The following is a 72,089-nucleotide window of genomic DNA, read 5'->3' as shown; positions in this document are numbered from 1 at the left end:
TTGGGAAGATTTTGATCACTGCTTCAATGTCGTTACTAGATATCAGTCTATTCAGGTGGTTGATTTCTTCCTGGTTCAATTTTGGGAGTTTATAGTTTTCCAGGAATGCATCCATTTGATCTAGTTTGCTTAACTTACTGACATATAACTGTTGTAATAATTTCTGATGATTGTTTCTACTTCCTTGGTGTTCATTGTGATCTCTCCCTTTTCATTCATGATTTTATAAATTTGGGCCTTCTCTCTTTTCTTTTGGATTAGTTTGGCCAATGCTTTATTGACTTTATTGATTCTTTCAAAAAACCAGCTTCTAGTTTCATTGAGGCCTTCTACGGTATCTCTAGTTTTTATCTCATTGATCTCTGCTCTAATCTTGATTATTTCCCTTCTTGTGTGTGCAGTTGGGTGAATCTGTTGTTAATTCTCCAGTTCTTCAATGTGTAAAGACAGCTGGTGTATTCTGAATTTTTTCAATTTTTTGAAGGAGGTTTGGGTGCCTATGTATTTCCCCCTTAGGACCACCTTTGCTGTATCCCATAGTTTTTGAACCCAAGTGTTTTCATTCTCATTGGTTTCCATGGACTTTTTTATTTCTTCTTTGATTTCCTGGTTGATTAAAGCGTTCTTAAGCAAGGTGGTCTTTAGCTTCCAGGTGTTTGAATTCCTTCCAACCTTTTCCTTGTGGTTGAGTTCCCATTTCAAAGCACTGTGATGTGAGAATATGCAGGGAATAAACTCAATCTTTTGTTATCAGTTGAGCCCTGATTTGTGACCCAGTATGTGGTCTATTCTGGAGAATGTTTCATGTGCACTTGAGAAGAATGAGTATTCTGTTGTTTTAGGGTGGAATGTTCTGTATATATCTATGAGGTCCATTTGTTCCAATGTGTCATTCAATGCTCTAGTTTCTTTTTTGATTTTCTGTTTGAATGATCTGTCTATTACTAAGAGAAGCATGTTAAGATCTTCTACTATTAATGTATTCATATCAGTATGACTCTTTATCTTGATTAATTTTTCCTTGTCAGACTGTTGGAACTAGAATTTCCAGTATTATGCTGAATAAAAGTGAAGAGAATAAAATCATCATTGTATACCTGATCTTAGAGGAAAGCTTTCACTTTTACCTGTCGAGTATGATGTAAATGATAGACTTACCCTAAATGGCTTTATTATCTAAATTATGTTTCCTATAAACTCACTTCATTAAGAGTGTATATCATGAAAAAGTGTAGAATTCTGTCAAATGCAGTTTCTAAATCCATTAAAGTAATGATGTTTTTAAATTGTGTTGTATTGGTCACCATAAAATACATCATTAGTTTTTGATGTAGTGTTCCAAGATTTATTGTTTATACACCACACCCAGTGTGCCATGCAATAACTGCCCTCCTTAATACCCACCACCAGGCTCATCCATCCCCCTTCTCCTTCCTCTCTAAAACCCTAAGTCTGTTTCTTGGAGTCCACAGTCTCTCATGGGTTGCCTCTCCTCTGATTTCCCCCAATTCACTTTTCCTTTCCTTCTCCTAATGTCCTCCATGTTATTCCTTACATTACACAAATAAGTGAAACCATATGATAATTGACTTTCTCTGCTTGACTATTTTTTACTCAGTGAAATCTCCTCCAGTCTTGTCCATGTTGATGCAAAAGTTGGGTATTCATCCTTTTTAACTGAGTAATAGTCCATTGAATATATGGACCACATCTTCTTTATGCATTCATCTGCTGAAGGGCATCTCAGCTCTTTCCACAGTTTGGATATTGTGGATATTACAACTATGAACATTGGAGTGCGTATGTCCCTTCTTTTCACTACATCTGTATGTTGGGGGTAAATACCCAATAGTGCAATTACCGGTTCATAGGGTAGCTCCATTTTTAACTTATTGAGGAATCTCCACACTATTTTCCAAAGTGGCTGTTCCAACTTTTATTCCCACCAAGTGTAAGAGGGTTCCTCTTTCTCTACATCCTCTTCAATATTTGTTGTTTTGCCTTGTTAATCTTTGTCATTCTAACTGGTGTAAAGTGGTATTTCCATGTGGTTTTGATTTGAATTTCCCTGATGGCTACTGATGATGAACAAAACTTCAAGTGTTCTGCTAGCCATTTCTATTTCTTCATTGGAGAAGTGTCTGTTCATGTCTTCTGATCATTTTTTTGTATGGTATTGTATGATATTAATTAATTAATTAACTTATTTATTTATTTTCAGTGTAACAGTACTCATTGTTTTTGCACCACACCCAGTGCTTCATGCAATACGTGCCCTCTCTATTACCCTCCAGCTGGTTCCCCAACCTCCCACCAACCGCCCTTTCAAAACCCTCAGGTTGTTTATCAGAGTCCATAGTCTCTCATGGTACATCTTCCCTTCCACTTTCCCTCAACTCCCTTCTCCTCTCCATCTCCCCATGTCCTCCATGTTCTTGGTTATACTCCACAAATAAGTGAGACCATAGGATACTTGACTCTCTCTGCTTGACTTATTTTGCTCAGCACAATCTCTTCCAGACCCGTCCATGTTGCTACAAAAGTTGGGTATTCATCCTTTCTGATGGAGGCATAATAATCCATCATATATATGGGCCACATCTTCCTTATCCATTCGTCCATTGAAGGGCGTCTTGGTTCTTTCCACAGTTTGGTGACCGTGGCCATTGCTGCTATAAACATTGGGGTAGATGGCTCTTCTTTTCATTACATCTGTATCATTGGGGTAAATACCCAGCAGTGCAATTGCAGGGTTATAGGGAAGCTCTATTTTTAATTTCTTGAGGAATCTCCACACTGTTCTCCAGAGTGGCTGCACCAACTTGCATTCCCATCAAAAGTGTAAGAGTGTTCCCCTTTCTCCACAACCTCTCCAACACACGTTGTTTCCTGTCTTGCTAATGTTGACCATTCTAACTGGTGTCAGGTGATATCACAATGTGGTTTTAATTTGAATATCCCTGATGGCTAGTGATGATGAGCATTTTTTCATGTGTCTGATAGCCATTTGTATGTTCTCATTGGAGAAGTGTCTGTTCATATCTTCTGCCCATTTTTTGATAGGATGATCTGTTGTGTGTGTGTTGAGTTTAAGGAGTTCTTTATATATCCTGGATATCAACCTTTTGTCTATACTGTCATTTGCAAATATCTTCTCCCATTCCGTGGGTTGCCTTTTTGTTTTGTTGACTGTTTCCTTTGCTGTGCAGAAGCTTTTGATCTTGATGAAGTCCCAAAAGTTCATTTTTGCTTTTTTTTTCCTTTGCCTTTGGAGACATATCTTGAAAGAAGTTGCTGTGACTGATATAGAAGAGGTTACTGCCTATGTTCTCCTCTAGGATTCTGATGGATTCCTATCTCACGTTGAGGTCTATTATCCATTTCGAGTTTAACTTTTTATATGGTGTAAGAGAATGTGCGAGTTTCATTCTTCTACATATAGCTGTCCAGTTTTCCCAGCACCATTTATTGAAGAGACTGTCTTTATTCCATTGTATATTTTTTCCTGTCATGTCGAAGATTGACCATAGTGTTGAGGGTCCATATCTGGGCTCTCCACTCTGTTCCACTGGTCTATGTGTCTGTTTTTATGCCAGTACCACGCTGTCTTGGTGATCACAGCTTTGTAGTAAAGTTTGAAATCAGGTAACGTGATGCCGCCAGATTTTGTTTTTGTTTTTCAACATTTCCTTAGAAATTCGGGGGCTCTTCTGATTACATACAAATTTTAGGATTATTTGCTCCAGCTCTTTGAAAAATACAGGTGGAATTTTGATCGGAATGGCATTAAAAGTATAGGTTGCTCTAGGCAGTATAGACATTTTAACAATGTTTATTCTTCCGATCCAAGAGCATGGAACCGTCTTCCATCTTTTTGTGTCTTCTTCAATTTCTTTCAGGAGTGTTCTGTAGTTCCTCGAGTACAGGTCCTTTACCTCTTTGTTTAGGTTTATTCCCAGGTATATTATCGTTCTTGGTGCTATAGTAAATGGAATCGATTCTCTAATTTCTCTTTCTGTATTTTCATTGTTACTGTATAAGGAAGCCACTGATTTCTGTACACTGACTTTGTATCCTGCCATGTTACTGAATTGCTCTATGAGTTCTAGTAGTTTGGGGGTGGAGTCTTTGGGGTTCTCCATATAAAGGATAATGTCATCTGTGAAGACAGAGAGTTTGACTTCTTCCTTGCCAATTTGGATACCCTTTATTTCTCTTTGTTGTCTGATTGCTGTTGCTAGGACTTCTAATACTATGTTGTACAAGAGTGGTGAGAGTGGGCATCCTTGTCGTGTTCCTGATCTCAATGGGAAGGCTGCAAGCTTTTTCCCATTGAGGATGATATTTGCTGGGGGTCTTTCATTGATAGATTTGATGAAGTTCAGGAATGTTCCCTCTATCCCTATACTTTGAAGCGTTTTAATCAGGAACGGATGCTGGATTTTGTCAAATGCTTTTTCTGCATCAATTGAGAGGACCATGTGGTTCTTCTCTTTTCTCTTATTGATTTGTTCTATCACATTGATTGATTTGTGAATGTTGAACCATCCTTGCAATCCAGGGATGAATCCCACCAGGTCATGGTGGATAATCTTTTTAATGTGCTGCTGGATCCCATTTGCTAGGATTTTGTTGAGAATTCATCCTTTGTGATGGAGGCATAATATGCCATTGTATATATGGACCAAATCTTCTCTTTTTAATTTTATTTATTTATTTATTTTAGAGAGGAGAGAGGTCAATGGGAGAAGCAGGCTCTCTGATGAGCAGGAAGCCAAATGTGGGACTTGATCCTGGAATTCCAGGATCATGACCTGAGCCAAATGCAGTCACTTAACCAATTGATCCACCCTGGTGCCCTGGACCATATAATATTTATCCATTTATCTATTGAAGGGCGTCCTGGCTCTTTCCACGGTTTGCAATTGTGGCCATTGTTGCTATGCACACTGGGGTATAGATGTCCCTTCTTTTCACTGCATCTGTATCTTTTTTTTTTTTTTAAGATTTCATTTATTTGACAGACAGAGATCACAAGTAGGCAGAGAGGCAGGCAGAGAGAGAGAGAGAGGAGGAAGCAGGCTCCTTGTGGAGCAGAGAGCCTGATGCAGGGCTTGGTCCCAGGACCCTGGGATCATGACCTGAGCTGAAAGCAGAGACTTTAACCCACTGAGCCACCCAGGCGCCCCCTCACTGCATCTGTATCTTTAGGGAAAATACCCAGTAGTACAATTGCTGGGTCATAAGGTCGCTCTAATTTTTTGATTTTTTGAAGAATCTCCACACTATTCTGTTGATAATTTAGTTTCAATTTCATTTATTTCTGCACCAATCTTTATTATCTACTTCTTTCCACAGATTTAGGCTCTATTTGTTTTTTGTTTGTTTGTTTTGTTTTGTTTTGTTTTTGTTTTTCTGGCTCCTTTAGGTTTAGGTTAGGTTATTTATTTGAGATTTTTCTTATTTCTTAAGGTTGGCCTACATTCCGATAAACTTCCATCTTTGAACATCTATTGATGTATACCAAAGACTGGATTATTGTGCTTCATTTTTATTTGTTTCCATATATTTGTCAATTTCTTCTCTGATTTCTTGATTTAACCATTCACATGTAGGGCAAATAACATCCTACATGTATGTATGATCTTCCAAGATATTTTCTTATGCTTAGTTTTTTAGTTTTGTAGTGTTGTGTTTGGAAAAGATGCATGGTATGATTTCAAACTTAAAAGAAAATGTTGAAACTTTTAAAAAATTATTATTATTTTTACTGTGTTACATTTGTCTCCATACAGTACATCATCATTTTTTTTATATAGTGTTCAATTATTCATTAGTTGTGTTTAACACCCAGTGCTCATCACATCATATGCCTCCTTTAATGCCCATCACCCAGGTGATACTTGTTTTCTGGAGACTTTTCCATGAACACTTGAAATAATGTGGATCCTGTTTTTAGGATAAAATGTTCTGAATATATCTATTAGGTTTATATGCTCTAATATGTCATTCAAAGCCACTTTGTTCTTGGTGACGTTCTGTTTTAATGATCTATTGATGTAAATGGGGTGTTCAATTCCTCTATTATTTTGATATTACTATTATTTCTTTGTTATTAAATGCTCTATGTAGTTGGCTGCATACATGTTGGGTGAATAAATATTTACAATGATCTTTTTTGACCATTTTCTTTATGATTTTATAATTATCATATAAATACACTGTTTTTGTATTCCTACTATTATTAATCCAAATTATGGTCTTCCCTTTCTACTCAAAATGTTCCCTTTAGTATTTCTTGCAGGGCTTATTTATTACTCATGAGTTCCTTTAATTTTTTTGTCTTGGAAACCCTTTTCTCAAGTCCAGTGAATAAATTTATGACAATTATTTTAAATCTTCTATCAGGCACATTGTGTATCTCCATTTAGCTTAGATCTCTTTCTGTGAATTTGTCTTGTTCTTTAATTTTAGACATATTCCTCTCTTGTCATTTTTCCTAACTCTCTGCATGTTTCTACATGTTAAGAATGTCAGTGATGTCTCCTGAAAATAGTGGGTTATGAAGAGATCCTGCCTGTAGTGTCCTGAAATGCAGAAGACAGTATTACTTCACTTGAACCTTTGAACCTACCACTTCAAGTGTGTCTTTTTTTTTAAGATTTTATTTATTTATTTGACAGAGAGAGATCACAAGTAGGGAGAGAGGCAGGCAGAGAGAGAGGAGGAAGCAGGCTTCCTGCTGAGCAGACAGCCCGATGTGGGGCTCGATCCCAGAACTCTGAGATCATGACCTGAGCTGAAGGCAGAGACTTTAACCCACTGAGCCACCCAGGTGCCCCTCAAGTTGTCTCTTATGTATATTATGTTTATTATGTACACCCTACATGGCCAAGCTTATTTTGCCCTTGGTCCAACCATCTGCAATGGGTATTTTTCCCTGTTGTAAGCAGGGTTTGCTCCCTGGAGTGCAGTAGACCTTTCTGGGGTCATCTTGCACTTGAGCTGAGTTATACAATCCATTTGCCAGAGATGCAATAGCACCAAAATTCTAGGCACTTTCACTTTTTTGTCCATGAGAAGCTTTCATTTTGGGTCAAGGCCTAGCTGTTACACCAGTTGTCTTCCCCCAGCCCACTGCTGAGTTCACAGCCTGATGGTTATTTATGGTTATTGTTCCCTCTCCCCAGGGAAGGAGTCACTTTGGAGTGTGGCTGGCCCCTTTAGGTCTGCTTGCATATGGCCAAGCTTGTTGAATCACTTTTGGATGGACTCTAAGAGTGTATGGAAGGGGTAGATCTGCAGAAAGGCAGGTTGGGGGGTTCAATGGTGTTAAGAAAGTTTTCTTGGGGCTGCTCTGAGAGGAGACTTGGAGTTGAGGCCTGGCTGGAGAGGCTGTGTCCAGAGGAGAATGTGAGAGTGAGGCATTTGTGTTAACAAGTTCAGTAGGGAATATATGTGCCATGTTGATTCCAGGTGATCTTGTGTTTTGACTGGGATTGGTGAAAATTGAACCCCAGCTCCTCTGTTCACAGAGAAGTTTCCCAAAGATCCCTGCCCCTCCAGCACACTCTGAGATTAGTAAACATATCTCCCTCCTGTACACTGAAGGTGTATTTCAAAATACAGCTTTTATGCTGTGTCTCTACAGGATTGTTTTTTGTGATGTCTCTTTAAGGGCAAGGAATCAGTTTCTTATTGCACTCCCAGCTCTCCTTTAACAAAGCCCACTAATTTTTGAAATTCTAAGTTATGACCGTATGATTATAGGAACTCATGGGTTTCAGTGTCTCTGATTTTCAAAACCAATTGATATGGGAGATTAATCTTTCCTTTCTGGGCTTCCTGTTTTGATAGTCTGTTTCTCTACCCTCTCCCTGTCCATTCTGTCCCTCTATCTCACAGACATTCTTGTGGATATGTTTAGATCCTGAGTATATCTCTGTCCTTTCTACCCTCTTCAATGTGATCTCTTCTTTATATTTAGGAGAGTTTGGTCTGCCAGTCTTTAGTTTTTGTTTTTGTTTTTTGAATTATTTATTAATGTGTTCTATCACATTGATTGATCTGTGGATGTTGAACCAACCCTGCAGCCTTGGAATAAATCCTACTTGATCGTGGTGAATAATCCTTTTAATGTACTGTTGAATCCTATTGGCTAGTATTTTGGCAAGAATTTTTGCATCTGTGTTCATCAAGGATATTGGTCTGTAGTTCTCTTTTTTGGTGGGATCCTTGTCTGGTTTGGGGATCAAGGTGATGCTGGCCTCATAAAATGAGTTTGGAAGTTTTCCTTCCATTTCTATTTTTTGGAACAGTTTCAAGAGAATAGGAATGAGTTCTTCTTTAAATGTTTGGTAGAATTCCCCTGGGAAGCCGTCTGGCCCTGGGCTTTTGTTTGTTTGGAGATTTTTGGTGACTGTTTCAATCTCCTTACTGGTTATGGGCCTGTTCAGGTTTTCTATTTCTTCCTGGTTCAGTTGTGGTAGTTTATATGTCTCTAGGAATGCATCCATTTCTTCCAGATTGTCCAATTTGTTGGCGTAGAGTTGCTCATAGTATGTTCTTATAATTGTCTGTATTTCTTTGGTGTTAGTTGTGATCTCTCCTCTTTCATTCATGATTTTATTGATTTGGGTCCTTTCTCTTTTCTTTTTGATGAGTCTGGCCAGGGGTTTATCAATCTTATTGATTCTTTCAATAAATGGTACTGGGAAAATTGGACAGCCACATGCAGAAAAATGAAATTGGACCACTTCCTTACACCACGCACGAAAATAGACTCCAAATGGATGAAGGACCTCAATGTGAGAAAGGAATCCATCAAAATCCTTGAGGAGAATGCAGGCAGCAACCTCTTCGACCTCAGCCGTAGCAACATCTTCCTAGGAACAACGGCAAAGGCAAGGGAAGCAAGGGCAAAAATGAACTATTGGGATTTCATCAAGATCAAAAGCTTTTGCACAGCAAAGGAAACAGTTCACAAAACCAAAAGACAACTGACAGAATGGGAGAAGATATTTGCAAACGACAGATCAGATAAAGGGCTAGTATCCAAAATCTATAAGGAACTTAGCAAACTCAACACCCAAAGAACAAACAATCCAATCAAGAAATGGGCAGAGGACATGAACAGACATTTCTGCAAAGAAGACATCCAGATGGCCAACAGACACATGAAAAAGTGCTCCACATCACTCGGCATCAGGGAAATACAAATCAAAACCACAATGAGATATCACCTCACACCAGTCAGAATGGCTAAAATTAACAAGTCAGGAAATGACAAATGCTGGAGAGGATGTGGAGAAAGGGGAACCCTCCTCCACTGTTGGTGGGAATGCAAGCTGGTGCAACCACTCTGGAAAACAACATGGAGGTTCCTCAAAATGTTGAAAATAGAACTACCCTATGACCCAGCAATTTCACTACTGGGTATTTACCCTAAAGATACAAACATAGTGATCCTAAGGGGCACGTGTACCCGAATGTTTATAGCAGCAATGTCTACAATAGCCAGACTATGGAAAGAACCTAGATGTCCATCAACAGATGAATGGATCAAGAAGATGTGGTATATATACACAATGGAATACTATGCAGCCATCAAAAGAAATGAAATCTTGCCGTTTGCGACGACGTGGATGGAACTAGAGCGTATCATGCTTAGTGAAATAAGTCAATCGGAGAAAGACAACTATCATATGATCTCCCTGATATGAGGACATGGAGAAGCAACATGGGGGGGTAGGGGAAAGGAGAAGAATAAATGAAACAAGATGGGATTGGGAGGGAGACAAACCATAAATGACTCTTAATCTCACAAAACAAACTGGGGGTTCCTGGGGGGAGGTGGGATTGGGAGAGGGGGAGCGGGCTATAGACATTGGGGAGGGGAGGCGAACCATAAGAGACTATGGACTCTGAAAAACAACCTGAGGGTTTTGAAGGGTCAGGGGTGGGAGGTTGGGGCAACCTGAGGGTTTTGAAGGGTCAAGGGTGGGAGGTTGGGGGAAAAGGTGGTGGGTAATGGGGAGGGCACGTTTTGCATGGAGCACTGGGTGTTGTGCAAAAAGAATGAATACTGTTACGCTGAAAAAATAAATAAAATGGAAAAAAAAATAAAGTGAGTCTCTTCAAAAGAAAAAAAAAATACAAATCTTGGAAAATATTGAAAGAAATAGACACATACCAAAATACCAGGCCACAAAGATAACCTCTAGTAATTCCCAAAAGTAGAAATAATAAGACAAAATGCCTTGATCACAATGAACAAAGAAATTAATAATGAAACCAAAACATAAAAAAACTAACAAAGTCTCTACCACTTGGAATCTTAAAGATTCAATTCATAGTCAAAGAAGAAATAAAAACTAAATTTTTGCTATAACTACAAAACAGCAGTAATTAAAAGGATGCCTAGAAGAACCTATGGGTTACATCTAATTCAGAGCTCAAGGAAAAATGCATAGTATTATATGTACATGATAAACAGAAAAGATAAAAATACATGTATTTTTACATGTTGACCATCTTTCATTACATGCAGATTTTACATGTAGATTATCAAATGGTTGAAAATAGAAATTATAGAAAAATTAATAGAAAATAGATAAGAAAAGAAAACCAAGAGTAATGGGAGAATTAGTAAGCATAAACTGAAAACAAAGAGAAAAATGAAAATGATAGTAATGATAAGCCCAAGAATTTCAGTACATACATACAGACATACAGACACCTACTATTACCTAGTCTAATTTCAACAAACAAGAAAGCACAAATAAACAATCTAAGAAATTATAAGGGGAGAAACTTTAGGAATCCTAAGCCTGAATTTAATGTGACTCTAAAAATCTGAAGAGATCATTGTCTTCAAAATATAAATTGCCAAAACTTATATAAGAATGGAAATTCAAAAATCAATTACTCTAGAGGAAATAAAAAAAAATTGTTAAAGTTGACAGCTCCCCAAATCAGTGAAATTAGATGATTTGACAAGAGAATTATATCAATCTTTTTTTTTAAGATTTTATTTATTTATTTGACAGAGAGAGATCATAAGTAGGCAGAGAGGCAGGCAGAGAGAGTGAGAGGGAAGCAGGCTCCCTGCTGAGCAGAGAGCCTGATGTGGGACTTGATCCCAGGACCCTGAGATCATGACCTGAGCCGAAGGCAGCGGCTTAAACCACTAAGCCACCCAGGCACCCAGAATTCTATCAATCCTTAAGAAACAGATAATGCCACTGTTCTGTCAAACTATTCTACATCAGGGAAGGATAAAGAAGACTTTCAGTCCTCTGCTTTAAACTACTGTAACATTGATTCACAACAACAACAAAGATTACATTAATAAAGGAAATATAATTCATGAATGTCAATGCAAAATCCTTAAGAAAATATTAAAAGAACACTATACAACAAGCCGGTCACCTTAACCTCAAAATGCAAGAGTGGATAAAATTTATTGAGTTGATTAATGTAAATCATCATTGAGGAACTTCTGGGGGAGATGACAGTGTAGGATGATCCTAAGCTCACCTTCTCCCATGCACACAACTAGATTACAGCCACATTAGTGTAAAAAACCTAGAAAATGATTGGAAGACTGGAAGAACACAATCTCCACAGATAAATGTAGAGAATAGGCCATGTAAACGAGGTTATGAGGTGTGGGGACACAGCTGGGAGCCAAACAGACCCATAGGACTGTTCATGTAAGGGCAGGACATGATGGTACAGATGGGGGGAGGTACAGATCCCTACATGTATCTCACAGATGTAGGGTACCCACACAGGGAAGACAAATCCCCATAACATTTGGCTTTGAGAACTGGAGGGGCCTGGCTATCTGAGTTCTTACAATCAGTGGTATTTTGCAACTGGAACTTTAAAATTCAGTTGGTGCTTGGCTTTGGGAGAACTGGAGAGCAAGAGAAAAATGAGTTTCCACCCTTAAAGAGACAGTATAACAAGCAGCCCCTGCAGAGACAGGGGAACCTAGATCCCCAGATACCTCCAGAGATACACCCAGCCTAGGTCCAGGGACACTTGCAGGAGCCAGCTTTCCACCCAGGTTGGGAAAAACAAACCCCACCTTGGTGAGCTTCAGGAGATCTGCCCCTCCCAACTTGGCCATCCTAAGTAGGCATTTTCTTGGGCTGCTGCCCGCTTCCTCCAACAGAAGATCAGCATGAATCTTGCTGACCCTGTGTACCCTGTACCTGCATTCTCCTGCAGATTAGCCCCTTCAATAGTGCCCTTGGCCAGAGTCCACCCAAAACAGAGCCACAAACTAGCAGTGTACAAGCAGTCCCAAAAGGGACCAGCACCACTTCAAAATGACTCCTTCTCTGGAGAGAGGGGAAGATAAACACACACACACACACACACACACACACACACACACACACACAGAGTCCAACTGCAACTCTAGCAATGGGGAAGGGGCAAGACATCAGGTATCACTGCAGGACATGTCCACCAAGTAAAGCTTCTCAGGGAACAACACAGGAAAAATACTCTGCTGCTTGGGGATACTGCATTCAGGCAAACAACAGCCCTATCTTTCAAGCCCAGAGAGGCTACACACTGGCCCACTAATAACACATGGTCCCAACTAGGCCCACAGTAGGCACAGGAGACCATTGCAGATGGCTGAATTGAAGGCAAATGCAGCTCAGCCACAATAGTGGGGCTAACACAACATACACAGGGGACCATATGCGGCACCAGATTCTGGTGAACAAGGGACATTACACTGCAGGACACTATGGGACCTTTTCATAAGGCCACTACATTTGAGAGCAGGAGACATAGCCTACTTTCCTGACACATAAAAACGACACAGAATTAGACAAAATGAGGAGACAGAGGAACATGCCCCAAATGCAAGAACAGGACAAGAACTAAATGCAACAGAAAGAAATAATACACCTGACATAGAATTTAAAGTAATGGTCATAAAGACACTCACTGGACTAAGCAAAGAGTGGAGGACTTCAGGGAGACCATCAACAAAGAGGTAGAAAACATAAAAAGGAACCAATCAGAGGTGAGGAACTTAAAAATTGCAATTAAAAATACACTGGATGAAATAGATAGTAGACAATAGAGAGAAGAAGAATGGATTAATGACCTTGATGACAGAGTAATCAAAGGAGTCAAGCTGAACAGAAGACAAGGTGGAAGAAAGAAAAAAAAAATATATATATCTATATGAAGGGACCTCAGTGACACAGTCAAGAATAATAACATTCACATTATATGGATACCAGGAAGAGGAGAGGGAAAACGGGAGTCAGAAAATATATTAAAAAAAAAATAGCTCAGGCGCCTGGGTGGCTCAGTGGTTTAAGTCTCTGCTTTCGGCTCAGGTCATGATCTCAGGGTCCTGGGATTGAGCCCCGCATCGGGCTCTCTGCTCAGTGGGGAGCCTGTTTCTCCCTCTCTCTCTGCCTGCCTCCCTGCCTACTTGTGACCTCTCTCTCTCTGTCAAATAATAAAAAAAAAAATAATAGCTCAATAACTTCCAAATGTGGGGAAGGAAACAGAAATCCAGATCCAGTAGGCACAGAGAGTCCACAGCAAAATCAACCTGAGGTTCACACGAAGACACAATGTAATTCAAATGGCAAAAGTAGTGACAGAAAATTTTAAAAGGAGCCAGAGAAATGAAAACAGTTACCTTCAAGGGAAACCCCAAAGGCTACCAGCTGTTTCTTAGCAGAAACTTTGCAGACCAGAAGAGAGTGGCATGGTAATATTCTAGTGCTGAAAGAGTAAAACCTGCAACCAAGAATACTCTACCCAGAAAGTCTATCATTCAGAGTAGAAGGAGATATAAAGTTTCCCAGACAAAGAAGACTTAAAGGAATTTATCACCACTAAATCACCTTATAAGAAAGATTAAGATTAAGATTCAGAGAAAGACTGAATATAAAGGTAAAATCATAAGCAGGTATAAGTAAAGTAGAAAGCACAAAAGCAGTAAAATTAAGCATGTCTATAAAAATATGTCAAGGGATTCACAAAAGAAAAGGATGTATAGTATGATGCCATATTTTAAAATGTGAGGAAAGGGGGACACATGGGTGCTTCTGTTGATTTGGCGTCGGACTTCAGCTTCGGTCATGATCCCCTGGAATCAAGTCCCATTGGGCTTCCCCTGGAATCAAGTCCCATTGGGCTTCTTGCTCACTAGAGAGTCTGCTTCTCCCTCTCCCTCTGTTGTTCCCCCTACTTGTTCTGTCTCTCTCTCCCTCTTTCAGTCAAACAAATAAATAATATTTTTTAATGTGGGAAGGGATAGGGGTAAAGCATGGGTTCAAACTTAAGCAACCATCAACTTCATATAGACTGCCATATGCCTAAGATATATATAAACTGAATGGTAGCCACAAATCAAAAAGCCATAATAGACACGCAAAAATAAAGAGAAAGGAATCAAGGGTGTCACTAAAGAAAGCCAGAAAACTGCAAGAGAAGAGAGCAAGAGAATAAATGAACAGAGAACAACTACAAAAACAACCAGAGAACAAGTAACAAAATGGCAATAAGTATATACCTCTCAGTAATTACGCTGAATGGAAGTGAGTTAAATACTCCAAATCAAAAGACATAAGTAACAAGGAATGGATAAAAAAGCAAGACCTATCTACATGCTGCCTACAGAAGATTCACTTCAGATCTAAAAATACATGTGAATTGAAAATGAGGGATGGAAATTCATTTGTCATACAAATGGAAGTTAAAAGAAGGCTGAGACAGCAATACTTACATTGGAAGTAATAGACTTTAAAACAAAGACTGTAATAAGAGACAAAGAAGACACTATATAATCATAAAGGTAACAATCCAAAAAGAAGATATAATGATTGTAAATATTTATGCACACAATCTGGGAGCACTCAAATACATTAAGTAACCCATAGTAAACATAAAAGAAATAATACAATAATAGTAGGAGATTTTAACACCACACTGACATCAATGGATAGATCATCCAATCAGAAGATCAACAAGGAAAGTGTGGCTTTGAATAACACATTGGACAAGATGGAGCTAGAAGACATAGTCAGAACATTCCATCCTAAAACAGCAAAATACACATCCATTTCAAGTACACATGGAACATTCTAGTGATTAGATCACACCGTAGGCTACAAAACAAGTCTCAACAATTCAAAAAGACTGAAGTCATACTATGCATCTTTTCCCACCACAAAGCTGTGAAAGTAGAAATTAACCACAAAGAAAAAAATCTAGAAAGAACAGAAATATGAGGAGGTTAAATAATATGCTACCAAACAACAGATGGACCAAGAAATCAAGAAGAAAATAAAAAAGACATAGAGAAAAATGAAAATGAAAACACAATGCTCCAAAATTTTAGAGATGCAACAAATGGCATTCTAAAAGGGAATTTAATAACTATACACACCTACCTTAAGATGCTGGAAAAATCTCAATTAAACAACCTAACTTTACACCAAAAGGAGCTAGAGAAAGAACAAACAAAACCCCAAACCAGTAGAAAGAAGGAAATAATAAAGATTAGAGCAGAAATAAATGGAACAGAAACTAAAAAAAAACAAAACAAACAAAAACCAGTTGAGAACATCAATGAAACCAGGAGCTGTTTCTCTGAAAAAAATAAAAAAAAAATGATAAATTTTAGCCAGTCACAGTCTAAAAACCTTTAGCCAGAGAGAGTGAGAAAGAGAGAGAAAGAGTGAGAGAGAGAGAGAACACACAAGCAAAATTAGAAATGAGAGAGGAAGAATAACAACTTACACCAGAGAAATGCAAAGGATTATAAGAGATTATCATGAAAAATTATATGCCAACAAGTTGCACAACTTTAAAAACAATGGATACATTCCCAGAAACATATCATTTCCCAAAACTGAATCCAGAAGAAATAGAAAATTTGAACAGACCCATTAGCAAAAATGAAATTGAATCAATAATCAAAAAACTCCCAAACAGAAAACCAGAACCAGATGGCTTCACAGGCCAATTCCACCACATATGATAGAAGACTGAACACCTATTATTCTGAAACTATTCCAAAAAAATAGTAGAAGAAGGAAAGCTTCCAAATTCATTCCATGATGCCAAAATTATGCAGATGCCAAAAGCAAACAAACAAGCAAAGAAACAAAAATACAAAAACGAAGAAACAACAACAACAACAACAAAACCACACCCAGATAAAGACATTATGGGGAAAAGAAAGAAAGAAAGAAAAAGAAATAGAATTAGAGGCCAGTATCTCTGACAAACATAGATGGAGACTCCTGAACAAAAATGTTAGCAAACTGAATCTAACAATGTATATTTTTTTTTAAATATCATTCACCACAATCAAGTGGGATTTATTCCTGCAATGCAAGGGTGTTTCAAGAGTACATATTTTACATGATATATCACATCAAACATATGATCATGTCAATAGTGCAGGAAAAGCTTTTGACAAAGTATAGCATCAACTCATGACAAAAATCCCTCAACAAAGTAGGTTTAGAAGGAACATACATCAACATAATAAAGTCTATCTATGAAAAACCTACAGGAAACATTATACTCAATGGTGAACAAATAAGAGCTTTTACCTTAAGAAGAGGAAGAAGACAAGGATATTCAATCTCACCACTTTCATTCAACATAGTATTGACCTCTTTGGATTTTTTCATAGGTGCACTTTGCTTGTGTTGTGATTGATATTTTGGACTCTGTATATTCCCTCAACCAGCCCTTAGCAGAATGATAAGGGGAAAGAACGTCCAGTCATGAAAAGATCCAGAGACACTGGTCCCTGCCACAGATCTAATGGCTATGGTTATAAGCAAGATATCAGAGATGGACTTCAGAGGAGCAATCACAAAGTCCATAGCTAGGCTTGAGAAAAGCATTCGAGACAACATAAAATCTACAAGGGCAGAATGAGATCTAATCGGGATGACATTAAAATGCTATGAATGAGTCGCAGTCTAAACTGGAAACTCAAACAGCCAGGGTAAAATAGGCAGAAGAACGAATTAGTGAGCTAGAAGGTAAACTGTTGGAAAGAAAGGAAACTGAGGAGGAGGGGGACAAAAAGTTAGAAGCTCATGAGAACAGACATAGAGAGAACAATGACACCATAAATTTGGCCCAGTGTCAGAATTATTGGGATCCATGTGGGAATGAAGGCAGACAGTAGAAGATATACTTGAGTAAATCATAGCAGGGAACTTCCCTAAGTTGGAGAAGAAAACAAGCCTTCCTCTCCATAAAACAGAGAGGACCCATCCAAAGATCAATAAAAATAGGCCAAAGTCCTGGCATATAATAATTAAACTTGCAAGTCTTAGAGCCAAAGAGGCTACCTTGAAAGTTGCTACAGAGAAGAGATGTATTACACACAGTGGGAGGAGCATTAGGATAACATGAGACCCATCCACAGAGACCTGACAAGCCAGAAAGAGCTGACAAGGCATATTCAGGGTACTATAGGAGACATGTTAACTAAAAGTATGTTATCCATCAAGGCTGCCATTCAGAATGGATGGAGAGACAAGGGCCTTGCAGGACTCATAGAAAAAGAATGAATACATGAAAACCAAGCCATCCCTGCAAGAATGATTAAGGGGGTTTCTTTGAAAGATGAAAGACCCCAAGAGTAATATGGACAAGACACTTACAGAAGCAATCTATAGAAACTGGGACATCACAGGCAATATGAGGGCAAGAAGGTCCTATCTCCCAACAGTTACTGAAAACGTGAAGAGGCTATATGGTCCCATGAAACATAGTAGGGTTTCTGATTTGAAGAAAAAGACTGGACCCATTCCCATGTTGTATAGAAACACTCATTTTGAACCTAAAGATACCTCCAGACTGAAATAGAGGGGACTGAGACCTATTCTTCATTCCAAAGAATCAAGAGAAAGCTGGGGTAGCAATTCTCATATCAGACAAGTTAGATTTTAAACCAAAGACTATAATAAGAGGTGTAGAGGGATACAATATCATATTTCAAGGGTCTATCCAACATGAAAATCTAGCAACTTTAAATATCTCTGCCCCCTACATGGGAGTAGACAACTACATCATCCAAATATTAAACAAAATAAAGAATCCTATTCATATAATAACATATGAATAGGCAGAGACCACAACATCCCACACACAGAAATAGATCACCTAAGTAGAAGACTGTTCAAAAAGAAACAATAGCTTTGAAGGACCCCTGAAACAGCTAGACTTCAAAGATAAAAACAGAACATTCAGTCCTAAAACCAGAGAATACCATTGTTGTCGAGTACAAACATAACTTCCTCCAAAATAGATTACATACGGGTTGATCAGAGCTTTGTCATAAACCTTGAAATCAGGCAATGAAATGCCCTGAGCTTTGTTTTCTTTTTCCACATTTTGTTGGTAGTTCAGGGTCTTTTCTTGTTCCATGCGCATTTTAGGATTGCTTGTTTCAACACTTTGGAAAATGCTGATGGTATTTTGATCAGGATGGGGGTGAAAGTATAGATTTCTCTGGGCAGCATAGAGATTTTATCAATGTTTATTCTTCTGATCCAAGAGCATGAATGTTTTTTCCATTTTATGTGTCTTTTTTATTTTCTTTCTTGAGTGTTAGGTGCTTCCACAAGTATGTATCCTTTACCTCTTTGGTTAGGTTTCTTCCAAGGTATAACAAACTGTGATCACTAAGACAGCAAGGTACTGGCATGAAAACAGACACATATACCAATGGAAGAGTGTGGAGAGCCCAGATATAGATGGTCAAATCTACAGTCAACTAAAATTTAACAAAGCAGGGGAAAAAAATCCAGTGGAAAAAACTGTCTCCTCAATTAATGCTGATGGGAAAACTGGGCAGCTATGTTCAGAAGAATGAAAGTACACCAATCTCTTTCATCAGACACAAATATAAACTGTAAATTGATAAATGACCTCAGTGTGAGACAGGAATCCATCAAAATCCTGGAGGAGAACATAGGCAGTAAGCACTTCGACATCAGCCACAACAACTTCTCTCAAGGCACATCTCCATAGGCAAGGGAAAGAAAAGTGAAAAATGAACATTTGGGTCATCATTAAGACAAAAAGCTTCTACACTGCAAAGGAAACTGTCAATAGAACAAAGAGACAACCCATGGATTGGGTGAAGATATTCCCAAATGACACTACAGACAAAAGGCTGGTATCCAAGATCTATAAAGAACTTCTCAAACTCCACACCAAGAAAGCAGATAATCAAGTCACAAAATGGGAAGAAGACATGAACAGAGACTTCTCCAAAGAAGACATAGAAATGGCTAACAGACACATGAGAACATGTTCATCATCATTAGCCATCACGGAAATTCCAATCAAAACCACATTTTACCAGTTAGAATGACAATTATAAGGCCAGAAACCCTAAGTACTGGAGAGGATGTGGAGGAAGGGGAACGCTCTTACACTGTTGGTGGGAATGCCAGTTGGTATAGTCACCTTGGAAAACAGTGTGGAGAGTCCTCCAAATATTAAAAATAGAGCTACCCTCTGACCCTGCAATTGCACTACTGGTTATTTACAACAAAGCTACAGATATATTGAAATGAAGGGTCATATGAACCTGTGTTCATAGCAGCTATGGCCACAAAAGCCAAACTGTGGAAAGAGTCAAGGTTCCCATCAACAGACGAATGGATAAAGAAGATGTGGTCCATATATACAATAGAATAATACTCAGCCATCAGAAAGGAGGAATACCCCACTTTTGCATCAACATGGAAGGGATTGCCGGAAATTATAATGATTATAAGGTGTCAAGCAGAGAAAGTCAATTATCACACGGTTTCACTTACTTGGGAAAATAAAGAATAACAGAGACCACATTAGGGGAAGGAAGGGAAAAGTGAAGCTGGGGGAATTGAAGGGAGAGATGAACCACAAGAGAATGTAAACTTGAAGAAACAGAGGGTTTTAGAGGGGAAGAGGTTAGGGAGATTGGTGAGGCTGGTGGTGGTTATTAAGGAGGGCATGTACTGAATGAAACACTGGTTGTTATACTTAAGCCATGAGTCTATGAACTCATAGTTCATAGTTAGTAGTTATGAACATAGTTCATAGTTAGGGTGACTAACATTACATACTCAAAAATTTAAAAAAAAAAAGGATTACATACTGGGTCACCAATCAGGTCTCAAACAATACCAAATTTCTGAGATTTTCCCCTGCATTTTTTCAGACAATAGTGCTTTGAAAGTGGAACTGAATCAGAAGAGGAGTTTTGGAAGGAATTCAACCATTTGGAGGTCAAAGAGCATCCTGCCAAGAAATGGTTGGGACAACCAGGAAATTAAAGAACTTAAACAATTCAATGCAACTAATGAAAATGAAAACACATTGGTTCAGAATCTATGTGATACTGGAAAGTTGGTCTTTAGAGGGAAGTGCTTAGCCATCCAAGACTGTCTCAAAAAATTAGAAAAATCCAAATGCACATGCTAACCTTACACCTGGAAAAAAGAACAGCACATAGAGCTGAAACCAAGCAGGAGAGAAGAAGGAATAAAGATGAGAGCAGAAATCAATGAAACAGAAACTAGTAGAATGGCAGAACCCACCAACAAACTAGAAGCTGTTTCTCCGAACAAATTAATGAGATCAATAAACCTCTGGCCAGATTTAGCCGAAAGTAAAGATAAAAGACTTAAGTTAACAAAACCAGGAAAGAAAGGGGAGAGATAATGACCAATGCAAAATAAACAGGGACATGTTAGAACATATTATCAACAACTATAATGCCAAAAAATTCGGCCATCTGGAAGAAATAGATGCATTCCTGGAAACTTGTAATGTACCAAGTCTGAAACAGGAAGAAATAAACAATCTGAAGAGACTAATAACCAGCAAGGAAATTGAATCAGGAATCAAAAACCTCCCCCAGAAAAACAAGAGTCCAGGACCAGATACCTTCCCAGTGGAATTCTACCAAAGATTTTAAGAATAAGTCCTACCTATTCTATAGAAGCTGCTTCCAAAAAATGGAAATAAATGGAAAGCTTCCACACTCATTTTCTGAGGCAGAGCATTACATTGATGCATAAGCAGACAAAGACCCTGTGAAAAAGAATTATAGATCAATAACCCTAGTGAGCCCTAATACAAAAATATTCAACAAGATAAAAGCCGGTAGGATTTCAAGGTACATTAAAAGGGTTATTCACCACCACCAGGTGAGTTTCATTTCTGGGATATAAGGGAGGTTCAATATTCACAAATCAAGTGATGTGATTAGTCATATAAACAAAAGAAAGACAAGGACCATAACATCCTCTCATTTGATGCATAAAAAGCATTTGGCAAAATACAACACTCCTCTATTATTATTATTATTAAATTATTATTATTAATTATTAAAACTCCTCAAAATAGAGGGATAGAGGGACCATATCTCATATTATAAAAACCATCTATGAAGAGCCCACAGCAAATTTCATTCTCAATGGGGAAAAACTGACAGCTCTTCCCTTAAGGTCAGGAACATGACAGGGAAGCCCACTCGTACCACTTTATTGAACACAACATTAGAAGTCCTAGCCTCAGCATTTGGACAATAACATGTAAAAGGCATTCAAGTTGTCATAGAAGTAGTTAAATCATCTCTCTTTGCATATGACAATATACTTTATATGAAAACACAAAAGACTCCACCCCTAAATTGTTTGAACTCATACATGAATTCAGCAATGTGCAGGATTCCAAAATCAAAGCACAAGATTCTCTTGCTTTTCTATCCTCTAATAATGGGAATGGAGAAAGAGAAATTCAGGTGTCAATCCCCTTAACCATAGCACCCAAATCCATAAGATACCTAGGAATAAACTTAATCAAAGAGGTAAATGATCTCCACAGTATAAACTACAAAACATTGAGGAAGATGCAAAAAGATGGAAAGTCATTCAATGCTCCTGGATTGGAAGAATTAACATTGTAAAAATGCATATGCTGTCCAGAGCAATCTACACATTCAATGCAATCCCTATCAAAATACCCTCAAAATTATTCACAGGCCTAAAACAAACAATCCTAAAATCTGCATGTAGCCATAAAGGATCCCAAATAGCCAGGGCATTGTTGCATAAGAAAACCAAAGCTGGGGACATCACAATGCCTGACTTCAAGCCAGTTAATAAAGCTGTGATCATCAGGACGGCCTGGTTCTGGCATAAAAACACACCCATCGCTCAATGCAACAAATTAGAGACCCCATAAATGGACCCTCATGTCTATGGAGAACTATTCTTTGACAAAACAGGAATGAATATGCAATGGGAAAAAGGACAGTATCTTCAATAAGTGATGCTGGGAAAATTGGAATCACATATGGAAGGATGACACTGGACCTTCTCTTACACCATCTGCAATGATGCATTCAAAATGGATTAAATCCCTCAGTGTGAGACAGGAATCCTTCAAAATCCTAGAGAACCCAGGCAGCAACCTCTTCAACCTCAGCCACAGCAACTTCTTGCAACACGTGTCTCTAAAGGCAAGGGAAACAAAAGCAAAAATGAACTACTCTTTCTCAAGATAAAAATCATCTGCACAGCACTGGGACCAATCAATAGAACTTCTGTTTGGGAGAAGATGTTTGCAAATGATATATCCAATAAGGGATTAATGTCCAAGATATAGAAACAACTTATATACAAGAGACATAATATTCAAAAAGTCTGAATAAATATATCTGTTTGCCCAATGAATTAACCTTTAACTCCACTATGAAAACAGCTCCACAAAGTATCAGAACTCATTTCTAAACTTTGTCCTAGGGACATGCTGAGCAATTGGTATTTGCACGTTATTCATGTCTCTGTGGACATTCTCAAGTGAGTACACACATAAAACAACAGGTATTCTCCTTAATCCACAAAGATGTCTTGAATTCATGACGGCTGTTAGATTTTTATGGAGTTATCTAAAAAGGTCAGGGATGAGAGAAAAGTATATGCACTGGCAGAAAAATATTCAAAGAAGCCTATTCAGAAAAATGAGTTCATAGGATGGTAGGAGCACCAATGTCAGCTCTCCAAACCAATACGTTTGTTAATATGCAAGATTATAAATGGTATATGTCTTGTGGTATTTTTAGTTTTATTTATTGTTTAAGGTTGATATATTTCTCCAAATCCTTAAGGTGATTTTAACTAGTATTAATAAAAAACTGTTCTAATGAAGTATTAGAATTAACCATTGGTACATTCCAATATTTAATTAACTACGGAAGTCCGAAGGAAACTCTTATTTGTCAAAGTCAATTTAAGGATATATTTTATATATTTCAACTTTCATATAGATACATAATCAAATGTTAAAGAGTAAGTCAATTACTTACATACCTGTGTGCTTTAAAAAAAAACACGAAGCTCCCTAAATTTAAAACAAATCATGATAGAATTCTTGAAAGAATTCGTGTTGTACCTTCTTATCTCTTATGAAATGGTAGTAAATGTGCTGAAAGTGGCTTTTTGATCAACGGTGATATCTACAAGCATCAATGTACTTATTTTCTTAATTTATGGTAAATCAAACTAAGGTCTACACTAAATGATACTATATTCACGTAAATATGATCACTTTAAAATACCAATAATTCTCTCTGATAAAATAGGTAGTAAATAAATCAAATGAAACTGCAAATATGAGAATTTGTCTGAACCCAGAGATAATTAGAAAAACAATTCATTTCAAAACAGACAGATTATCCCTGACTGGTACAGCTAATAGGAGGCAAGTGACAATTTCCTATAAGTTAAATTAACTCCTGAGATCATGATCTTTTTAAAAATGTGGGTTTGGTGATACGCATGTTCCCCCTCTTTCCTTCTTAATTAAGACCCGTACTGTTGTAAATCTCCCTCACAAAATACATCATAATAACTTTTCTTAAAAATAAAATAAAATAAAATAAAAAGACTAAGCCTCCCCTGGTGCATTATTCTTGGAGCGGTCACGCACCCCTTGCTTTCCCCACAGGTCTCATCACCAGCAGGTAAAGGCAACCCCTCTCCGGAGGCCTCCCAGCCTGGCTCCAATGAGGAGCTGGAGGCCAAGGGCAGCGCCCTGGCGGCGACCAGAGGAGCCCGCAGCTGCCTGGAGCTGGGCGTCGAACCGCTCCACCCGCTGGGGCCCAGAAGGAAGAGCCGCTGCTGCCCTCCTGGAGGCCTGGCGCCCCGCAGAGACAGAGGCCCCCAGGGCAGCGAGGCCGCCAAGACGGGCTGGGCCCTGACCCCTGAAGGGTAGGCCGCCTCGGAGGCCTCCTCCCCATCTCCCCAGAAGGCCGCGGAGGGGACCCGGCCATGTGCTGGCCCAGCAGCGAGACCAGGAGAAACAGGAAGAAGCGCTTTTCCTTCCGGAAGTCTTGCCTGGGGAGCGGCTTCTCCTTCAGCAAGAGCAGGGAGGCTGAGGCCGTGGGAGAGCGGCGGGAGGCCGCCGGCGAGCCTGGAGCCTCCCCTGAAGGCCTGGATGACCGGGCCTCCAGGGGCGCCACTCCAGCCTCTGCAGAGATGGGCGCTGCCTCGAGGGAGCAGGCATTGGGCTGGGCGGGGAGGAGGCCTCGTGGGAGGAAGGGGTGGCGCGGGAGGAGGGGCTGCGGGGGCGACCCACAGGAGGCCCAGCTCCAGGTCAGCCTGGTCAGCCTGCAAAGCCCCCAAGCGGGGGGCCAGACCAAGTGCAGTCCGGAAGCCCCTGGCAGAGGCAGCAAGGAAAAGGGCCCAATTGTTGAGATAATCCAAGAATTTTCTCCAAGTTTGTTGCAGGGGTGCCAGATACTGGTTTTGGAAAACTTGTCTACAACCAGGGATCCAGGGATTGATTTCAAAGATGTCTTTTTTTTTTCTTTTTTTTTTCCTCTTTTGTAAGAAACAAATTTGGTTCCCTTTCCTTCCCCACAGATCCCATCCTAAATCACTGTTACCCCATTCCAACCGGTCCAGTGGAGCTTAAACACCTTCCTCGCCTGTAGTTCTCTTTTGTTTTTATTTTTTTTCATCAGTATTAATGGTTTTTGCATACTTTGCATCTTTATTCAAAAATATAAACTTTGTCAACTTATGGACATACCCATATATGAAGGAGTTGGGTGGGCCCAAAGTGATAGGATTATTTCTTAACACAAGTTTTACCTAGTTGTACTGCTTTCTGTATTTAACTATAGTATTAAAAAAAAAATGTCTTTGGGACTCCTGGGTGGCTAAGTTGGTTAAATTTCTGCCCTAGGCTCAGCTCATGATCCCAGGGTCCTGATAGCCCTGCATCTGGCTCCCTGGCTGGTGGGGTGCCTGCTTACCCCTCTCCTGCTCCCTTTGCTTGTGCTTTCTGCCAAATACATAAATATGATATTTTAAAAAAAGTTAACTTAAAAATACATAAGAATAAAATAAGATGTTCATAACAGCAATGGTCACAATCACGAAACTGTAGAAAGATCCAAGAGGCCCTTCAACAGATGCATGGATAAAGATATGGTCCATATGTATAATGGACTTCTACATCTTTATCAGAAAATTGGAATACTCAACTCTTATGAATAATTTTTGACTTGTAGTCCACTTTCTCTCATATTACTACAACTTCATATTTTCTGACTATCCTTTGCATGGGTTATCTTTTATTCATATCCTTTTATTTTTCACAGTATTCAAACTTCATCAATGTACACTGAATGTCTTATAGTGTGTGTATATATATCTATATCTATATCTATATCTATATCATCTATATCTATTCCATTCTGACAACGTATGGTGTAACTGGGATATTTAGCCGACTTACACTTAAGGTAATTTCTGATAAATATGGAATATATTTTGCTATTTTGCCATTTGCTTTCTGTGCGTCATATAATTTGTTTCTTAACTTCCCCAGTATTTTTTTTGTGTGTGTGCAGTTGATTTTATTTTGTAATGGCATGATCAAATTCCCTTTCTTTTCCTTCTTATATAAAAGGGAAATGTGTTTATGACCTTGAAGTAGAAATGGTCTTATTAAGTAAAGCACAGAGAATGAATAAAACAGCAGCACCTGGGTGGCTCAGTCACTAAGCCTCTGCCTTCAGCTCAGGTCATGATCCCATAGTCCTGGGATTGAGCCCCTCATAATGCTCCCTGCTCAGTGGGAAGCCTGCTTCTCCCTATCCCACTCCCCCTGCTTGTGTCCCTCTCTCAGGGTCTCTCTGCCAAATAAATAAAATCTTAAAATGGTGAACAAAATATATACCATATTGGTAATCATTATATTTATAATATATTGCATTTTTAATTTAAATTAAATTTAATTAAGATATAGTGTAGTATTTGTTTCAGAGGTAGTGTTTTATAAAATACATAGTAGAGATGGGGTAACTGGGTGATGGACCTTAAAGAGGGTGCGTGATGTGATGAGCACAGGGCGATATACTCAACTGATGAATCTTTGAACACTACATCAAAAACTAATGAGGTACCAAACGTTGGCTAATTGAACATGATAATAACAAAATAAGAATTAAGAAAAGATATGTTCTTTAAAGTTATAATGGGGATTACATATAACATACTACAGATTTAAAATTTGAATTTTAGGGGTGCCTGGGTGGCTCAGTGGGTTAAAGCCTCTGCCTTCTGCTCAGGTCATGATCCCGGGGTCCTGGGATCGAGCCCCACATCGGGCTCTCTGCTCCGCAGGGAGCCTGCTTCCTCCTCTCTCTGCCTGCCTAGTTGTGATTTCTCTCTGTCAAATAAATAAAATATAAAAAAAATTGAATTTTAATTGATACTTAAATTTTGTTTCAATTATTTATTTGAATTCTAGTTCGTTAACATATTGGGCAATTTTGGTTTCAGGAGTAAATTTACTGATTCATCTCTTATATATAACAGCTAATGCTGACCACAAGTGCCCTTCTTAATTCCTATCACTCATTGAGCCCAACCCCAACCCACTTCTCCATTAACCCTCAGTTGATTAACTATATTTAAGAATCTTTTATGCTTTGCTTCCATCTCTCGCTTTCTTACCTTCCCCTATATGCATCTGGTTTTTCTTAAATTTAATCACATCTATAAACTCTATTAGTATACCTAATTTCTCCTCACTTTAGGTATTAATTTCTTCCTCACAAACTAATTCCTCATTTTTCATGTACAGACTAATAATAATCTCATATGTCTGTCTTCTAATCTCTTTAGGAAATTTAAATTAAGTTTACAAATCCATATTACATCATTTTATTTCAACCTGAAATGAAGTGTTCCTTTCACACTTCCTGTAAGAAAGGCCTCATAATAAAAACCTTTCACTGATTGTATGTATGTCTTAGTTTCTTTCCTTTCTTTTCTTTTCTTTTGAAGGATAACTTTACAGTCACAATATTTTCAGTTAACAGTTTTTATTCTGCCATCACTTTGAATATATTTTTCCCTGTGCTCAGTTCTCAATTTCTGCTGAGAACTCAGAAGATAATTTTACCGATGTTCTCTTTTACATGACACGTTGCATTTTTCTTGCTGCTTGCAATATCTTATTTCATATTTTGATACTTTGTGTCTTTTTGTGGATCTTTCTAAGGGTATCCAACTTGGATTTTGTTAAGTTTTTTGAATTGTATAATTATATCTATCATCAATTTTGAAATTTAGCCAGTTTTTTCATATAGATGATCTCTCTGCCTCTTTCACTTTAATATTCTTCTGGGATTCCTATAACATATATTGTTCTACTTCATGATGATCCAGTCATACCATTGGCTATCTTCACATCTTTTTGTCTTTTTGCTCTTTTGCTTTTATAAGTTTTTGCTCATCAGAATCTACAAATATGGGCCTGCCTTCATTTTCATTAGTGATTTTTTTTCTGACTGTTCAAATGTCCCATTGAATCTCCCTAGTAACTTTTTTACTGTAGGTTTTGTAGTTTTCAACTTTAGAATTTCTGATTGCTTTCTTTTTGTTGTTGTTTTGTTTTAGAATTCATAGCTCTTTGGTGATATTCTCATTTTATTTACCTGATATTTGAAACAAAATTCCTTTAGTTATTTTACTGTTTTTTTTTATTTACTCATTTGATTGTATTCATTTTTTTTTTTGATCTAGCAATTCTCATCTTTGTGTTTCCTAAAGGACAGTTTCTATCAATATAGTCCTTATATCAACATAAGGACTAGGTTTTCCTACTTCTTTGTGATCCTTGTGATTTTGTTGTTGTTGTTGCTACTGGCCAAAAAATAGGCATTGGAAATAAAAAAAAATTGCCTTCTCTCCCATTTTTTGCAGACTTATGTCCATTATCATAGAGCCATGCAAGTAGTTTTACTGCCTTCAAACTCCTCTGTGCTCTGCCAATTTATTTCTCCCCAACACATGATCCTGAGAGCTACTGAACTTCCAGTGTCTTCATAGTTCTGCTCATTCCAGAATATGTTGTAGCTGGAATTAGACAGTGTATAGGGTTTTCAGATTGGCTTCCTTCACTTAAAAATATGTGTATGAAGTTCCTCCATGCCTTAACATGGACTGATAAGCTAACATCTTGTTAGCTTCCAAGTTTTGCAATTATAAATAAAACTATGATAAATATCTATGTAATGATTTTTTTAAAATATTTTATTTGTCAGAGAGAGGGAGAGCACAAGCAGGGAGAGATGCTGTTGGAGGGAGAAGCAGGTTCTCCATTGTGCAAGAAGCTGGATTGGATTCCAGGATTCTGGGACCATTACTGGATCAAAAGTCAGATACCTAACTTCTGAGCCACCCAGGCATCCTGCAGTGTAGTTTTTATGTGGATATGTTTTCATGTGTTGTGGACTGCTGGATTGCATGGTTAAGATAAGTTTATTTTATTAAAAAACTGTCAAACTATCTTCCAAAGTGGTTGTGTCATTTTGCAATCCTGTCAGTAAAAATATCACTTCTGCTTTGCCACATCATCATCAGCATTTAGTCTTGTGGTTGCCTGGACTTTGACCACTCAATAGATATGTAGTAATATCTTATTTACGTTTTAATTTGCATAAAACAGATGACATGTAATGTGAAACATTGTATGCTATGCTTATTTGCCATCTATCTTCTTTAGTGATGGGTCTTTGGGACTCCTCTGTTTTCTTTTTTTTAAAGATTTTATTTATTTATTTGACAGAAAGAGAGAGAGAGATCACAAGTAGGCAGAGAGGCAGGCAGAGAGAGAAGGGGAAGCAGGCTCCCTGCTGAGTAGAGAGCCCGATGCAGGACTCGATCCCAGGACCCCGAGATCATAACCTGAGCTGAAGGCAGAGGCTTAACCTGCTGAGCCACCCAGGTACCCCCTCTGTTTTCTTAATCAAGTTATTTTCTCCATTGCTGATTCCAAGAGTTTTCTGTATATTTACAAAAAAATTATCACATATATGTTTTAGGAAGTTATTCTTTCAAAATTCTCTGAATCTGGGGTTTCCTGTTTGTTTTTAAATCTTTCTTTCATAGAACAAAAGATTTATTTTTAGTAAATCTTTATTTTTATTTTATTTTATTTTTTATTTATTTTTAGTAAATGCAGTATATTGATTTTTTTAAAATAAATTATGCCTTGTGATCTATGCTATCTCAATCAGTGTAGTACATGGCACTTGATTTCAGGGTTTTAAGTTTGAGCCCCATTTTGGGTGTAGCGATTTCTTTAAAAAAATAAGTTATGTGTTGGCATTGTATCTAATGATCATTTTCACACTCGACATCATCTAGGTTTCTCCTGTGTTATTGTCTACAAACATTATAGTTTTACAGTTAGTTCTACAATGCTTTTTCAGTTTATGTGTTTTTCTAGATTTTTTATTTGCAACAGGACACTGTTGTTCCAGCATCATTTTTAAAAGACAGTATTTGCTTCATCATGTTGTCTTTGTTTTTGACAAAATTCAGTTAACTATACTTATGTTGGGTTTCTTCTAGTCTTCTTTTTTTTCCGTTGATATCTTCATCTAGTCTCACACCAAACTACCAGTCATGATTTCTCCAACTTTGTATAAATTCTTCAATTTGGACATCATCCGTCTTTCTACTTTCTTCCTTTTCAATATAATGTTGGCTATTCTAGGCTTATTTTTTCCTCTCACATAAAGTTTATAATCAATTTGTCAATGTCCACAAATAACTTGATATAATTTTGATTTGGATTTCATTAAATCTATAAATCTAAATTAGTAAAATTAGTACGTTCACAACTTTAAATCTTCCTATCCATGAAACTGGATCCTCTAAACATTTATTTAGTTCTAACTGCATTCATCAGAATTTTGTGGCATATTCCTTAGAGATATGATACATATTTTATTTTATTTTATTTGTTCCTAACAATGTTTTTCTCTTTCTTTCCCTCCTTTCTTCTCTTTCATTCTTCTTTCTTTCCTGGTGCTAAAGTAAATGATATTGTTTTTAATATTTCCTATTACACTTGTCATTGATGCCATATGGCATAGGGCAAGGTTGCAGTTTCTATATTAAAATTTTGCCTTGCAAATTTGCTAAATTTCTTATTATTTCATGAGAGCTTTTGTCTACTCTTAGATTTTCTACCCAATAAATAGATCATGTATGAACAAAAGTGTTTTTAATTTTTCCTTTTCAATTTATATATATTCCATTTCTTTTGCTTTTCTAATTGAATTTCCTAACACTTTCTGCACAATGTTGAAAAGGACTAATGAGAGGGAACATACTTGTATTGTTCCCGATCTTCGTGTGAAAGTTTCTAGTTTCCCACTATTAACTATAAATTTCACAGTAGGTTTCTTGTAGATATTTTTTGTCATGATGAACTGTTACCTCTATTTCTAGTATATTAAGAGGTTTAATTGTGAGTGGGTGTCATATATTGTACAATGCTCTTTAAGTATTTATTTATATGGGAGGTGATTATTTTCTTATTTATTCTTTTGATATAATAAACTGCATTAAGTGATTTTGAATGTTCAATCTCACATAATTGCAATATATCTACTTAATTGTGATATATAATTCTTTTATACATTATGTAATCAATTTGTAGCATTTTGAGGATGTTTGTAACTATGTTCATAAGAGAATCTGATCTGTCTTTTTTATATCATTGTTGTAATTATAATAGGGTAATGATGATACCATCGAAGGAATCAGAAGTATTCCAATTGCTTTTATGCTCTGAAAGTAATTGTAGGTAATTAATTTAATCTGTTCTTTCAATGTTTAATTAAATTCACCAGTGAACCCACCTGGGCCTGTAGTTTCTGTTTTAGAAGGTTATTAATGATTATTCAATTTATTCTATAGATAAAGTCCTATTCATTTTGTCTCTTTCTTCTTAATGAGTTTTAGCAAACTGTGTCTTTCAAAAATTTCTCGATTTCCACTAAGTTATCAAACCTGTCACCTTTGAGTTACTTATAGTATTCCTTTTCTAGTCATTTAATTTCAGTGGGATCAGTATTCATGTTCCCCTCTTTCATTTGTGATATTAATCAATTGTGTCTTCTCACTCTCTTATTATTTCATTAGCCTGATTAGAGTTTTATCAATTTCATTAATCATTTTATAAGGATTTATTTAAATTCCACTTAGTTAAGATACAGCATAATATTAGTTTCAGGTGTATAATACAGTGATTCAATACTTTTATACATCACCTAGTGCTCATCACCAAAAAAGTGCATTTTTTAATCAAATCACCTAATTTTGATTTTTTTTCCTTTTCTTGATTTTTCTCTATTAATTTAACTGATTTTGCTCTAGTATTTATTATTCCTATCATTTCTTTTTCTTTTTTGTTACATTGTCTCTAATTTAGTTTTTGTTGAATTGTATTTATTGATCTAGTATTTATAATTCCTTAGAAATGAATGTAAATTATTGATATTAGACTTTTCTTTCTTAATATATGCATTCAACATAACACATTTCCATGTAAGCTGTATGTCTCCGCATTCAATAAAATTCACTAAGTTTTTTTTTTCTTTTTTATGTGTTGCAACAGTTGAGGTGAAACTGGGTGGCTCACTTAGAAGAACATGTGGCTTTTGACATTGGGGTCATGAGTTCAATCCCTCATCTGGTTGCAGAGATTGTAAGTAATAAACTTTAAAAAAATACAATTTTCTTGAGATTTATGTGTTTGCCTGTGTTATTTAAATGTATGTTGTTTAATCCTTACATGTTGAAATGTTTACTTTAGGTTTCAACATTGATTTCTTTTTTACCTTTTCATTTATTTTTTTTTAATTTCTTTTCAGTGAATTCATTGTTTATGCACCACACCCAGTACTCCCTTTCTAGTTGCATTGCACTATATTCTGAGAACAGACATTATATGACTTCTATTAACATTTGTAAAGGTGTATTTCACAGCTCAGAATGTGACCTATTTTGGTGTATAATCCATATAAGTATGAAATAATATATGAGTTGATGATATTGGAATACGTCTATACATGTTCATTATGCAGATTTTTTAAATTATTATTCCAAATATTTATTTAAATTCTAGTTAGGTAATATATATGGTGAAATTGATTTCAGGTGTAGAATTTAATGATTTATCACTTACACATATCACCCAGAGCTCATCGCAGCACATATATTCCTTAATACACATTACCCACATAACACATCCCCCTCAAGCTTCCTCCATCAACCCTCAGTCTCTTTTTCTACATTTTGGAGTTCCTTATGGCTTGCTTCCCTTTAGTTGTTGTTGGTGGTGTTTAATATCCCTATTTTTATCTGTCTTGTTTTTAAATTCCATATATGAGTGACATCATATGGTATTTGCTTTTCTGTGACTACAACATTTCATTATCATAACAAACACTTGCTGTGTCAATGTCATGGGAAATGGCAAGATTTCATTCCTTTGGGTGGGTATGTAATGTGTGTGTGTGTGTGTGTGTTTATATTACACATGCATATGTCTTTTTCTATAATTTCACTACTGTTGATAATGCTACTATAAACATTGAGATGTATATACTCCTATGAACCAGTAATTTTCTGTCCTTCAGGTAAATACCTAGCACTGTGATTGCTGTGTCATTGGGTAGTTCAATTTTTAACTGCGGTCAAAGCTCCATACACTTTTCCAGAGTGACTGTACAAGTTTGCATAACCACAAAACATGACAGAGGCTTCTTGTAGCTCCATCATCACTGAATTTCATCATTTTCTGTTTTGTTAATTTTAGCATTTTGATAGTTGTGAGGTTGTATCTTATCCTGGTGTTTATTTGCATTTACATGATGCTGAATGATGTTGAGAATATTTTCCTCTGGCTGTTAGTCTTCTGTATGTCTTCCTTGGGAAAAACAAAAAACAAACAAACAAATGTCTGTTCATATCTTCTGCCCATTTCTTAAATGGAATATTAAATTTTGGCATGCTGAGTTTGATTCATTCTTTATGGAATTTGAGAATTATTTTGACTATCAGAGTCTTTTGTAGTTCTTTAAAAAGTTTAGGATCTAGTTTTGCTCAAAGTGCTGGTGGTTTTTTATATGGACTGCATTAAATGGGTAGATTGGTTTTGGTAGCATAGACATTTTAACAATATTTATTCTTCCCATCCATCAGCATGGAGTGTTTTTCCATTTCTTTGTGTATATTCTACAAGTTCTTTATGTGTTCTATAGTTTTCAATGTAGAGACATTTACCTCTTTCATCAGGTTTATTCTTAGGTCTCTTGTGTCTGGTTCCATTGTGAATGAGACTGACTTCATGATTTCCCTTTCTGCTGCTTCATTGTTGGAAATGCAACAGATATCTGTATGCAGATTTTATATCCTGCAGCACTGAGTCTTTTATGTTTTCTCCATAGAGTATCATGTCATCTGCATACACTGAAGTTTGGACTTGGTCCTTGTCAATTTGGATGTTTTATTTTAATGTTTTTTTCTTTTCTTTTGTTGCCTGGCTGCTAAGTCTGGGACTTCCAGTACTAAGTTAAATAACATTTATGACAGAGTCTTATTCCTAACTGTAACGGTGAAGCAGTTTTTCTGCTTTGAAGATTATATTGACTGTGGGTCTTTACATATGCCTTTTATCATGTTGGTTTATATTCTTTCTATAACAACGTTGTTGAGGGGTTTTTATTTAATTTATATTTTTATTAACTATAATGTATTATTTGTTTCAGGAGTATAGGTCTTTGATTCATCAGTCTTACACAATTCACAGCACACTCCATAGCATACACCTTCCACACTGTCCATCATCCAGTCACCTCACACCTCACTCTTCTAAGACAGTCACTCTTATCATATTGGTTTCAATCAGTTTCTTTATGTGACTTATTGCTTATATATCTGGATGTTTACATGTTTATAGCAAAAATATGTACAGTTGTCAGATCTTCTTGTTGGAGAGACTCCTTAATAAGGAAATAGTGTCCTCATTCATCTTTCATTACGATCCTGGGTTTAAAATCTAGTTATTCTGATATAAATATGTTACTCTGATTTTCCTTCACATTCATTATCATGGTAGATTTTCTCTATCCAGTCACTTTCAATCTGGTGGTATCTTTATATCTAAAATGAGTCTCTTATAAGAAGTATATAGATCTTTTTTTTAAATCCATTCTGATACCAGTGCCTTTTTATTATAACATTTATTCCATTTACATTCAGAGGAATATTTGATAAGAATTTCATGTCACCAAAGAGCCCGTGGGTGGCTCAGTCAGTTAAGTGTCTGACTTTAGTTCAGGTCATGATTTCAGGGTCCTGAGATTGAGCCCCACGTTGGACTCTCTGTTCTGCACAGAGTCTGCTTCTTCCTTTCTCTATCCCCTCCCCTTCTTCCTGCTCTCTCTGTCTCAAATAAATTAATAAAATTTAAAAATAAAAGAAATTAGTGCCATTTCATTGCCTCTAATTTAGTGTTTCTGGGGATTTTCTCTGTTCCTTTTCTAGTCTTTGATGTTCTTGGTCTTCCCCTCTCAAAGAGTCCCCCATATTATTTCTTACAGGACTGGAGTACTCATGAACTTCTTTAATTTTGTTTTCTGGGACTTTTTTGTCAGTCCTATTTTACATGACAGCGTTGCCAGATAAAGTATTCTTGGATGAATAGTGTTACTATTCTGCATTTTGAATATGTCATGTCACTTTCTTCTGGCCTATCATATTTCTGTGGACATCTCTTCTATAGACCTGGTTTGGTTGTCCTTGTAGAATTTTTGTTTGTTTGTTTCCACTTGCTACGTTCAGGATTCCTTCCTTATTTGTGCCACTTCAATTTTGATGTTTATGTCTTCCTAAATTTGAGAATGTTTCCAGCTACCCTTTGATCAAATAAACCTTCTGTCCCTTTCTTCTTATTCTTGGATCCCTATGAAATGAATGTTACTGTGTTTTGTGAATTGCCTGAGTTTCCTAAGTCCACATTGGTGAGCCAATACTTTACTTTCCCTCTTCTTTTCAGATTCCTTATTTTCCATAATGTTATCTTCATGTCAGTGATTCATTCCTGTTTCATCCATCCTCAGTGTCATTACATACAGTTGGTTTTGTGACTTAATTATAAAATTCTTTTCATTTTAGCATGACTGGTACTTAGTTCATTGGTCTCTTCAGTAAGGCATTGTTTAGATCTTATTAGCATTATTTAAGCCCAGCTAGTATCCTTAAAATTGTTGATTTAGGGGCACTGGGTGGCTCAGTGGGTAAAGCCTCTGCCTTCAGCTTAGGTCATGATCTCGGGGACCTGGGATCAAGCCCCGCTTTGGGCTCCCTGCTTAACAGGGAAGTCTGCCTCTCCATCTGCCTCTTCAGCTACTCATGATCTCTCTCACAGTCTTTCTATCAAATAAATAAATAAAATCCTTAAAACATTTACCATAAGTAAGTGGGATTTATTCCTGTGTTGTAATGATTGTTTAGTATTCACAAATCAATCAATTTGATACACCACATAATAAAGAAAGGATAAGGACTGTATGATCATTTGATTAAATGAAAACAATATATTTGGAAAAAGGACAGCATCCAGTTATGATAAAAGCCTCAATAAAGTAAATTTAAAGGGAACAAACCTCAATAAAGTCCATATAAGTTTATTTTTATTTATTTGACTGTCAGAGATTACAAGTAAGCAGAGAATCAGGCAGAAAGAAAGGAAAGCAGGCTCCCCACTGAGCAGAGAGCCCAATGCAGGACTTGATCCCAGGACCCCAAGATCCTGACCTGAGCTGAAGGCAGCGGCTTAACCCTCTGAGCCACCCAGGTGCCCCACCTTATAAAATCATTAATATCAGGTGATTATAGAGCAATGTTTTACTACAGCAATTGCATTCTGAGATTCAGCTAAGAACACAAATTCTCAAAATTTCTTCACTAGAAACCAAAGTGAACACACTTTCTCTTCAAGAAAAGGATAAATAGGAGACAGGAGGGCAGAGGAGAAGGGATTCTAAGTTTTTCTCATTTCTTGAATAGAGTTAGATACCTATCGAATCATTCTGAAACCTGATAAATCAAGTAGAGATCTGAGAAAAGAAATGCTGCAGGGCTACAGGTAGGAAAGTGACCTCCTTTTGGAATGTAGAAGGTGCAGAGACTTGAAAATGCTGTGATACAGCTAATGATACAGGGGATGGAAAGAAGTCCTCCTAGAGATACTATTGCAAAGTAGTAAAGTAGTGGTGTAGTAAAGTAGTATTGCAAAGTACTAAAAGTAGTGGAGCATAAAATCAGAACAATTTTCTAATTTTAATTTTTATATATGTTTTATTATTTTTTGCTTTTATTATATTTTAATTCTTATTTTTTTTAACATGTTGGGATTTAGTTTCTCTAAACAAGCAGATGAAGACACAAAGATATCTAGTTTCTTGTTTTGGTTGTTGTTTTTCTTGTGTTTTTTTTCTTCCTTATTCTTTTCTCATCTTGAAAAAAAAAATAATGAGGAGAAATTTATCACAAGAGTAAGGAAGTGGTTCTCATAGCCACAGATTTAATCATACAGTTACAAGTAAGAAGTCTGAACTAGAATTTAAAGCTAAGATTATAAAGATACTAGCTTTGTTTGAAAAACAAATACATAGAAGGTACTAGAAAATCCATCACTATAGACATACAAGGACTACAATATAGACATGCTGAAATTAAAAATGCTATCACTGAGGTGCAGTCCCAAGTGGAGACCATATAAGTGAGGATGAACGAAATAGAAGAGGAATTTAGTGATATAGAAGACAAAGTTATGGAAAATAATGAAGCTGATCAGAGGAAAGATAGATGACTCTTAGATAATGAAGGTAGATTTAGGGAATTCAGCATTCCATTAGTGAAAGAATATCTGTATTGTAGGAGTCTCAGAAGAAGAGTAGAAAAGAAGCAGCAGGTTTAGTTGAACAAATTATAGTTGAGAACTTACCTAAACCAAAAAAGGAAACAGGTATTCAGGTACAAGAGGCACAGAGAACTCCCCCCAAATCAACAGAAATAAGTCAACACCACGACATACTAGAGTGAAAATTCAAAGTGAAATTTCAAAGATAAAGAGAACATCCTAAAATCACCCTGAGACAAGATGTACTTACCTACACATGTAGGCACATAAGGCTGGCAGCTGACCTGTCCACAGAGACTTGGCAGGCCAGAAAAGACTGGCATATTTAATATGCTAAGTTGGGTAAATATGTAGCCAAGAACACTATATCCAGCTAGGCTGTCATTCAGACCAAATAAATAAATAAAGGAATTCATGAACACTAACCCAGCCTTGCAAGAAATATTAAAGGGACACATAAAGCAAAAAGAGATCCCAAAAGTAACAAAACCCATAAAGGAACAGAGATAATCCACAGATATGGCAACCTTACATGTAATAAAAATGGCACTAAATTTATATTTTAATAATTCTCTAAATGTAAATGGATAAAATGTTCTGATTAAAAGACAAGGGATAACATAATTGATTAAAAAATTTTAAAAAAGACTCATCAGTACACTGCCTACAGGAGATTCATTTCAGACAGAAAGACACCTCCAGATTTCAAATGAAGGTGTAGAGAATGATTTATCATACTAATGGACATCAAAAGAAAGTCGGAGTAACCATCCTTTTGCTAGAGAAAATAAATATTAGACCAAAGATGACAATAAGAGATGAAGAAGGCCAGTATATGATTATAAAGGGGTCTATATAACAGGAAGATCTAACAAAGGTAAATATTTATGCCCATAATATAGGAGTAGTCAAATGTATAAATTAATTAATAATAAACTTAAAGGATTTCATTGAAAATACTACAATAATGGTGGGCTTTAACACCCTAATCATAGCAATGGACAAATCCTCTAAGCAGAAGATAACCAAGTAAACAAGGGCTTTGACACACTGGACCAGCTGGACTTAACAGATAGTCAGAGCATTTCATCCTAAAGCACTCAGAAATACATTCTTCTTCTGTGCACATGGAAAGTTTTCCAGAACGGATTACGTACTGGATCATAAATCAGACCTCCACTTTTTTTTTTCCATTTTATTTATTTTTTCAGTGTAACAGTATTCATTGTTTTTGCACAACACCCAGTGCTCCATGCAAAACGTGCCCTCCTCATTACCCACCACCTGTTCCCCCAACCTCCCACCCCTGACCCTTCAAAACTCTCAGGTTGTTTTTCAGAGTCCATAGTCTCTTATGGTTCATCTCCCCTTCCAAATTTTTTTTTAATAAACATATAATGTATTTTTATCCCCAGGGTTACAGGTCTGTGAATCATCAGGTTTACACACTTCACAGCACTCATGATAGCACATACCCTCCCCAATGTCCATAGCCCCCTCCCCCTCTCCCAATCCCACCTCCCCCCAGCAACCCCCAGTTTGTTTTGTGAGATTAAGAGTCATTTATGGTTTGTCTCCCTCCCAATCCCATCTTGTTTCATTTATTCTTCTCCTATCCCCCTAACCCCCCATGTTGCTTCTCCATGTCCTCATATCAGGGAGATCATATGATAGTTGTCTTACTCCGATTGACTTATTTCACTAAGCATGATACGCTCTAGTTCCATCCACGTCATCGCAAATGGCAAGATTTCATTTCTTTTGATGGCTGCATAGTATTCCATTGTGAATATATACCACATCTTCTTTATCCATTCAACTGTTGATGGACATCTAGGTTCTTTCCATAGTTTGGCTATTGTAGACATTGCTGCTATAAACATTCGGGTACACATGCCCCTTCGGATCACTATGTTTGTATCTTTAGGGTAAATACCCAGTAGTGCAATTGCTGGGTCATAGGGTAGTTCTATTTTCAACATTTCGAGGAACCTCCATGCTGTTTTCCAGAGTGGTTGCACCAGCTTGCATTCCCACCAACAGTGGAGGAGGGTTCCCCTTTCTCCACATCCTCGCCAGGATCTGTCATTTCCTGACTTGTTCATTTTAGCCATTCTGACTGGTGTGAGGTGATATCTCATTGTGGTTTTGATTTGTATTTCCCTGATGCCGAGTGACGTGGAGCACTTTTTCATGTGTCTGTTGGCCATTTGGGTGTCTTTGCAGAAATGTCTGTTCATGTCCTCTTCCCATTTCTTGATTGGATTGTTTGTTCTTTGGGTGTTGAGTTTGCTAAGTTCCTTATAGATTTTGGATACTAGCCCTTTATCTGATCTGTCGTTTGCAAATATCTTCTCCCATTCTGTCAGTTGTCTTTTGGTTTTGTGAACTGTTTCCTTTGCTGTGCAAAAGCTTTTGATCTTGATGAAATCCCAATAGTTCATTTTTGCCCTTGCTTCCCTTGCCTTTGCCGTTGTTCCTAGGAAGATGTTGCTACGGCTGAGGTCGAAGAGGTTGCTGCCTGCATTCTCCTCAAGGATTTTGATGGATTCCTTTCTCACATTGAGGTCCTTCATCCATTTGGAGTCTATTTTCGTGTGTGGTGTAAGGAAGTGGTCCAATTTCATTTTTCTGCATGTGGCTGTCCAACTTTCTAAGCACCATTTATTGAAGAGGCTGTCTTTTTTCCATTGGACATTCTTTCCTGCTTTGTCGAAGATTAGTTGACCATAGAGTTGAGGGTCCATTTCTGTGCTCTCTATTCTGTTCCATTGATCTATGTGTCTGTTTTTGTGCCAGTACCATGCTATCTTGATGATGACAGCCTTGTAATAGAGCTTGAAGTCCGGAATTGTGATGCCACCCACTTTGGCTTTCTTTTTCAATATTCCTTTGGCTATTCGAGGTCTTTTCTGGTTCCATATAAATTTTAGGATTATTTGTTCCATTTCTTTGAAAAAAATGGATGGTATTTTGATAGGGATTGCATTAAATGTGTAGATTGCTTTAGGTAGCATAGACATTTTCACAATATTTATTCTTCCAATCCAGGAGCATGGAACATTTTTCCATTTCTTTGTGTCTTCCTCAATTTCTTTCATGAGTACTTTATAATTTTCTGCGTATAGATTCTTAGCCTCTTTGGTTAGGTTTATTCCTAGGTATCTTATAGTTTTGGGTACAATTGTAAATGGGATTGACTCCTTAATTTCTCTTTCTTCAGTCTTGTTGTTGGTGTACAGAATTGCAACTGATTTCTGTGCATTGATTTTATATCCTGACACTTTACTGAATTCCTGTACAAGTTCTAGCAGTTTTGGAGTGGAGTCTTTTGGGTTTTCCACATATAGTATCATATCATCTGCGAAGAGTGATAGTTTGACTTCTTCTTTACCAATTTGGATGCCTTTAATTTCTTTTTGTTGTCTGATTGCTGAGGCTAGGACTTCTAGTACTATGTTGAATAGCAGTGGTGATAATGGACATCCCTGCCATGTTCCTGACCTTAACGGAAAAGCTTTCAGTTTTTCTCCATTGAGAATGATATTTGCGGTGGGTTTTTCATAGATGGCTTTGATAATATTGAGGTATGTGCCCTCTATCCCTACACTTTGAAGAGTTTTGATCAGGAAGGGATGCTACACTTTGTCAAATGCTTTTTCAGCATCTATTGAGAGGATCATATGGTTCTTTGTCTTTCTTTTATTAATGTGTTGTATCACATTGATTGATTTGCGGATGTTGAACCAACCCTGCAGCCTTGGAATAAATCCTACTTGATCGTGGTGAATAATCCTTTTAATGTACTGTTGAATCCTATTGGCTAGTATTTTGGTGAGAATTTTTGCGTCTGTGTTCATCAAGGATATTGGTCTGTAGTTCTCTTTTTTGGTGGGATCCTTGTCTGGTTTTGGGATCAAGGTGATGCTGGCCTCATAAAATGAGTTTGGAAGTTTTCCTTCCATTTCTATTTTTTGGAACAGTTTCAGGAGAATAGGAATGAGTTCTTCTTTAAATGTTTGGTAGAATTCCCCTGGGAAGCCGTCTGGCCCTGGGCTTTTGTTTGTTTGGAGATTTTTGATGACTGTTTCGATCTCCTTACTGGTTATGGGCCTGTTCAGGTTTTCTATTTCTTCCTGGTTCAGTTGTGGTAGTTTATATGTCTCTAGGAATGCATCCATTTCTTCCAGATTGTCCAATTTGTTGGCGTAGAGTTGCTCATAGTATGTTCTTCTAATTGTCTGTATTTCTTTGGTGTTAGTTGTGATCTCTCCTCTTTCATTCATGATTTTATTTACTTGTGTCCCTTCTCTTTTCTTTTTGATGAGTCTGGCCAGGGGTTTATCAATCTTATTGATTCTTTCAAAGAACCAGCTCCTAGTTTCATTGATTTTTTCTATTGTTTTTTTGGTTTCTATTTCATTGATTTCTGCTCTGATCTTTATGATTTCTCTTCTCCTGCTGTGTTTAGGGTTTCTTTCTTGTTCTTTCTCCAGCTCCTTTACGTGTAGGGTTAGGTTGTGTACTTGAGACCTTTCTTGTTTCTTGAGAAACGCTTGTACAGCTATATATTTTCCTCTCAGGACTGCCTTTGCTGTGTCCCACAGATTTTGAACTGTTGTGTTTTCATTATCATATGTTTCCATGAATTTTTTCAATTCTTCTTTAATTTCCTGGTTAACCCATTCATTCTTTAGAAGGATGCTGTTTAGTCTCCATGTATTTGGGTTCTTTCCAGCTTTCCTCTTGTGATTGAGTTCTAGCTTCAGAGCATTGTGGTCTGAAAATATGCAGGGAAGGATCCTAATCTTTTGATACCGTTTGAGACCTGATGTGTGACCCAGGATGTGATCTATTCTGGAGAAGGTTCCATGTGCACTAGAGAAGAATGTGTATTCTGTTGCTTTGGGATGAAATGTTCTGAATATATCTGTGATGTCCATCTGGTCCAGTGTGTCATTTAAGGCCTTTATTTCCTTGTTGATCTTTTGCTTGGATGATCTGTCCATTTCAGTGAGGGGAGTGTTCAAGTCCCCTACTATTATTGTATTATTATTGATGTGTTTCTTTGATTTTGTTATTAATTGGTTGATATAGTTGGCTGCTCCCACGTTAGGGGCATAGATATTTAAAATTGTTAGATCTTCTTGTTGGACAGACCCTTTGAGTAGGATATAGTGTCCTTCTTCATCTCTTATTATAGTCTTTGGCTTAAAATCTAATTGATCTGATATAAGGATTGCCACCCCAGCTTTCTTCTGATGCCCATTAGCATGGTAAATTGTTTTCCACCTCCTCACTTTAAATCTGGAAGTGTCTTCGCGTCTAAAATGAGTTTCTTGTAGGCAACATACTGATGGGTTTTGTTTTTTTATCCATTCTGATACCCTGTGTCTTTTGATTATGGCATTTAGCCCATTAACATTCAGGGTAACTTGAGAGATATGAATTTAGTGCCATTATTAGTCTGTAAGGTGACTGTTACTGTATATTGTCTCTGTACCTTTCTGATCTACTACTTTTAGGCTCTCTCTTTGCTTAGAGGACCCCTTTCAATATTTCCTGTAGAGCTGGTTTGGTGTTTGCAAATTCTTTCAGTTTTTGTTTGTCCTGGAAGCTTTTGATCTCTCCTTCTATTTTCAATGATAGCCTAGCTGGATAGAGTATTCTTGACTGCATGTTTTTCTCATTGAGTGCTCTGAATATATCATGCCAGCTCTTTCTGGCCTGCCAGGTCTCTGTGGATAAGTCTGCTGCCAATCTAATATTTTTACCATTGTATGTTACAGACTTCTTTTCTCGGGCTGCTTTCAGGATTTTCTCTTTGTCGCTAAGACTTGTAAATTTTACTATTAGGTGACGGGGTGTGGACCTATTCTTGTTGACTTTGAGGGGGGTTATCTGCATCTCCTGGATTTTGATGCTTGTTCCCTTTGCCATATTAGGGAAATTCTCTCCAATAATTCTCTCCAATAGACCTTCTGCTCCCCTCTGTTTCTTCTTCTTCTGGAATCCCAATTATTCTAATGTGGTTCCGTCTTATGGTGTCACTTATCTCTCGAATTCTCCCCTCATGGTCCAGTAGCTGTTTGTCCCTCTTTTGCTCGGCTTCCTTATTCTCTGTCATTTGGTCTTCTATATCACTAATCTTTCTTCTGCCTCATTTATCCTAGCAGTGAGAGCCTCCATTTTTGATTGCACCTCATTAATAGCTTTTTTTATTTCAACTTGGTTAGATTTTAGTTCTTTAATTTCTCCAGAAAGCGCTTTAATATCTCCAGAGAGGGTTTCTCTAATATCTTCCATGCCTTTTTTGAGCCCGGCTAGAATGTTCAGAATCGTCATTCTGAACTCTTGATCTGACATATTACCAATGTCTGTGTTGATTAGGTCCCTAGCCTTCGGTACTGTCTCTTGTTCTTTTGTTTGTGGTGATTTTTTCCGCCTTGTCATTTTGTCCAGATAAGAGGATATGAAGGAGCAAATAAACTACTAAAAGGGTGGCAAAGACTCCAGAAAAATGCGCTGTTACCAAATCTGAAGAGACCCCTAATTGTGGGGGGGAGAAAGGCGATAAAAACAGGTTCTTTCAGAAAGTGGTTGATGTTCTCTTTCTAGAGTTGCTGTTCTTCTTCTCTTTGCTCTCCCGTTGGATTTGTAGGTGTTTGCAATGTTGAGATAAGCTATCGAGCTGATCTCCTGCTACCTGATGTAGTCTCAGGCTGCTACTTCTCCGCCATCTTGACTCTCCAGACCTCAACTTTTTAAAAAAGATTGAGATCATGCCATACATATTTTCAGACCACAATGCTATGAAACTTGAAATCTAACATATGAAAACATAGGAGCACAAATGCATGGAGGTTAAAAGGAATCCTATTTCAGAATGAATAGGTCAACCAGAAAATTAAAGAAGAACTTTAAAAATTCATGGAAGCAAATGAAACTGAATACACGACAGTTATGAACCACTGGGAAGCAGCAATGGCAGTTCTAAGAGGTAAGTATATAGCAATACAAGCCCCCCCCCCACCAAGAGAGAAGAAAAGTATCAAATGCACAACCTAATCTTATACGTAAACATACTGGAGATAAAAAGGACATAAACCATAAATCCAGTGGGAGATAAGAAATAATAAAGATTAGAGCAAAGGGGCACCTGGATGGCTCAGTGGATTAAAGCCTCTGCCTTCAGCTCAGGTCATGATCCCAGGGTCCTGGTACTGAGTCCTACATCGGGCTCTCTGCTCAGCAGGGAGTCTGCTTTCCTTCCTCTCTCTCTGCCTGCCTCTCTGCCTACATGTGATCTCTGTCAAATAAATAAATAAAACCTAAAAAAAAGATTAGAGCAGAAAGCAAAGAAACAGAAATTAAATAAAAGAACAGAGAAATGTGACTAGGAACTGGTTCTTTGAAAGAATTAATAAGATTGCTAAACCTCTAATCAGGTTTACCAAAAATAAGAGAAAGGACCCATATAAATAAAAGCATAAATGAGAGAGGAGAAAACACAGCAAAACCCAAGAAATGCAAACAATCATATGGAAATATTATGAGCGAATACATGCCAAAAGATGGGCAAGCTGAAATAAATGGATACAGTCCTTGAAACATAATCTACCAAAATTCAATGAGGAAGAAACAGAAAACCTAAACAGACCCAAAACCAGCAAAAAGGGGAAAAAAACTGAATTACCAAAAATTTCCCAAAAAGTATCCAGAGACAAATGGCTTCCCAGGGGAATTCTGCCAAGTAATAAAATAAGAATTAATGCCCATATTTCTGAAAGTATAAAAAAATAGAAAAAAGAAAACAGCAAACTCCTTCTATGAGACCAGCATTGCCTTGAGGCCAAAATCACAGAAGAATGCCCCCTGAAAACAATTACAGACCAGTATCCCTGATGAACAAGGATGCATATAGTCTCACCAAGATACTAGCCAACAGGATCCAATGGTACATTTAAAGGATTATTCAATATGACCATGAGGGATTTATTCCTGCACTGAAAAGTGACTCAACCTCAGCAAGTCAATCAATGGGATAGACCACATTAAAAAATGGACAAAAAATAAAATAAAAAACAAACGCAAGAACCATGACATTTTCCATAGATGCAGAAAAAGCATTTCACAAAATACTGCTTCTTCTTTGAAAAAACTCTCTACCACGTAGAAAGAGAGGGAATATAACTCAACATCATAAAGACCATATAGGAAAGACCCACAATAGATATAATCCTCAACAGAGAAAGACTGATTTTCCCCTACGTTCGGGAACACACCAGGTTTGTCCACTCTCACCACCGATGTCCAAATGTTTAGCATGGAAATGTGTGGTTCCTCTCATAGCAGATCTCCTATGCTTCTGCCTTTTGCCTCCCTATCCCTGGAAAACAATCCTACAACCATGCAGTAGCAAGCAGTTTATGTCAACACAGAGCAGAAAACTGGCATCTAGACACTCTCTTCTCAGGCAGGTTTCCTGCTCCTAAAGTTCGGTGGAAAGATAGGGGTTTTTTTGTTTGTTTGTTTTTTGTTTGTATGTTTGTTTTGCTGTTTTGTTTTTGTTTGTTTGTTTTTAACTTTCTGAAGTCTGGGAACTCTGCCATACTCAGCACCACCCATTTTCATGTCACCCCAGGGATCCTGAGACCAATCTTGCCACTCAGGATTGACAAGGATTCCACCTGGCTTCCCTACCTGAGCATTTTTAAGCCAGGGAAACCCCCACAGTAGCAGACTTCTAAATGTTACCATTTTCTGATCTGCTGCTAAGAAGACTTTGTGGTAGCTTCCCCAGGCAGGTTCCCACCCCTAAGCTATATAACACCAGATTCAAATCTGAATAACACCTCCCTTCTGAATGGTGGGTCCTTTTCTACTTGTAGACCTGCAGCATTTGTTTTCTCAGATCTCTGATTCATTTATTGTGTGTTCTGAATGATCTGATAAATATTGACTTGTATTTGAGGGAGGAGACAAACTTAAGTCCTCCTCCCACTGCTTTGTGTTGGAAGCTAGACATGAAGACAGTGAACCTGCTGACAGGCTGGATTTTGTTCTCCCCGTCTATGAGAGCCGAATATTGTTTTGGCAAAAGGTAATGACTTGGGACACAGCATCATCCTTTCTTGGTTTAAGTTTATTTTGGGAAGACATAGCAAACATAATAGCTACCATTTTCTACATTGATATTTAAGCTTTAATGGAGGAGTGGAAAGTAGCGTTTACTTGAATGTCATATTATGAACTTACCCATGAAGTGTGACAGTTCATGGGGTTTAATGGTCCATGTCTTCATAAATACTGGTGATAGCATTTCAGGGAATGGTGACGCTGAGTGACACATTTTGCTTTATACTGGTTGAGTCTTTCAGCCTCACCATGAACTTCACTATAAATACATCCCAAAGATGAATTTTTCATCCTGAAGAAAGTTAACCTGTTTTCCATTCGATGATGTCAGAAGGGTCACTGAAAAAGCCCTTGGTCATTGGCCAGCTGAGCTACCTGGTGACTGGCCACCTGAATGAGAGCAATTTGTGAGTGCCTGGGTGATTCACCAGAGCATGGTTGTGACATCACAAGAAGGCATTGTGATGCCCTAGGGTGAGGCCAGCAAGATAGGATAGGCTGTGCCGCTGATGGGGAGGCCATCTGAGCCGCCTCCTTGAAGTCTCCCCAGAAGGCTGTGGAATGGACAGGGCTCACCCAGCAGTAAGACCCCAAGAAATTGGAAGGAGTGTGTTTCCTTCCAGAAGTCTTTCTAGGGGAGCAGCTTCTCCTTCAGGCAGAGCAGGAAGACCACGGGAAAGCGGGGTGGCGGGGGGGGGGGAGCCACTGGCGAGGCCAGAACCTCTGAGGACCTCCAGGGGCACCGCTCCAGCCTCCACAGAGATGGGCACTGCCTCTGGGAGCAGGTGGCAGCAGGTCGGGGAGGCCGCGGTGTGGACCTGACTTCCAGAGGCGCTGCTCCATCTGCTTCAGAGATGGGCCTGGCCTGGGGGAGCTGGCATTGGTGCTGGGCATGGAGTGGGCTGTGCAGAAAGAGGGGCTGTGGGGGCGACCCACAGGAGGCCCAGCCCCAAAAGGCGGGGAGAGTCAGGTAATCCTGGTCAGCCTGCACAGACCCCACACAGGAGGCCCAGCCAAGTGCAGTCCAGAAGCCCCCTGGTGGATGCAGCAAGGAAAAGGGCCCAATTGTTGAGATAATCCAAGAACTTGTCTCAAGTTTGTTGCAGGGGTGCCAGATACCGGTTTTGTAGAACTTGTCTACAATCAGGGGTTGATTTCAAGGATGTCCTTTTTTTTTCTTTTTTCTTTTTTAATCGACAAATTTGGTTCCCCCTCCTTCCCCCCAGATCCCATCCTAAATCCCACTGTTACCCCATTCCAACAGGTCCAGCAGATCATAAACACCTTCCTCTGCCGTGATTCTCTTTTGTTTTTAAATTTTGAATCATTATTAATTTTTTGCATACTTTGCATCTTTGTTCTAAAATATAAACTTTGTCAATCTATGGGCATGCCTATATATGAAGGAGATTGGTGTGCCCAAAGTGATAGGATGATTTCTTAACAGAAAATTTACCTAGTTGTACTACTTTCTGTACTTAGCTAGAATATTAAAAAAAAAAAATGTCCTTGGGGCCCTGGGTGGCTAAGTTGGTTAAACTTCTGCCTTAGGCTCAGCTCATGATCCCAGGGTCCTGATAGTGAGCCCTGCATCTGGCTTCCTGGTTGGTGCGGTGCCTGCTTACCCCTCTCCTTCTCCCTTTGCTTGTGCTTTCTGTGACACAAAGACAATTTTTTTAAGTTAATTTAAAAAAATAAGTAAAAATAAGAAAATGAAATATAATTTTCTTTGCCTGTCACTAATTTTCCAGTGCAGTAATAGTGACAGTAATAGTAATAGAGCAAAGTTGGATACTTTATTAAAACCAATGAGTGTACTGAAACTTTTCGGGAACAAAGTCCCTGAGAAATGCAAGGATGACATGTGTATGGATAAAAAATGTATGATGGTTACTCTGCTGATTTTAGTGGCAATGGTGAAGATGGTAAAAAAATATCACAGCTACTGTGCATGGGTCACTCATGCCACTCAGATTTGACACATCCAGTATAAACTATCCCATTTAGTCTTGTCATTTTTTTTTTGCTTTTTCTTCTAATTTATTTAGGTATAATTGACAAAAATTAAATATATCTAAGGGACACAGTTTCATTTAAGTATTACGCTTCCTAATAACTACAAAGTGCATATCCACCAATTCACTTAGCTTGTGTATGTGGTGTGTGTGTGTGTGTGTGTGTGTATGTGTGTGTGTAAGAATACTACCAACTGGGGAGATCTCCAGTAACAGGAAATTTCCAATATACCGTGTTGTTAACTATATATAAATTGCTGTAAATATAACTTATTCAACATGTATACTGGAAACTTAGCATTTGACCCACATCTTCCCAATTTTCCCTGCCTTTAGTCACTGACAATTGCCATTCTACTCTTCTAAAGATTGACTTTTAGATTTCATTTACAATTGTAATTATAAAGTGTTTGTCTTTCTATGTCTGGCTTATTTCACTTCTCTCAATGTCCTCCTGGTTCATCCATGATACTTTTATTTCATTTTTCCATTCATTTGTCAATGAATATGTCAAATTAATTTCCACATTTTAGCTATTGTGAGTCACACTGCAATAATGATTACATGAGTAAAGTATAGCTTCAAATTTGATTTCATATCATTTTATTTCCTTTGCATAGATATCCAGAAGTGGGATTGTTGGAACTTAAGATAGTTTTACTTTCAACTGTTTGAAAAACTTCTATACTATTTTCCATAATGGCTGTACTAATTTATATTCCCATCAATAGTGCTCAAGTGTTGTTTTTTATCCGCATCCACTCCAACAGACATCATTTTGTTCAATTATTGATAATAATCATTCCAAGAAGTGTGAAATCATATCTCATGATTCTGATCTGCTCTCCTGATGAGTTAAAGGCTCAAAGAGTTGGATTCACTAATCCATGTTTACATTTCTAGTAAGTGACAGCTAGCATTAGATCTAAAATTGGCTCCAAAAATCTGCAGCATGTTTTACAAAAAAGCAAAAATAAACTTCTCTTCAGTCTGAATCTAAAGACAAAGTATATACTGATAAATCAGATATCTCTCCATGTATCTCTCTACCTACTTACCTATTTATCAGTACTGATTCTCTGATGTGATATTTCATGACGATATATATACAGAAACACACAGATATAGGCACATACGAATACTATACATTTTAGATCTCTGTGTACAATGAAATCCTTAGGATCAAAAGCTTTATAACCATCTAAACAAATAAAAAATACACATTGGTTAACTATTTTAAATGAGTCTTAATCCCTAAGTCATGAAAGCTTTCTGAACTCTGTGCTGTTTGTCTTTTTTTTTTTTTCACTTTTTAAAATTTCTTTTCAGTGTAACAGTTCATTGCTTTTGCACCAAACCCAGTGCTCCATGCAAGACATGCCCTTCCTATTACCAAACATCTGGTTCCCCAACCTCCCACCAACTGCCCCTTCAAAACCCTCAGGTTGTTTTTCAGAGTCCATAGTCTCTCATGGTTCATCTCTCCTTCCAATTTCCCTCAACTCCCTTCTCCTCTCCATCTCCCCATGTCCTCCATGTTATTTGTTCTGCTTCATAAATAATTTGTCTTCTTTAACAGAAACTGTTGTGGAAACATTAGAAAAATGAAAAATTTCATGTATTTCATGTATGACTCATTGCAGAGATACTGTAGGGAAATGTGCTTGGCTGGACGCCAGAGGATTGTCCTCTTGGCAACCTGATACATTCTAGGGAAGTCATTTCATAATATGTTAAAATCTAGATAATGGATAACAATGCAAAATCATTATTATCTATGGGCATGCAGCTACAAGTATGAACAAATTTTTCAAAGAACTGAGGTATGCTTTGTGCAGCCAGTAGGTTCATGGTAGTCCTGTGGAAAAAGGTCTGCTAGGTCTTTTAGAGATCTCTTCCCCCATAGGTGGGTAAAGAAATTTATTTTGATAAAATTCACACAAAAGTATGACAGAGTTCTTGAAAAGAGAAGAAAAAAAAACAAATTTATATGAAAATTGGTGATTTTTTTTTGCATTCAGATGCTTATTAAAGTTTAGTCTGAGATTTCTTATAAAATTTTAGGGAAAATGGTAGAAATTTCTTTGTTAAAGGCGCATTCTGGTTGCAACTATGCAATAATCAGACAAAATGGATTGTGACTAGACTTATTTAGTGATCTGAATGATCTTTTTTTGAGATTCGTTTGCTTCTGAAGAAAATTCTACATTGTCTGGTATCTAGAGAACATATTTCTAGATTTACCAATGGATCATATATAGTTTTAACTAAATTACTTCTCATCACATGGGATCCACATTTAATCTTTATGATAATGATCCTATATTTGAAAAATCACTTTATTCTGTAAATATGTGAATCAATAAGGTGAGAGGTTTTCCAAGTCTTATTTGTAATGGAATAAGAACATTGGAAGCCTAGGAAAAAGAATATCTGTAATATTGATAATGCTTATTAAATTATATTAAGCTAAATTCAAAATGGTAATATGCAAATTAAGTATAACTTACATTATATTGAGGACTTTTCTCATTATGAAGTAGGAATAAACTGAATATATACATTTACAAAGCAACTTATAGGGCAGAAAATAAAGAGGATGTTGATTTTGTAAGCAAAACCATGTAGAGCAACTTTGGTATTGGGTCAGGACATGAATCAGAGTTCATTGAGAGGATCTGGAAGTGATGTGTGTATTCTCTACACTATTGATCAAAGCTGTATTATTGCAGGGAACAAGAGAAAATAAGATTAAGACTGAGATAGATAGGAAACAAGAAATATCTTGAAATGACAATATAGAAGAAACAAAGCAATTTATTGAGGCATAGATAACTTGTATAAATTCTTGACTCTGTTTCATCTCTGGTACATTTTTAATAATAGGTTTAATACTTTTCTTTTAATTTCTATTTAGTTTTGAGCGTTAAAAATGACCAATTTTATTTCATAATTGTTGCCTAAAATATTTAGTGCTATGATAGGATTCTTTTAAAATACAAATTAAAAATATAAATACCTGAATCTATTTACTATCTGTGTTAAGACAGGAAATCCAATGAATTCCCTTAAATTTCTGAAACTTGATTTATCATCAGCAACTCTCTGTATTCATATTGATGGTAGTCTCAACCTCAGGAGACTTTGGTCAGGAATAAATAAAATAAATTCCTGGCATCAGTCTCACATATGGTAGGTTCCACCTTGGGGAGATGGTCAATAGAAGTGTATAGTCCTATCCTCTCTGCCATGTATGGACCTTCTTCAGATTCAACCCTTCGTTCTCCAACTGACTAAGAAACCATCTCTCTCCCTTTTACTCCACTCCCTATTGACAGTAATGTTGATGCCAGACCCAAAAGTTTGAGTGCAGTTTAAATGATTGAAGCAGGTGCAAATCTTTTACAAAGTGAATAGACTGGCTTCCATAATGCCATTGGGTAAAATTAAAATAAGGGAGAAATAATCTAATTATTTTACATGAAAATATAATTCTTCATATTAGAGTTTGGAACCAGATATTCAATATCTAAAGTGGCTTCCGTGTCAGGTGCAGTAGCTCTTTAACTATAAACACAACCAGCTTTCCCAGTTTTTCCTCTGCGAGTTGACAGTGACCACCCAATAATTGAAAATCAACTGCTTCACATAGACCCAGAACCCTGATGTAGGTATTTCAAAGTAGATTAGGAGATGCACATCTGCAATAATTTGAGTACATGTAAATTACTAAGTGAAATAACTTTTTTATGACTTTACTATATTATTCCAAGAATGCATGGACACTGCATCAACAGACCATAGGATAAATTGATGGTCCCACAACCTATGCCTCTTGACACCAGAGGCAGATACTTCAAACCCATTTACAATTTTTACCAGTACTTCATTTTTTAAAAAGATTTGATTTATTTGACAGACAGAGATCACAAGTACGCAGAGAGGCAGGCAGAGAGAGGAGGAGGAAGCAGGCCCCCTCCTGAGCAGAGAACCTGATGCAGGGCTCCAACCCAGGACCCTGAGGTCATGACCTGAGCCAAATGCAGAGGCTTTAACCCACTGAGCCACCCAGGGCCCTCCTTCCTCAGTTTTTTTAAAATAATACACTCATCTCTCATCTTGATTCCTAAATCCTAATTACCATGCCATGATTTATAACTCAACCAATGCCAAGTTAAACGTGTCTAGAAATCGCAATGCACAGATTTGAGGCCTCAGGACCACAGAGGGGCACAGACATAGGTGCTGATATGAAGGTGGTGTGTAGAGTATTGGAGAGAGGCCCAGGACAGGAGGAATGAGCAGGGGCTTGCTATGGGCAGGGGCAGGGAACAGGACAGAGAAGTCAAGGAAGAGCAGGAAGAGCAGTGACTGAACTGCCATCTCTCTCCACACTGCAGCCTGTGCTGTTGCCAAGCTTCTATAACTGCCCCAGGACATCACAATGCCTTCTTCCTGTGATGTCACCACCATGCAAAGTAATCACTATGCCCTGGCCAATCATCAGGGATTTCTCAGATTAGCCTCATTCTGGTGACCAATCACCAGACAGGTCAGCTGACCAGTTATTGTTGGCTTTCTCAGTGACACCCCTGACTGATATTATCACCTGGAAACCATGTTTTAAAGGAAAACAAGTAAACTGTCCTTCAAGAGGAAAAGTTAATATTTGAGCTGTATTTATACTGAAAGTCATGGTGAGGCTGAAAGTCTCAACCAATGCAAAGCTAAATGTGTCACTTAGAGGCACCGTTAATTAAAACACTTACCTGGATATTAATGAAGACATTGGCCATTAGACCACATGAAGGTCACAGTTGTGGGTAACTCAGACCACGTGGCAATAGAGCAAATGCTACTCTCAACTCATCCATCACGGCTTAAATATAAGTGTAGAAAATAACAGGCATTATGTTTGTTTCATAGTAATAATAAAAGGGAGAGATCATGACCAATGTAAAAAAAAACAGGGAATTCTTAGAACATATTATCAGCAACTATACAGCAATGAGTTAGGCCATTTGGAAGAAATAGATGCATTCATGGAAACTTGCAATCTACCAAGTCCAAAACAGGAAAAACTAGATAATCTGAGCAGACCCAAAACCAGCCCAAAAATTGAAGCAGGTATCACAAAGCTCAAAACAACAACAACAACAACAACAAAACTAGATTCCAGGGCGAGATAGCTTCCCAGGGGGATTCTACCAAACATTGAAAGAATAAATCATACCTCTTCTACTGAAGCTGTTTCAAAAGAAAGAAAGAAAAAGAATTGGATGGATAATGTCCAAACTCATTTTATGAGGCGACCATTAGCTTGATCCAAAAAACAGACACCCTACTGGAAAGGAGAATTACAGACCAATAACCTTGATGAACAGGAATGCCAAAATACTCAGCAAGATACTAGCCAATAAGATCCCATGGAATGTTAAAAGAGCTATTCATGATGAAGGGAGATCAATTCCTGAGATGCAAGGAAGGTTCAACATAGACAAGTGCATCGATGTGATAGATCATATTAACAAAAGAATGACAAGAACCATATCATCCTCTCAACTGATGCAGAAAAATCATTTGGCAAAATACAACATCCTTTCCAGATGAAAACTCCTCAATATATAGGGTTAGAAGGCACATGTTTCATCAAAGCCATCTCTGAACAACGCACAGCAAATGTCATTCTCAATGGGAAAAATCTGAGAGCTTTTCCCTTTGGGTCAGGAACATGACAGGGATTCCCATTCTCACCACGTTTGTTCAACAGAGCATTAGAAGTCCTAACCTCAGCATTTGTACAACAAAAAGATAATGGATTCAAACTGGCAAAGAAGTCAAACTCTCTCTTTGCATATGACAATATACTTTATGAGAAAATCCCAAAAGACTCCACCCCTTAATTACTTGAACTGTAGCAGCAATTCAGCAACATGAAGGACTCAAAACGAATGAACAGAAATCAGTTGCTTTTCTATATACTAACCATCTGAATGGAGAAAGAGTAAGGTTTCAGTTCCATTTACTATAGCATTCAAAACCATAAGATACCTATGAATAAGCCTAATCTAGGAGGTCAAGGATCTGTACCATAGAAACTACAGAAGACTTATGAAGGAAACCGAGGAAGACACAAAGAGATGGAAAAACCTCTATGCTCATATATTGGAAGAAAAACATTGTGAAAACATCTAAGCTGCCCAGATCAATCTACACATTCAATGCAATCCCTATCAAAATAACCTTGATATTCTTCCCAGAGCTAAAACAAGCAATCCTAAAATTTGCATGTAGCCAGAAAAACCCCTAATTGCCCGGGGATTGTTGAAAAAGAATACCAAAGCTTGGGGCATCACAATTTCTGTTTGCAAGCAAGTTTACAAAGCTGTGATCATCGAGACAGCATGGTAGTGACACAAAAACAGACGTATCTATCATATGATCTCCCTGATATGAGGACATGGAGAAGCAACATGGGGGGGTAGGAGGATAGGAGAAGAATAAATGAAACAAGATGGGATTGGGAGGGAGACAAACCATAAATGACTCTTAATCTCACAAAACAAACTGGGGGTTGCTGGGGGGAGGTGGGATTGGGAGAGGGGGAGCGGGCTATGGACATTGGGGAGGGGAGGCGAACCATAAGAGACTATGGACTCTGAAAAACAACCTGAGGGTTTTGAAGGGTCAGGGGTGGGAGGTTGCGGGAACAGGTGGTGGGTGATGGGGATGGCACGTTTTGCATGGAGCACTGGGTGTTGTGCAAAAAGAATGAATACTGTTACGCTGAAAAAATAAATAAAAACGGAAAAAAAAAAACAAAAAAAAAAACCAAAAAAAAAAAAACAGACGTATCACTCAATGGAATAGAACAGAGAGCCCAGAAAAAAACCCCTTGACTCTAAGGCCAACTGATCTTTAATAAAACAGGGAAGAATATCCAATGGGAAAAAAGGCAATGTCTTTGATAAATGATGCTGGGAAAATTGGACAGTCATATGCAGAAGGACAACACTGGCCCATTCTCTTATACCACATGTAAGAAAAAATCCAAAATGGATGAAATACCCAAGTGGGAGAGAAGAATCCTTCAGAACCCTAGAGGAGAACCCCAGGCAGCAACCTCTTCAACCTCAGCCACAGTAACTTCCTGCAACACAGGTCTCTAAAGGCAAGGGAATCAAAAGAAAAATGAACTGCTGTTTCTCAAGATAAATAGCTTCTGCACAGCCAAGGGAACAATCAACATAACTTCTGATTGGGAGAAGATTTTTGCAAATGATATATTCAATAAGGAATTAATAGCCAAAATAAAGAAAGAAGTTATACATGAGAGATATAATATTCAAAATCTGAATAAATATATTTGTTTACCCACTGAATAAACTTGAACTCAACTATTAAAACAGCTACACAAATTATCAGAACTTGTTTCTAAATTTTGTCCTAGAGATATGATGAGCAATTGCTATTTTAATGTTACTCATATCTCAGTGAATGAGACATGAGAATTGTATTCACTTCTCACACTGAGTGAGTTTTTGAGTGAATACACTCATAAAACATCAAGTATTCTCCTTATTCTCCAAAGATGTCCCCAGATCATGAGTCTTTATGGAGTTATCTAAAATGGCAAGAGCAGGGATGAGAGCAAAGTATACACAGTGGTTTGAAAAATACTCTATTCAGAAAAATGACTTCATTGATAGGATGATGGGAGGACCGATATCAGCTTGAGAAACCAGTACGTTTGTAACTATGCATGATAACAAAGGGTACATGTCTTATGCATATTTTTATTGTTACTTATCATTTAAATGCTTAAGATAATTTTGATTAGAATTAATAAAGAAACTATTTAATAAAATATTAGAATTAACAATTGATAGATTTTTTAAAGATTTTTTTTATTTGACAGAGAGAGATCACAAATAGGCAGAGAGACAGGCATAGAGAGAGGGAGAAGCAGGCTCTCCGCTGAGCAGAGAGCCCAATTCAGGGCTCTATCTCAGGACCCTGAGATTATGACCCAAGCTGAAGGCAGAGGCCTAACCCACTGAGCCACCCAGGGACCCCAACAATGGATAGATTTAAACATTTAATTAACAATGGCCGGGGCGCCTGGGTGGCTCAGTGGTTTAAGCCGCTGCCTTCGGCTCGGGTCATGATCTCAGGGTCCTGGGATCGAGTCCCGCATCGGGCTCTCTGCTCAGCAAGGAACCTGCTTCCCTCTCACTCTCTCTGCCTGCCTCTCTGCCTACTTGTGATCTCTGTCTTTCAAATAAATAAAAAAAAATCTTTAATTAACAATGGCCATTCAAAGGAAAATCTTATTTTGCTAAAGTCTATTAAAATATCCATATTTGGCCATCTGGATGTCTTCTTTGCAGAAATGTCTGTTCATGTCCTCTGCCCATTTCTTGATTGGATTGTTTGTTCTTTGGGTGTTGAGTTTGCTAAGTTCCTTATAGATTTTGGATACTAGCCCTTTATCTGATATGTCGTTTGCAAATATCTTCTCCCATTCTGTCAGTTGTCTTTTGGTTTTGTTAACTGTTTCCTTTGCTGTGCAAAAGCTTTTGATCTTGATGAAATCCCAATAGTTCATTTTCGCCCTTGCTTCCCTTGCCTTTGCCGTTGTTCCTAGGAAGATGTTGCTACGGCTGAGGTCGAAGAGGTTGCTGCCTGCATTCTCCTCAAGGATTTTGATGGATTCCTTTCTCACATTGAGGTCCTTCATCCATTTGGAGTCTATTTTCGTGTGTGGTGTAAGGAAGTGGTCCAATTTCATTTTTCTGCATGTGGCTGTCCAATTTCCCCAGCACCATTTATTGAAGAGGCTGTCTTTTTTCCATTGGACATTCTTTCCTGCTTTGTCGAAGATGAGTTGGCCATAGAGTTGAGGGTCGATTTCTGGGCTCTCTATTCTGTTCCACTGATCTATGTGTCTGTTTTTGTGCCAGTACCATGCTGTCTTGATGATGACAGCTGTGTAATAGAGCTTGAAGTCCGGGATTGTGATGCCACCAACTTTGGCTTTGTTCTTCAATATTCCTTTGGCTATTCGAGGTCTTTTCTGGTTCCATATAAATTTTAGGATTATTTGTTCCATTTCTTTGAAAAAAATGGATGGTATTTTGATAGGGATTGCATTAAATGTGTAGATGGCTTTAGGTAGCATAGACATTTTCACAATATTTATTCTTCCAATCCAGGAGCATGGAACATTTTTCCATTTTTTTGTGTCTTCCTCAATTTCTTTCATGAGTACTTTATAATTTTCTGTGTATAGATTCTTAGTCTCTTTGGTTAGGTTTATTCCTAGGTATCTTATAGTTTTGGGTACAATTGTGAATGGGATTGACTCCTTAATTTCTCTTTCTTCAGTCTTGTTGTTGGTGTACAGAAATGCAACTGATTTCTGTGCATTGATTTTATATCCTGACACTTTACTGAATTCCTGGACAAGTTCTAGCAGTTTTGGAGTGGAGTCTTTTGGGTTTTCCACATATAGCATCATATCATCTGCGAAGAGTCATAGTTTGACTTCTTCTTTACCAATTTGGATGATGGCCAACAGACACATGAAAAAGTGCTCCACGTCACTCGGCATCAGGGAAATACAAATCAAAACCACAATGAGATATCACCTCACACCAGTCAGAATGGCTAAAATTAACAAGTCAGGAAATGACAGATGCTGGAGAGGATGTGGAGAAAGGGGAACCCTCCTCCACTGTTGGTGGGAATGCAAGCTGGTCCAACCACTCTGGAAAACAGCATGGAGGTTCCTCAAAATGTTGAAAATAGAACTACCCTATGACCCAGCAATTGCACTACTGGGTATTTACCCTAAAGATACAAACATAGTGATCCGAAGGGGCACGTGCACCCGAATGTTTATAGCAGCAATGTCTACAATAGCCAGACTATGGAAAGAACCTAGATGTCCATCAACAGATGAATGGATAAAGAAGATGTGGTATATATACACAATGGAATACTATGCAGCCATCAAAAGAAATGAAATCATGCCATTTGCGACGACGTGGATGGAACTAGAGCATATCATGCTTAGTGAAATAAGTCAATCGGAGAAAGACAACTATCATATGATCTCCCTGATATGAGGACATGGAGAAGCAACATGGGGGGGTAGGGGGATAGGAGAAGAATATATGAAACAAGATGGGATTGGGAGGGAGACAAACCATAAATGACTCAATCTCACAAAACAAACTGGGGGTTGCTGGGGGAAGGTGGGATTGGGAGAGGGGGAGCGGGCTATGGACATTGGGGAGGGGAGGCGAACCATAAGAGACTATGGACTCTGAAAAACAACCTGAGGGTTTTGAAGGGTCAGGGGTGGGAGGTTGGGGGAACAGGTGGTGGGTAATGGGGAGGGGCACGTTTTGCATGGAGCACTGGGTGTTGTGCAAAAAGAATGAATACTGTTACGCTGAAAAAATAAATAAAATGGAAAAAAAATTAAAAAAAAAATCCATATTTTACAGATTTTATATATTTCATATTTTCATATAGATATATAATTAAATGTTAAAAAGTAAATAAATTTTGACATACTTGTGTGTTTAAAAAAAAATGAAGCTCTCTTTAAGCCTTAGACATACCATTATAGAATTCTTGAAAGAATTGTTGTTGTACCTTGTATTCTACTGTAAAATGGTAGTAAATATAGTGGAATTGATATTTTAATCAATGGCTGACATCTACAATCATCAATGCACTTCTTTTCTCTATTTATGGTAAATTAAACTAAGGTCTACACTGAATACTATATTCACATAAATACGGTCACTAAATAATTATAATTCTCTGACAAAATACACAGCACATGTATGAATGGTAATGGACCTGCAAATGTGAGAATTTGTCTAAACCAAGGTATTTTTAGTAAAATAATTGAATTTCAAAGAAGCATATTATCACTGACTGGTACAGCTGAGATAAGTGAAAAGTTCCTGTGGTTTAAATTAACTCCTAAGACTATGATCTTTTAGAAAATGTGGGTATTGGTTTTTTCTGTGTGTTTTTTTCCCCTTTCCTTCTTAATCAAGACTGTAGTGTTGTAAATCTGCCTCACAAAATACATCCTAAGAATGTTTATTAAAAAAACAAAAACAAAAGCAAAACAAAACAACAACAACAACAACAACAAAAAAACCACTAAGCCTCCCCCTGTTATTTCCAGTGTCCCATTATTCCTGGCGCTGTCATGCACCCCTTCCATTTCCCCACCAGTCCCATCACCCGCAGGTAAAGGCGCCACCTCTCCCACTCCCGGCCTAGCCAGGCTCCAAAGGATGAGCTGCAGGCCAAGGGCAGTGCTGGAGCCCAGACCTGGAGGAGCCCATGGCTGCTGGGAGCAGGGCGGGGCGGGGGAGGGGTCCCACCCATGGCCCAGAAGGAAGAGCTTCCATGGTTACCCCTGAAGTCAGGCTACCTCGCCAAGAAAGAGGCGCCCTGGGAGGGGGGAGGCCGCCAAGACGGGCTAGGCTGCACCCTCTGACAGGGAGGCCGCCTTGGTCCCCTGCTGGATGTCTCCCCCAAAGGCCAGGGACCAGCCCTGCACTAACCCAGCAGCGAGAGACCCCCAGAAATAAGAAGAAGCACTTTTCCTTTCAGAAGTCTTTCTGGTGGAGGGGCTTCTCCTTCAGGAAGAGCAGCGAGGCCACAGGAGAGCGGGAGAGGCCTCGGGGGCCAGGAGACCCTCCACTGAAGGCCAGATGGACCAGGCCTCCAGGGGCAGGGGCACAGCTTCAACTGCCACAGAGTGGGGCTGGCCTCTGGGTGAAGCAGGTGGCAGGCCAGGCGGGAGGGGGCAGCGGGGTAGGAGGGGGCAGCTGGGGCAACCCACTGGAGCCCAACATCAGGAAGGGAGCAGACTGGTCAGCTTGGTCAGCCTGCCCAGCCACTGCACTGGCGACCCAACGGAGTACAGTCCAGAAACCCCCCAGTACCGTCAGCAGAGGAAAGGACCTGAGTGTTGAGATAATCCAGGAACTTTTTCCCTCTTTGTTTGTTGCAGGGGTGCCAGCTACTGGTTTTGGAGAACTTGTCTACAACCAGGGATCGATTTTAAAGCTTTTTTTGGTTTGGTTTGTTTTGGTTTGTTTTTTTACTTTTTATTAAGTGGAGAATTTGTTTGCCCTCCTTCCCTACAGATTCCCTCATAAAGCTCTCTGTTACCACCATTCCAAGAAGTCAAGGAAAGTTTAAACACCTTCCTCTGCCTTGGTTCTCCTCTGTTTTTGTTTTTGTTTGCATCAGTTTAAAGTTTTTTACATACTTTGTATCTTTATTCAAAAATGTAAACTTTTTCTATGTGCAGGACCATATATGAAGGAAATGGGTGGGCCCAAAGGGATAAGATTTTTTTTTTTTTGATTTTTTTTCCATTTTATTTATTTTTTCAGCGTAACAGTATTCATTCTTTTTGCACAACACCCAGTGCTCCATGCAAAAGGTGCCCTCCCCATTACCCAACACCTGTTCCCCCAACCTCCCACCCCTGACCCTTCAAAACCCTCAGGTTGCCCCAACCTCCCACCCCTGACCCTTGAAAACCCTCAGGTTGTTTTTCAGAGTCCATAGTCTCTTATGGTTCACCTCCCCTCCCCAATGTCCATAGCCCGCTCCCCCCTCTCCGAATCCCACCTCCCCCCAGCAACCCCCAGTTTGTTTTGTGAGATTAAGAGTCATTTATGATTTGTCTCCCTCCCAATCCCATCTTGTTTCATTTATTCTTCTCCTATCCCCTTAACACAAATTTTACTGCTTTCTGTATTTAACTATGGTATTAAAAAAAATTGTCTTTGGGGCACCTGGGTGGCTAAGGGAGTAAACTTCTGCCTTAGGCTCTGCTCATGATCCCAGGCCCCTGATAGTGAGCCCTGCATCTGGCTCCCTGGTTGGAGGGGTGCCTGCTTATCCCTCTCCTGCTCCCTTTGCCTGTGCTTTCTGTCAAATAAATAAATACAATCTCTTTTTAAAGTTAACTTAAAAAATAAGTAATAATAAAAACATAAAATAAAAATTTATTTGCCTATCACTAAGTCTCCAGTGGAGGAATAGTTACATCTGTGATAGCAAAGTAGGATGCTTTGTGAAAATCAATGAGTGTTTTGAAACTTTTTGGGAACAATGTCCCTGAGAAATCCAAAGATGGTATGTGTATGGATAAACATGTATGATGGTAACTATGTTGATTTTAGTGGCAATAGTGAAGATAGTAAAAAAGGTCACAATTAGTGTGCATGGGTCACTCATGCCACTCAGATTTGACATATCCAGTATAAATTATATAATTCAGTCTTGTCATTTTTTTTGTTTTTTTTTTCTTCAGATTTGTTTAGGAATAATTGACATATATATATATATACACACACATACATATGGTGCACAGCTTTATTTAAGATACTTACACTTTCCAATAATCACTACAAAGCACATATCCACCAATTCACTTAGCGTGTGTGTGTGTGTGTATGAATACTACCAACTGGTGAGATATAGTAACAGAAAATTTCCAATATACAATTTTGTTAAGTACACATACATTTCTCTAAATAGAACTTATTCAACATGTACACTGGAAACTTAGCATTTCACCCACATCTTCCCATTTCTCCCTGCCTTCAGTCACTGACAATGGCCATTCTACTCTTTACTATTAAAGATGGACTACTAGATTTCATATACAATTGTAATTATTGTAAGTGTCTGTCTTTCTGTGTTTGGCTTATTTCACTCCTTTTAATGTCCTCCAGGTTCATAAATGTTGCTCTTATTTCATTTTTCCATTTATTTGTCAATGAACATGTAAAATTAATTTCCATATTTTATCCCTTATGAGTCACACCGCAATAATGATTACAAGAGTAAAGTATAGCTTCAAATTTGATTTCATATCATTTTACTTCCTTTGGGTATAAAGCCAGAGGTGGGACTATGGGAGTTTTACTTTTAACTTTTTGAAGAACTTCTATACAAATTTCCATAAAGGCTGTAGTAATATATAGTCCAATCAATAGTGCTCAAGTGTTGTGTTTTCGCCACATTCTCTCCAAAACTCATTATTTTTTCAATTATTAATTACAGGCATTCTAGGAAGTGTGAGATCATATCTCATGATTTTGATCTGCTATACTTATGAGGTAAAGGTCAGAGAGTTGGATTCACTAATCCGTGTTTACATTTCTAGTAAGTGACAGCTAGCATTAGATTTAGCATTGGCTCCAAAAATCTGCAGCTTGTTTTGCAATAAAGCAAAATAAACTTCTTTTCGATCTGAATCCAAAGTCAAAGTATATTCTGGTGAATCAGATATAACTCCATACATCTGTCTACCTACCTACCTATTTTTCAGTGCTGATTTGCTATTGTGATATTTCATGAAGGTATATATAGAAGAACACAGATGTATGCACATACAAATACTGTGCATTTTAGATCTCTGTGTACAATAAAATTCTTAAGATTACAAGCTCTATATCTATCTAAACAAATGAAAATACACATTACTTAAATATTTAAGAAGCACATTAATTCCTAAGTCACTAAAGCATTTTGAACTCTGTACTGTTTGTCCATTTTAATAGAAACTGTTGTGAAAATATTAGAAGGCATGAAAAAGTCCATATATGAAATTGCAGAGATACTGTAGGGACCTGTGCTGGGCTAGATTCCAGTGGATTCTCCTCTCAGTAATCTGATTCATTCTAGGAAAGTCATTTCATGATACTGTAAAATCTGGATAACTAATAGCAATGCAAAATAATTATCTATGGACATACACATACAAGTATGAACATATTTTCCAAACAACCAAGGTGGACTTCATGCAGCCAGTACTTTTAAGGAAGTCCTGGGGAAAAAGATCTGATGGGTCTTTTAGAGAACTCTTCCCCTATAGGTCCATAAAGAACCTTAATTTGGTAAAGTTCACATAAAAGTATGACAAGGTTCTTGAAATGAGAAGAAGCAATCCAAATTTATACGAAAACTGCTGGCGATTTTTTTTTTTTTTACATTCAGATGATTATAAAAGATTAGTCTGAGAATTCTTAAAACATTTTGGGCAAAAACTAGAAATTTCTTTGTTAAATGCACATTCTTTTTCCAACTATGCAATAATTGACAAAAATGATTGCTACCAGACTTATTTAGTGATCCCAATGATCCTTCTTTGAGATTTGTCTGCTTCAGAAGAAAATTCCTCATTGTCTGGTATCTAGAGGACACATTTCCAGATCTGACACTGGATCACTATACAGTTTTAACTAAATTACGTCTCATCACCTGGAATCCACATTTAATCTTTATCATGATGATCTTATATTTGAAAAATCGCTTTATTCTGTAAATATGTGCATCAATAAAGTGAGAGGTTTTTCAAATTTTATTTGCAATCGAATACAAACATGGAAAACAAGGAAAATAACATATGTAATATAGATAATGCTTATTAAATATTCTTTAACTAAGAATTACTATGGTAATATGCAAATTATTTATAAATACCATTATTTAGAGGAACTTTCTCATTATGATGGAGGAATAAACTGAATATATTCATTTACAAAGCAATTTACAGAGGAGGTAATAAAGAGAAGGTTGATCTTTGTAAGCCAAACCACCTAGGGCAACTTTGGTATGGGAGCAGGACATGGGTCAGAGTTCACTGAGAGGATCTGGAAGTGATGTGTGTATTTTCTACACTGTTGATTAAAGTTTTATGGTTGCCAAGAACAAGAGAAAATATGATTCAGACTGAAAATGAGAGGAAACAAGAAATTTCTTGAAATGACAATATAGAAGCACTAAACCAAGCTACTTAGGCTTATATAACGTGTATGTATTCTTCATGCTGTTTCATCAATAGTGCATTTTTAATTAATAGCTTTTAAATTTTCTTTTAATTTCTATTTAGTACTGAGTAGTTAAAAATAACCATTTGTTATTTCCTAATTGTTGCCTAAAATATTTAGTGTTATGATAGTATTCTTTTAAAATAGAAATTTCACATATAAATATCTGCATCTATTTACCACCTATGTTAATACAAGAAATCCAAAGAATTCCCTTTAAATCTCTGAAATCTGCCTTTGCCGATGTTCCTAGGAAGATGTTGCTGTGGCTGAGGTCGAAGAGGTTGCTGCCTGCATTCTCCTCAAGGATTTTGATGGATTCCTTTCTCACATTGAGGTCCTTCATCCATTTGGAGTCTATTTTTTTGTGTGGGGCAAGGAAGTGGTACAATTTCATTTTTCTGCATGTGGCTGTCCAATTTTCCCAGCACCATTTATTGAAGAGGCTGTCTTTTTTCCATTGGACATTCTTTCCTGCTTTGTCGAAGATTAGTTGACCATAGAGTTGAGGGTCTATTTCTGGGCTCTCTGTTCTGTTCCACTGATCTATGTGTCTGTTTTTGTGCCAGTACCATGCTGTCTTGATGATGACAGCTTTGTAATAGAGCTTGAAGTCCGGAATTGTGATGCCACCCACTTTGGCTTTCTTTTTCAATATTCCTTTGCTATTCGATGTCTTTTCTGGTTCCATATAAATTTTAGGATCATTTGTTCCATTTCTTTGAAAAAAATGGATGGTATTTTGATAGGGATTGCATTAAATGTGTAGATGGCTTTAGGTAGCATAGACATTTTCACAATATTTATTCTTCCAATCCAGGAGCATGGAACATTTTTCCATTTCTTTGTGTCTTCCTCAATTTCTTTCATGAGTACTTTATAGTTTTCTGCATATAGATTCTTAGCCTCTTTGGTTAGATTTATTCCTAGGTATCTTATAGTTTTGGGTGCAATTGTAAATGGGACTGACTCCTTAATTTCTCTTTCTTCTGTCTTGTTGTTGGTGTACAGAAATGCAACTGATTTCTGTGCATTGATTTTATATCCTGACACTTTACTGAATTCCTGTACAAGTTCTAGCACTGTTGGAGTGGAGTCTTTTCGGTTTTCCACATATAGTATCATATCATCTGTGAGGAGTGATAGTTTGACTTCTTCTTTGCCAATTTGGATGCCTTTAATTTCTTTTTGTTGTCTGATTGCTGAGGCTAGGACTTCTAGTACTATGTTGAATAGCAGTGGTGATAATGGACATCCCTGCCGTGTTCCTGACCTTAGCAGAAAAGCTTTCAGTTTTTCTCCATTGAGAATGATATTTGCGGTGGGTTTTTCATAGATGGCTTTAATAATATTGAGGTATGTGCCCCCTATCCCTACACTTTGAAGAGTTTTGATCAGGAAGGGATGCTGTACTTTGTCAAATGCTTTTTCAGCATCTATTGAGAGTATCATATGGTTCTTGTTCTTTCTTTTATTAATGTGTTGTATCACATTGATTGATTTGTGGATGTTGAACCAACCCTGCAGCCCTGGAATAAATCCCACTTGATCGTGGTGAATAATCCTTTTAATGTACTTTTGAATCCTATTGGTTAGTATTTTGGTGAGAATTTTTGCATCTGTGTTCATCAAGGATATTGGTCTGTAGTTCTCTTTTTTGATGGGATCCTTGTCTGGTTTTGGGCTCAAGGTGATGCTGGCCTCATAAAATGAGTTTGGAAGTTTTCCTTCCATTTCTATTTTTTGGAACAGTTTCAGGAGAATAGAAATTAGTTCTTCTTTAAACAAGAAATTTCTTGAAATGACAATATAGAGCACTAAACCAAGCTACTTAGGCTTAAATAACGTGTATGTATTCTTCACACTCTTTCATCAATAGTGCATTTTTAATTAATAGCTTTTAAATTTTCTTTTAATTTCTATTTAGTACTGAGTAGTTAAAAATAACCATTTGATATTTCCTAATTGTTGCCTAAAATATTTAGTGTTATGATAGTATTCTTTTTAAATAGAAATTTCACATATAAATATCTGCATCTATTTACCACCTATGTTAATACAAGAAATCCAAAGAATTCCCTTTAAATCTCTGAAACTTGATTTATCAACAGCAACTATCTGCATTCATATTGATGTAGTCTCAACCCCGAGAGACTTTGGTCAGGATTAAATAAAATTAACTCCTGGCACCAATCTTGACATGGTCAATGGAAGCGTATAGTCCTATTTTCTCTGCCATGTATGAACCTCCTTCAGGTTCAAGCCTTAGTTCTCCAAGTCATTAAGAAACCATCTCTTTCCCTTTTTCTCCACTGTCTATTGTCAGTAATGCCGATGCTAGACCCAAAAGTTCTAGTGAAGTTTAAAAGATTGAAGCAGGTGCAAATCTTTTGCAAAGTAAAGAGAATGGTATTCTTTACATCGTTGAGTAAAATTAAAGTAATGGGGAATAATCTAAGTATTTTAATATAAAAATATAATTCTACAGATCAGAGTTTATAAACAGATATTCAATATCTAATGCGGCTTCTGTGTCAAATGCAATATCTATTTATTTTATGAACACAACCAGCTCTCCCAGTTTTTCCGCTACAAGTTGACCATGACCACCCAATAACTGAAAATCAGTTGCTTCACATAGACCCAGAACCATGATGTAGGTATTTCAAGGTAGTTTAGGAAATGAACATCTGCAATAATTTGAGTACGTGGAAATTACTAACTGAAATAACTTTTTTATCACTTTAGTATATTATCCCAAGAATGTATGGAATGGCATCAACAAACCACAGGATAAAATTATGATCCCATAACCTGTGCCTCTTGACACCCAGGAAAAATACTTCAAATTCATTTATAATTTTCCCCAATACTTTCTCAGTTTTTAAAACAATATGCTCATCTCTAATACTTGATTTCTAAATATCCAAAATACCAGGCCATGATTTGTAACTCAGGCCACTGTGAATGATGAGTCATCCCATTCCTACATCATCGTTTTTGCCTCCCCTTCCCATTCTGTCAACGTGGCTACATACCATGTTATGTTTGAGGATATGCATCTAGAGCTTTATTCCATCTCCTAGAATTTATTGTTCACATATAAAATATATAACAGTATTTGAAACGTGATGTTATTTTATATGCATAGCTGTGTAGATTTCTTCTCATATTATCATAATTTCTCTCAAGGTGAATTTAGAATACCAGTCTACCTCATTTTGAGGATTATCAAGAAATTGTTTTCAAGACAATATTGAGTATTTTCTTTTTTTTAAGATTTTTATGTATTTATTTGACAGAGATCACAAGTAGGCAGAGACAGGCAGAGAGAGAGGAGGAAGCAGGGAGCCTGATGCTGGGCTCCATCCGAGGACCCTGAGACCATGACCTGAGCTGAAGGCTGAGGCTTAATCCACTGAACCACCCAAGCACCCCAATATTGAGTATTTTCAAGAAAATACCATTTAATGATTATTTATGCTAATTTTCTGTGTTCTTTATATCATCATTCAATATTGTAAATCATATATTGGTTTAGAAAAAAGTTCTTTTATACAGATGTAGTGAAAAGAAGAGCCATCTGTACCCCAATGTTTATAGCAGCAATGACACGGTCGTCAAACTGTGGAAAGAACCAAGATGCCCTTCAACAGATAAATGGATAAGGAAGATGTGGTCCGTATACATGATGGAGTATTATGCCTCCATCAGAAAGGATGAATACCCAACTTTTGTAGCAACATGGACAGGACTGGAAGAGATTATGCTGAGTGAAATAAATCAAGCAGAGAGAGTCAAGTATCATATGGTTTCACTTATTTGTGGAGCATAACATAAAACATGAAGGACATGGGAAGATGGAGAGGAGAAGGAAGTTGAGGGAAATTGGAAGGGGAGGTGAACCATGAGAGACTATGGACTCTGAAAAAGAACCTGAGGGTTTTGAAGGGGTAGGGATTGGGTTGTTGGGGGAACTCGGTGGGGGGTTATAGGGAGGGCACATATTGAATGGAACACTGGGTGTGGTGCAAAAACAATAAATACTGTTATGTTGAAAAAAATTTAAAAATTTTGAAAAAATAAAAAAAAACCGCAAAAAACAAAAACAACACCAAATAACAGAATAGGGAGCCTGATGTATATCTTTATTGTTCATGAAACTATATTTCTAATGTTTCTTGACCTATAGAAAAATAAAAAAACTTTCCAGAAATGATTAGATTATAGATGGTGTACTTCAAAAAATACAGAAAATAACATGTAAAGCGACCTTTAGCCCAATCTTAAGACTCTCATTCACTTTGAAAGAAATAAGCAAACCAGGCATATATGGATGGTTATATTTTTTTTTCTGTAATTTCTTTCTTCCCATTTGACAATTGTTAAATTGTGTTCATTTTAAATAAACATGATTCTTTCATAGATACAAAAAAAAAGAAAGAAAAAAGGTCTTTTTGTAATATTAAATTAAAAATAAATAAATATTGTGTCAAAAAAAATGAATGTCATACACATTTACAGAAATGCCCATAAGTATATGTTGGGTCATCTTTTATTATTCCTCTCACTCTATTTTCTCTCCTAAGTGTCAAATTTTGTGTTTTACTGTGCTTTCTGGTCGATTTTCATCAATTTATCTTTTCAAACTTTCATTACATTTATTACATTAATTATTATCATTTATTTTAAAAAAGGTTATTATTTGACCCTTCATTTTAAATAACACATGACATTTTTAGTATGGATTTAACAAATTCTCATTTTTGTTGTAAAAGGGTCTTGCATTTATCTTTTTTTAAATTTAATTTTATTTTTTCTGTGTTCCAAGATTCATTGTTTATGCACCACACCCAGTGCTCCATGCAATACGTACCTCCTTAATATCCACAACCAGGCATTTATGTAGGTCATTTTTAATTCAGTATAACTATATGGGTGTGTGTCTATCTTTCATACAAAGAATTCCTCAATATTCTGATGGCTTTGATCCTAGAAAAGTATGAGAGAGTGAAGCACTACAATCCTTTGTAGGCACAGCATGCTGGGCTTTACTCACTGATAGTATTCCTTCTGGAGAAGATTCTCTCCACTCCTTCCTACTTAGAATATTCTCAAAATGCCATTTCTCCTACTCTTTTTAAGTGTCTGTTCCTTAAAACGTCTTCACCCAATGTGTTCTTCACCTTTCTATCTCTGATTCCACCCTCTACTCTGTTTCCCACTTCATTTAAAGTCATGTAGATTTACTTCTGTATTATGTTAGTTGATTTCTATGACAGAGATTGATACATATAGGAGCTAAACTCACACTTATCAAAAAATTGAAAGTGTTTTAAATACACAAAATCAAAAGGTCAAACAGAATAAGAAGAGGTGTCATAAAGCAATGCTAACTGTTATATAATTGTGACAAGCAGAAGAATAATACAGATATTTTCAGAGAGCATAAGCAGAACCAAGGAGCTAAAATAAAATTTTAGAGAAAACTGTCAGGAAAGGAGTTTCTTTAAAGCATTTCAATATAGAGTGAGGAGGACCAAATCGGCTTCTTATAAGTTATAGTTGTCAACAACTCTTCATTGTAGACTTCTGGGGGAAAATGAAGTAGATAATATGTCTTGGCACCAAAACAAACAAATGAACAAACCAAAAGGATATATATCTACACCGTGTCCTGATAGACTACTATAATTTCAGAAATCTTAGGGCTTACTTAGAGAAAAAAATCACTGCCTGTGTGTCATAAAATATATTTATGTACGGGTCTATAATTTATGCATTTACACTGCCTTACAATGCATATATAACAAGTACTAAGACTGCCATTGATCATAACTAAACTTATACAGAAAAATAAAATATGGGTATCTTAATAAAGTCACCAAAATATATTATCCTTACAAATTTACACATTTCTATGAACTATTTTGGAGTTTGATATTTGTATGACATCAAGATTTTTAACTATGAGGAGATTTTTTTCAAGATATGTGCTAATTTTTTTAAGAGAGGCAATGTGTCCTGAATAAGTCAGAGTGGAACTAAAATAATGAATTAATAAGAGATTGTTTTTTCTGTACTTATTATGTGTCTCCCTTTAGGGGAAACTAAATTAATGACACACAGAAAATATTAACCAAACATCAACTGATTTATTCTTATTGGGGTTATTCTCACCATGAAGAATTATCCTGTTTTTCTTCATTCTCAGTTTTCTCCTTTTCCTAATGGCTATGTTTGTTAACCTGTCCATGATCATCCTGGACACCCACCTCCACACACCCATGTATTTTCTACTTAGTCAACTCCCTCATGGACCTGAACTGTATCTCCAGGAATGTCCCCAAGATGGTTTCTGATTATCTCTCTGGAAACAAATGTGCAACTCAGAGTTTCTTTTTCATTAATTTATCTGATGCAGATGGATTTTTATTGACGTCTGTGGCCTATGATCATTATGCAGCAAATTTGCTTTCCTCTCCACTATGCTGTTTGTATGGGCAAAAGAGTTTGTGTGGTGACCATAAGAGGATCTTTGATCTTGTGGTCAATCAACTCCTATGCCCACACTGCATATGACTTCCAAATCCCTTAGAATAGATCCAAAGCCATCAACCATTTCTTTTGTGATGTTCCAGTCATGTTGACTCTGGCCCACATGGATCCTTGTTTACACTTACTCATGCCCAAGATCCTTCCAAACTCCAGAGAGGTTAAGGTCCCTGCTGTCTCCTACACTATCCTGATACCAGTAGTCAACCCCATCATTTACAGCCTGAGAAACAAGATGATGGGGACCATAATAAGAGTAATTCAGAGGATCTGCTCTGTAGAAATGTAACAAAGTTCCCACTAGTCCTGCTTCTTAGAAGTCCATTAATTTCACCTTGTGAACTCTTTAAGAACAATACCATTCCATCCTATTTCAGGATTTAAGACAGATTCCATTAATTCAGAAAAATAAATAATAGGGATTTGACAAAATAATTATATAGTACCAGTCACTCTATTTTTGTGGTAATTTTTCTTTTTTTTTCTTATAAGTAATTTATAAAATGTAAGTTGATGTCTAAAAGCCACAGACATTCTCAATAGTTTGCATACATAAGCAATACTGTATATTTGACCACAGTACCCAAAATATGGAAGGAGTCCAGTTGTCCATCAACAGCTAAATAACTAAAGAAGAAAAGGTGTTTATACCATTATATAAATCTATACAGATGTATAAATATATATATGTATAAATAGGTATATAAATTATATCTATACATGTGTATAGATATTTATATAGACAATCTATAGATATATAATATATGTCATATATAGAGATATGTATAGATATATAGATATGTAATACATATTAGACATCAGATATAGGTATATAATATAATATTGCTAAGCCATAAATACAATGAATTCTTGCCATTTGCAGTGACATGAATGAATCTAGAGAGTATTATGACAAGTGAAATAAACCACAGAAAGACAAACACCATTAAGTTTTTACTCGTATGTGAATTCAAAAAAGAAAGGAGCAAAGGGGAAAAAAGAGAGAGAGGCAAACCAATAAACAGACCCATAACTCCAAAGAAGGAGGAGATGATCACCTAGGGGAGGGTGTTGGGAAGGTATTAAATAGGGGATAGGGATTAACAAGTACACTTGTGATGATTACCAGGTGTTGTATGGAAGTGTTGAATCACCATATTATATA

The sequence above is a fragment of the Meles meles genome, unplaced genomic scaffold (assembly GCF_922984935.1).
Source record: "Meles meles unplaced genomic scaffold, mMelMel3.1 paternal haplotype, whole genome shotgun sequence".
NCBI lineage: Eukaryota > Metazoa > Chordata > Mammalia > Carnivora > Mustelidae > Meles > Meles meles.
Note: the sequence above shows the minus strand (reverse complement) of the source record.